The 72,089-nt window shown below is 45.3% G+C and overlaps 1 long non-coding RNA gene across 2 annotated transcripts; it reads right to left on the bottom strand.

Annotated features, from left to right (window-relative positions):
* Nucleotides 1–12,728: 12,728 nt before the first annotated feature.
* Nucleotides 12,729–65,906, bottom strand: LOC132027225 (uncharacterized). 2 transcript variants are annotated; one of them, XR_009407099.1, is made up of 3 exons: nucleotides 65,840–65,906; nucleotides 42,111–42,195; nucleotides 12,729–12,896 (listed from the first exon to the last, which is right to left on the bottom strand). It is a non-coding gene; the product is annotated as an uncharacterized LOC132027225 (long non-coding RNA). The 2 variants fall into 2 exon arrangements; XR_009407098.1 differs by lacking the exon at nucleotides 12,729–12,896 and adding an exon at nucleotides 23,686–23,813.
* Between the last annotated feature and the right edge of the window lie 6,183 nt (nucleotides 65,907–72,089).

Here is a 72,089-nt window from a genome sequence, read left to right as displayed (position 1 = left end):
GACTTTGGCTTCCCTAGGACTCACTTAGGACTTTTGACGGAACTGTGAGGTAAAAAATTTGCGTTGTCTTAAGCCACTAAATTTGTGCTAATTTGTTATAGCAGCCCTGGAAAAATAATACAATGGGTTTCCTGGCTTAAAATAAAAACTGCATTTCACAAAATAGCAAATAAAAAGCTATTTCAGGTCTGCATTATACTCAGGCAAGGGGAGATGTAAAGAAGCAGCAGTGTGGGAGAAGAGTCCAAAAGAAACAGAGAGATGCCATCACAAATAGAAACGAGAACAGAGTACAACCGATACCTACTGTTATGGGGACTGAACTGCGTTCCCCCAAAAGAAGTATATTGAAGTCCTAACCCCCAACGACCTTACTAAGAAATAGGGTGGCTGTCCCCAAGTCTCACTGGAGTAGGAAAGGCCTCTAATTCAATAGGACTGGTGATCCTATCAGAAGAGGGAAATTCAGACACCGGCATAGATACTGGGAGAAGGCCATGTGATGATAAAGGCAGACACTGGAGATATACAGTAGCGAACCAAGGAAGGTCAAAGACCACCAGCCACCACCAGAAGCTAAGGAGAGTCAAGAAAGGACTGCTATGGGTTTCAGAGGGCATGTGGCTCTACCAAAACCTTGACCTCAGACCTCCAGCCTCTAGGAACCCATGTGAGATAACACATTTCTGTTGTTTCGAGCCATCCAGTTTGTGATCCTTTGCTAGGGCAGCCCTAGCAACCAGAAACACCCACTTTCATCAAGTCCCACCTACCAGATTTTTGGACTACTGTCACTAAATATGTTGCACCTCTGTAGCTCTAGGCATTTTTTTCAGCAACCCCCCCCCACCAAAATCAAAATTTACCATCCTTTCACAGTTCTGAAACTTCTTACTCTAACTACTTACAATGAATATGGACCATCTTTCTTTCTTTTTTCTTCCCTTCACTTTCTCCTTTCCTTCTCCCCGCATTTTTTTTTTAAAAGATTTTATTTAGTTAGTTGAGAGAGAGACAGTGAGAGAGAACATGAGCAAGGAGAAGGTCAGAGAGAGAAGCAGACTCCCCGTGGAACTGGGAGCCCTATGCGGGACTCGATCCCGGGACTCCGGGATCATGACCTGAGCTGAAGGCAGTCGTCCAACCAACTGAGCCACCCAGGCGTCCCTCCCCCCATTTTTTTAATTACCAAAAGTCACCCTTCAATTAGTGGTACATCTTATTATCCAAGCATTTTAGAGTCAAGAATACAAAATAAGTGGATATCCAATAGACCTTAAGCCACATGAATACAAAGATGCTTCTGGATCCCGGTACTTAGAGCAAACACTGGCAGGTGGTAATCTTGTTGGATAACTGTGCATTGAAAGAGAGGCATGGAGGAAGGTCAGGGGGACTGGGGAGAGAGGGAGTCTGGACAGTTTCCAAAGGATTGAAAGGAACTAACAAAAAGGCTGGAAGAGGCTCCTAGTAGAAATATCCCCCACCTGTATGAAATACTGGTTTCTTCCCTGAGTCTCATTAAACTCTTTGACTCTATAATTCTAAAGGGCAATCCATTCCCTATTGAGAAGTCCAGTGTGTTTAAATAAACTCCCTTTAAATTTGGGGAAACCTTCTGGAGCTATATCAGCTTCTGAAGAACACTGCCTGGAAATTGGGGGAAATGACAAATCTCCCAGAGCTGGGAGAAGGGCCTGGGGCTAGGGAGAACAGTAGCTGGAAAAGTCTCAGGGGTGTGTAAATCCTGGGGGACATCCCTTGGGATGCGACCCAGGACAGGAGGCAGTGTGTGCAGATGGGTGGTCAGCTGAGGCTTGGCTCTACCCATAGCCGGGTGGATGATGACACCCACTGGAAGCCTCAGGGTCTTCATGTGCACAAGAGGTGTTCAAGACCAAGTTCAAGAGTAAAACTGGGGCCATGCTGGGAAAGTAGGTCAAATGCGAAACTGGTAGTCCTGGGTGGCAATGGAAGGTTAATGGCCCATAGCAGAGGTTCTCAACCAGGGACAGTTGTGCCTCTCAGGAGACACTTAGAAATGTATGGAAGCACTTTTTGGTCGCCACAGCTTGGGGAAGAAGTGTTAACAGCACCAGCAAGACGGGTAGAGGCCAGGAGGGTAGAGGCCAACATCCTACAATGCACAGAACACTGTAGAACATCTAGATGACAAGGAATTATCTGGCCTAAGATGTCAGTAATGCAATAGTTGAATAATACTGGTTTCAGTCTAGTAGCATTCAGATTCGTTTTATTATAAAAAAATGAACGTGGAGGGGTAGGTAGAAGATAAAATCGGTAAATGGATAGATGGATGGATGGGCGGGTAGATGGATGGATGGATAGGTGACTGATAGACAGACAGACAGACAGACTGAAAGACACAGATAACCCCTGTGCCATCAGTCATGTTTGTAACTGGGACAGAGAAACTATCTCACATTCTACTTTGAGGACAAGCACATCCCAAGTAAGGTTACGAGACCTTGCACAGGAGAGTAGTGCTAACCCACAGTAAGGAGCTGCTGGGAAGCAGGTCTGATGGTTAGGTCATCACAGCCACCTCTGCTTTGTGGTCACATCTCCATCTGCCTCAGTTGCATGTGGAAAGGATGCAGGGTCAGGGAGTCGCCCAGACCAGTCCACAATTGGGCAGTGAATGGCGAAGGAGACACACTCCCTGACAACTGCCCAGCTTGACTCAAGGCCCCCTTTTAAGTGCCCCTACTCTTCCGCATAGCACTTGTCACAGTGTGATTCCAACTGGTATTATCATTTAAGGGTTTATATCATTATATTTATATCGTTATATCATTTAAGGATTATCTTCCTCCTGCCATGCCACGCCACACCATGAGTTCCACGACACTGACACCTACAGTGTTCTGCCCCCTGCAGCATCTCCAGCAAGGACTGGAACGCTCATCAGCTATTGCTTGAGTGAGTAAGTGATCACAGGTGATGACTGCATTAAGGGAACCAGATCCCCATGAATGTAGCTCTGACAAACAAGATGCCCAGAGAAGGGCTGTCCTCAAGGCTGCCTACCAGGATCTGGGTGGTCACACCTCCAACCTGTGGGGGTCACCTTTTCTTCTGTCTGCTTGGCTTCATCATCTGGTACCCCAAAGCCAAGGGGCCCACTTGGGGTCTCTCCCATTTCCAGCCATATCCAAACCAGGGAGGAGTATGGAAAATGGTGCTGGAGAAAGCAAGTCAGAACACTCTGGGCCACGTGAAACTAGGGTCTAAAAAAACACAGGTCACTAAGACACGTATGGACATGTCTGCTTGGAGTCTTTATTCTCCTTCTAAGTACCAGTTACTCATCCTGGACCCAAACAGTGGCAAGTTCCCTTCCCAGGGGGACAGACACCAGAGGACGGGGGGCGGGCAGTGAGGAGGGCACAGGGTGGGAAGACTGGACGCCACCTTTGCAGAGGGAGGATGCCACCTTTCCAGTGGTGGGAGTGGCCACTTTGCCAGGCAACCTCTTGCAAGGTTATCTGTAGCACAGGCTTGAAAGCGACAGGGCAATAAAAGTGAGTCATCGTCACCCAGCAAGAGCCAACTCAGCCGCCCAGGGCTCCGTGAAGCGTGTCCCCAGATGCAAAGTTACTCAAATGCTGGAACGAGTTTTGCCTGAATAAAGGGCATAAAAATGTCCGTGCCCGTAAAGACCGGCTGCTGTGTATAGCCAGCGTGGCTGACGCGACCAGGGTGATCAGCTGACATGCACCACCTGAAATGCGCCTCATGCTGGAGACAGACAGGGTTATAACCTGTACAGACATCTGTCCTCGAGCTCCTAACCTAGCTCCCCGGCAGCCTAGCTGTACGACCTTGGGCAGGGATATCTGCTGTCTGATATTCATGTTCTGTAGCCCTACATGATCACTCCAGTGCCCATCATACTCTGAGGCACATGTAACAGCTATGAAGCGCTCGGGGCATTATTCTTCCCAGGGTTGATGTCTGCATTCTCGCCAGAAGTGTCCGTCCTCTCCAGTAGCCCACTGGTGAGTCATGATTGCAGAATCCATTTGTCCAGGGTCAAAGCCTGGCCTCATCAGCCGTTAGCTCTGTGATCACTCAACCTCTCGGAGCCTTTATTTCTCTGTGCAAAAGAGTACATAACCAATGGAAGGGCAGGGGGTCTTCTCCCCAGTCCCCATCTTCTGATTGGATTCCTCATGATCTAGCATCTTCAGGCTGAGGTTTCTGGGCCTTAGCGTTTGGGGCAGAAGCCAGAGCATCATGATAGCCATTTGCTCCACAGATAACAGCTTGCAAAGGCCTCGGCCAACGTGCTTTCACTCTCTGATTACTCTGTTATTTTTTTCTCTGTATGCCTATTACCACTCGGAATTATCTATGTCATTTATTTACTCATTTGCTATCCACCTTCCTCCACTGGATTTCAGCTCCGTGAGATCAGTGTAGTGTAGCTCAGGACTATATTCCCGCCACTAACATAACAGCTGGCACATAGCAGGTACTCAATACGTTACCTGTCGGTGCATGAATGAAGGAATGGAGAATGAATGGATGAATTACCATTCACCAGTTCCTTCTCACATCAACCTTCCTGAAGTAAGTTTCTCTGTATCCCCACTTTGCAGATGAAGGAATGGAGCCTTGTGGGGTGGGAAGGACCCAAGGTCACCTGGCAGTGACTGACACCCAGGTCTGCCTGACTCCAAACTCCAAGTGTCAGCCCCTCCCAGAAGGGTGTTTACACTCTTACCGAGAAAGTTTTGGCAAAGGCAACAGCACCAAACAGGTTAAGGGCATGAGCTTTGAGCCTGCCAGTCCCACGTTCCTTCTTAGCACTATGGTAGACTCACGTGGTCAGGAGACTTAACCTGGGCCTCAGTCTCCCCATGTTACTGTTAATGCTGTTAATATGTTCCTTTTAAGGCTGGGATTATCAGGAAGATGAAGCCCACTGTGCACAATGCACATAGTAGGCACTCCATAAATGTTAGCTCTTATGCATTACTGCTTAGACTATGACCTTGTGGAAAGCCCCCCGCCCCGGGGTTCTCCATACACCCTACCCAAGCACATGTGTTCCTGCTGCAGCCCACACCACGTTGCTGTCCACATCAGGCCGTGCACACCCGAGGCCAGCCTCCTACCCCCCACGACCGCCTCCAGCCTCCCCTGCCACCTCCAGCACCCACCTGCCTGCACATGGCGTGCACGGCCACCTGTGCTCCCATGAGGCCCACACCTGTGGGAGGAGTGCCCGACTGCCAAAGCTGAATCAGGAGAGCAAGCCTCACTGCCCCTCGCTCCTTAATTCATCACAGTCTGGTTTCCTCTCTGAGCTGTCCAGACCTGCCTGAGCTGCAGCCATAATGCCTCTCCCACACCACATCCAGCAGCTTTCCTAGGGTCTTGCATGTCTCCTAGGAATATTTAATCTTGAGGACAGTCACCTCCCCACGACCTTATTCTAACTTCCTCCTCTCTCTCTCTGTTGCTCTGACCCTGCACACTCTGGCTGTTCTGCCCCTTCCTGCTGTACAGGAAGTGTACTCACTCCCACGATCTTCCACTCAGCACATAATGCGGTCCACCCCTAAGCCAGACACTGCTGCGACAGGATGAAGAATAGGGCAGACCCTTCCAACAGCATGCTTCTGTGGTAGGAGACTGCACCAACATCACCTGGGATCAAATCCCAGCTCTGCCAGCCTGCAAGCCGTGTGTCCTCGGGCAGCTTGCTTACCCTCTCTGGGCCACTACTAAACGGATGGAGGTTTCTGGGATTTCTCCTGCATACCCGACCGCCCAGACCTGCACGTACGCTAAGAACATTGTTCGTGAGACTTGTGCTGCATGAATGACCTCAGGAGACTGGTTGCTTGAAATATATTAGCTGGCCTCCAGGTCAGAACTGGCCCTTCTGTTCTGGATGCCAAGAGCGATCAATCTTGCCTTCCATCGCCTCCCACTCCCGGCTGGGCTGGCCCCCCGAATGGAATCTGGGAGGGGAGGCAGACCCTCAGAGCCCACGCTCCTTGAAAATGTAAAAACATAACATAGAAATGCAGCTCACTCCAAACTGGATGTGGGAGAAGAAATGTTTAACTTCAGACCCCATCATTTGTGCTATAATTCCGGCCGTTATGGGGATGGTCGGCCGGCAATCTCCGCTGGGGGGAGGACGCTCCAGCCAGGCCTCACTGGGGACTGGAGCCCAACTGTCTCCACGGGGCTTGCCCAGCAGACGAGACTGGGTGTTGTAAGTATCTGATGCGATGTAATTTTGCCTTGTTCTCATTTATTGCCTACTGTTACCTTCATTGCTGTCATCTACGTGAAGATCCTTTCCTCTTCTGTTCCTATTAGCTTTTCATAATATCAATCCAGGGTTTTTCCCTTTCCAAACAGAAAGTACAGCTATCGTGAGTCTTTTCTTTAGAATGGGGCCTCGGTGACCTCCTCTGTAAAATGGGGATCAATTGTGGGATCCGCACGGATGCCTGGGAAGTATCTGGCATGGTGGGTTTCCATTGTGGTCCCAACTTCATCTGTTTCCTGCACAGCAGCGAGCATGATTTTGAAGCATAAATTAGGTTTTGGCAATAGCTCACCTAAACTCTCCCATGCAAAGGCTTCCTGTGGCTCTAAGCATAGAACCCAGACACCTCTCTACGGCTTGCGCGGACCTGGTGATCCTCCCACCGCATGTTGGGCCACACTTGCTTTGGTTCAGAAAGTTCCAGCCACACAAACTCATTCCTTCATTGGAGCTAAGGCGGTGCTCTTCCCTCTGCTTGGAACGCTGAGCCCTGTCTTCCTGCTTGTCCGCCCCCTGGGTCTCAGCGTTAGTGCCACCTCCTCGGGGGCCTTCCCTGACCACTAGGGAGCAAATACCATTATGTCCCATCCAGATCCCTGTCACCAGGCCCTGCAGGTACTGGCCACTACCGGCTCACACCCACGCCCTCCTCCAGAGAACTAGTCCTGGCCTCAAGTAGCTGCCTTACCCAGAAACGTTGGCAGGTAAGGCCCTCCCTATGCCCGTGACTTATGGGACATGTGGGACTGCAGCCTTCTTGCCTCTGGGCAGGAGCCCAGAGTTCCCATGGGAGCAGGTCAAAGCTAGGTTTCTCCTGAAGTTGCGTCTTCACGGAGCTCCTTCCCTGCTGTCCCTGGCTTCCCTCAGAGTCCTTTGTCCCTCAATAAATCCCTTACATGGGGATCCCCAACTCAGTGTCTGCTTTTGGGGAGTCCAATTTCAGACTTAAGTCCAACTTAAGGCTCTTGTTTTGTACTTTGGTCTCTTTCAGAGCACTTACGTTCGTTACTAACTACACAAAACGTGTGGTACATGTCTTCTGTCTGTCTGCCCCACTACAGGGCAAGAATCACATCTGTACAACCCATCACTTGGTCCGCCGCATTTCCCTTTAGGTGACCTACCAGGATCTGAACTCAGGGGGTCAAGGGGATGGTTCACCATCTGGGAGAGGAGCACTACCCCTGACTTCCCTAGCTCAGTCAGGAGCACCAGCTCCCAAGGACTGACAGTGGAAGTCCAGGGGTCATCTCGCTCAGCCCACCCTCCCCAAAGCCACTGGGGGCCCAGACACGTCCGAGCCAGCATATCCTCATGGTCCTCTCCCCCAGGCTCCATGCTCAAGCGCACTCATAAAAGCCTTGATGGTTCACAGAGTCACGGCCCAGTGCCTTGCCTTAGCCTGGCATTCAAGGCTCCCAATAATAAATCCCCAAAGCAGCTCTTCCAGCCTTGTCTGTAATACTACTGGAGGAGAGAGTCTTAACAGTGGTGTGATAGAAAAGGTGGATGGAGCTCTACCCTGTGCCAGGTGGGGCCGCACGCCCCCTGGGGCCCCGACAGCTCCTGCCTCTCCCACCAACGCTACTTCACAGATACACCCTGCAGGAGCAGGATCACCAGGCTGAGGGATGCACAAGTGCACTGGGCGTATTCTTTAGATTGTACCTCATCTGGAGGACAAGCCTACAGGCTGAGGACACGGAGGCTCAGACACATGATCCCTTGCTTCCAGCCACATAGCCAGATAGAGAGCCAGGGCCTACGATGCCGGGAGCTGGGCACCGAACCACTATGCTCCCAGCCACAGCCTCCCTGCCCTCTGGCTGCCGCAGAACCCAACTGCCCATTCCCTAGCTCACACTCTACCCAACATTCATTCCCGTGCCTTCATAACCTTTGGTCCAACTGGGCCTTCGCTTGGAATGTCCTCTATATTCCTACATCCTCAGACTCTTCATGGCCTCTCTTGAAAGCATCATGTCCATCAAGAATTCTGTCAGATCCATTCCTAGCCATTGTGTCTTCCATCAGATCCCCAATGGACATCTACCCAGTCCTTGTTCATAGACTCACACACTCGTTCGACAAACATTATCTGAGCACCATGCCGGCTGCTTGGCATCAGTCATAGTCCCCTGCATTCAAGAGCCTCACAGTCAAGCTCAGATGTCCGTCTGTCCATCCATCCATCTAACCATCCACCTTTCCATCCATTCAGTAAACAATGACTGAGCTCCTACTGTATGCCAAGCATTGCTCAGGTTGGTGGACAGCAGTGACAAAAGCGGTCACAGTGTCTGCTTTCACAGAGCTTACATTTTAGTGGGAAAGACAGATGATAATTACCCCTAATGTGTGTGGAGGGCTGACGAATTTCTAGGCGTTCTACTTCTTCTTTTTTTTTTTTTTAAGATTTTATTTATTTATTTGACAGACAGAGATCACAAGTTGGTAGAGAGGCAAGCAGAGAGAGAGGAGGAAGCAGGCTCCCCGCTGAGCAGAGAGCCCGATGCGGGGCTCGATCCCAGGACCCTGGGATCATGACCTGAGCCGAAGGCAGAGGCTTTAGCCCACTGAGCCACCCAGGCGCCCCTATACTTTTTTTTAAAATGAATGTTCAAGGACATTCTGCAGCGATCCTTAGAAGCCACAGGTCACGGAACAGAGACAGATGGATGGACAGATGGATGGAAGATTTATAAATCAGTAAGTTGTGGGGCACCTGGATGGCTCAGTCGGTTAAACGTCCAACTCTCGATCTCGGCTCAGGTCATGATCTTTGGATCATGAGCCTGAGCCCCCCCATTGAACTCCGCTCAGCCAGGAGTCTGCTTGAGATTCTCTCTCTCCCTCTTCCTCTGCCCAACTCCCCTCCCCCGCACTGTGCACTCTAAAATAAATAAATTAATTTTTAAAAAGTTGTAATGATGAATCCCAGAGCTATGCCCAAGGAGCTATAAAAGCACAAAGGCCCTGCAACTCTCTCTTTCTGGGAAACCCAGGAAGGCTTTCAGGAGGAGGGGACTTAAAGGGTGAGTAGCTGGCAAAGTGAAGAGAGGAACGAAGAGGGCCCCTGGGCTGTGGCAAGAGACGAGCGTCAACAGGGAGCCATGGCCACGTTAGGAGCCAGCGAGGGGTGCAGGGGGCAGGCGGTGCGGGGGAAAGCCGGAGTCAGGGCAGGGAGGACCTGATGGGGAGGGGCGATGGAGTCTCTGAGGGGGCTGACGTTTGTCCTCAGGGCCCCAGGAGGCACCCCCAGGTCAAGTTGGGGGCTGGCTGGAGTAGCTGCCCTTGGCTGGGAGCCGGCCCCGAGTGGGGTTGGCTGTGGGGGTGCTAGAGTGGTGAAAAGTTTAGAGAAAGGAAAGGGCCTGAACGAGGGCTGTAAAGGCGATTTACAGCTCCCACAGCACGGCTTTCGGCCTGCATCAGGATGAGGGCGTGCGTTTGTCACATCTCTGCCTAAATTGAGACTCAAGTGGAACGAAAACCTGTATCGTGTATCCGCTGAAGCAGGGTTTCTCGACGCTGGCACTAACGACATGTGGGGCTGCCAATGCTCCGTTGTGAGGGCTGTCCTGTGCGTTACAGGATGACTAGCAGCGTCCCTGTCACACCCACCGGATGCCAGCAGTAATCCCATCAGGGAAAAAAACTAGCGTCTGGCAAAAAACGTCTCCAGACATTGCTGCCTGTCCCCCTGGGGATGAAGTCACCCTTGGCTGAGGACCTCTGGGTCAAAGGGAAGGGCCAAGCGTTTCTACCCAATCTTGGCTCCGCCACTTCCCAGCTGCGTGCCTCAAGCACAGATGTCCCCATTCGATAAATGAGGAACATGAAGGTCACCTCTCTGTGCCTCCGTTTCCTCATCTATCAAGTAGGGACCATAAAGGATTGACATGGAAGTCACTCTAAGAATGAAAGCCAGCGATTCACCGGAAGTGTGCACGTGGGGACTGTCAGCTGTCTGCACCATTCTGTCTGAAGGAAGTGAGCGCTTGGCCTCAGGCTGGACATACAGGGAACCCTTGACAAATGTGAGTCATATACCCCCTAACCCAAGAATTTCCTAAAGGTGCATTCCAAGGAATACTAGCCTTGAAAGGCATTTCTCCTGGAAAAGGTTTTCAGGCCAGAAAATGCCAGAGACTTCCATTCCTTTTTGAGCCAGCTAAGCGTGTTTGGTGAATAAAGGCTCTGAGAGGCTGGTTTCCCTGACTCTGGGAAGTCAGGGGCTAACCCTAGCTCCCTACAGGATCCCTGCTCCTTGAACAGTGTTGAAGGAAACGAGGAGCGTATGGCCAGTGAATCAAGTATCTACATGAATGAGCTTGTTCATTAAGGAAGCCAGCTTGGCTGTCCCTTAAGCAGCGTCCCCAAACATTTTGGGTCACTCCACCAGGGAGATCCCCTACCACCGGAGATCCCCAGACACGCTTTGGAAAATGGGGCCCCTCCCCAGGATGGTGAGGAAAAGGTAAGAGACCACACAGGCAGGGTACCCGCAATGCTCACTCCTGGCTTTTATGGTTCCCAAGGACTTCATGTCCACCTCGAAAGAAACTGAGAACATTTTATTTTCGTTCCAAAAGGAGCCCAGAGAGACTGGAAAGAAAATGCACTCTTAGAGACTCTTGACAAAAGGACAACTTATTTTAAGAAATGGGGCACTCCGTGCGCCATTTTGTGTGCAGTGAAGTGGCAAATCAAGTGATAGCCCCTCACTCTCCCCATCCACAGAAGCATCTGTCGTGCCAAGGCCATGGCTCCTACCCCCCGGGAGGCTGTTCTTCCCAAGTCCTGGTTCTATTCAAGGACAACTCTGTCCCGTGGCACTTGGGACAAAGGTTAAGACAACTGCCAACTGCAAACTCAGTTCCAGGTTCTGGTTTCTCAAGTATATGTGGTTAGACAAATGCCCGTCTTGTCTGTGGCTAAAATATCCACCTGGATGAACAGTAAGCAAAACAAACCACTGTGGTCGATGCGCTCCAGAGGCACAGAGTCTGCGCAGTGGAAAAGGGAGAGGATCTTCGTTGACCTGAGAGCTGCCATCTGCCCTGTGCTCACTGTCAGATCCTGTTCCAGGTGCTTCGTGGCACAGGCTCAGCCAGTCCTCCCAGGAGCCCTGCAAGGGTGGGGTCCTGGGATCCTTCCCACTTTAGAGAGGAGCCCATTGCAACTCTGAGAATAAAGTGGGCTCAGGCGGGAGCTGGCCTTTGCATCAAGGTCAACATCAGTTTCTGCAGCCTCAGGAACGTGCACGCATCACCAATGCTATTTTTGTTTTTAAGAAAAGCTTTAACATGCACTTATACTACTAATGCCTGGCTTCATTATCTGCTAGGAGTATGAAGCGTGTGGAGAGAAAGAGTCCCTGTATCTCCCCAAGACGTACTAGATTCTTTCCAGTAGCTCCACTCCCCTCTGACCTGGATGACATACAAGGCGAGGGGTATGTCATAATAAGAGGGAGTTACCAAATCTATCCCTTTCTGGCTTCTTTCATGCCCCTTGTATGGTCCAAAAAGGTTTAAAATAAACAGGAAACATCTGGGATGTCAGCTCAGCTTGCACAACTGAAATGAATCAGTTCCCAGAAACATTCAGAACAGTAACATTTTCACCTCACCCCCGGCCTTCCCCCCACTCACCCCCAAAATTACTTGATCCCTTTATAAACATCGGTGTAGTAACACTACCCATAGTATCTCATTTAATCCCTGGCTTAATCGAAAAAAGCAGAACAGAGTCTACATTTTACAGAAAAAGAGACTGAGGTTCAGAGTGGTCGAATGCCTTGCCCAAAGTCACAACAGCTAGGAAAGGACACCATGGGGAGGGTTCTAAACCAGGTCTCTGTCTTCAAAAAGTCTAGGTCCTGCAGCCTTATGTAATTTAAGATAAATTCACCCCAAAGCCCCAGGGGGAAAAAACCACATTTTTTTCTGGTCACATGTCCTCATGAGGGCTGGAGATGTTATAAATGTTATTGAACTTGAGGTTCTGCTAGCTGAGAACTGTGACTATTTGCAGAGCTGTGTCTCTGTCCTGAGCTCCATCAGGCTTGCTGATGAGACTGGCAGGTCAGCAGAGAGAAGGTAATAGTAACTCTATGCATAACGGGGAATGTATATGGAGGAAGACAGAGACCAGATCACCGAACTTCATATGGGTAGCGCCCAGTGCAGCTGTGAAACTGTAACCTGTAAACCTGTAAAAATACATTAATAGTAACACTTCTGATATCCTTCCCGCCAATGAGAATGCTGTTATGTGATGTATAAAAAAAGTGATATGTACCCCAAAAATGTATTCTCTTTTGCACATTAATACAGATCAAGCAGAGACATTAAACCTCTCTGTGGGTTTCATTTCTTTTGGGTCCAAACACATTTTGTCATATTCAAACACAAAATCTCGGAGGCTGTTGCTTGCTTTTGAAAAGCTAATAATAATGCATCGATTGCTACAAGCTCTTTCTTGCTTTGGTTGAAAATATTCAAAAATCTCGAGGCAGGACCATTTTTCCCAGGGCTTTTTCCAAGGTTGCTGCTGTTCCCAGGGCACAAGTCCTAAACTGTGGGAGGGGGAGAGAGGGTAGGGAGGCGTCAGTGGCAGAACTTTCATCTGAATATGAATGTAATCTGAATATTATGAATCTGAATCTGCATCTAAAACTTATTTATTAATTCAACAAACGGTTTCTGGGCAACTGTTTTGTGCAGAGAACGCTGCTCCTGACCCTGAGGCAGGGCAAGAACAGGACCAGGGCTGTCTCCATGGAAGCTTATCTCAGAGGGTGAGAAATAAACAAAATAAACTCATGTCTGTAATGGGTAGAATTATGTCCCCCTAAAAGATAAGTTCAAGTCCCAACACCCAGTACCTGTGAATAGGACTTTATTTGGAAACAAGGTCTTGGTTTATGTCAAGTTCAGGTGAGGTCTTACAGGTTTAGGGTAGGCAATAAACCCCGTGGTTGGTGTCTTTATTTTTTTTTTAAAGATTTTATTTATTTATTTGACAGACAGAGATCACAAGTAGGCAGAGAGACAGGCAGAGAGAGAGTGAGAGGGGGAAGCAGGCTCCCCGCTGAGCAGAGAGCCCGAGGCGGGGCTGGATCCCAGGACCCTGAGATCATGACCTGAGCCGAAGGCAGCGGCCTAACCCATGAGCCACCCAGGCGCCCTGTTGGGGTCTTTATAAGAGGTGGGAGATTGGGGCACAGATGCGCAGGGGAGAAGGCTGTGTGAAGACAGAGGCAGAGACTGGACGGACACATCTGTAAACCAAGGAATGCCAGGATTTCTGGCCGCCACCGGGAGCCAGGGGGAAGAAAAGCAAGGACGGACGGTCCCACGGAGCCTCCAGAGGAAGCACGGCCCTGCTGACACCTGGACTTCATCCCTCTGGCCTCTGGAACTATGAGAGAATAAACGTGTGTTGTTCTTAAGCCTCTCTGTTGGCCGTACAGCCCCAGGAAAGGAAAACAACCCCTAACAGGGTTTCAGAGAGTGACAGATGGTCTGGAGAAAAGTAAGCAAGAGAAGGGGATGAAGGGTAACCGGGGAGGGGGCTCGCTCCAGTAACAGATAGGATTGCCAACTCAGTGCCACAGGATGCAGACCTTATCCGAGCTCTGGCTGCCATGACAAAATACCACAGACCCGATGGCTTAAAGACAGGCAGATGTTTCTCACGCTCCTGGAAGCCAGAAGTACTAGCTCAAAGGCGCTGAGAGGTTAAGTTTCATCTCCAGGCCTCGCCTCTTGGCCTGGAGGAGGCCGCCCACCCCTGGGTGCTCACATGACCTCCCCTTTGTGTGGAAACGTAATGTAACTATTTCCTTACCCTAAATACAGCCACACTGGGGGGCTTTGGGGGTGTATGTATGGGTGTTGGCTATACATACATTCAGCCCGTAACAGAGATCTTACCCAAAAGCTGTCTCTATGAATAATGCAAAAGATATGGTGCCCCTGAGAGCCAGCTGAAGCCAGGGGGAGTCTGGGGTCGCCAGTCCAACTCCTCAGACCCTGCCTTGTGTATTAGGACAACACCAGCCGAGGAATTACATCCATGGCCTCTAAGTGATGCAGGCAGGACTACAACATGTCCATTTTATACTCCAGTCATTATACGGCTGACTCGGACATTTGCCAGAAGTCCGTTAATTCCAAGTTTGTTTAGCATTCGTAAATTCAACCGGCTAGGTGCAACCTGCTGAAAGCATTCTATACCAACAACAAGGACCAGCATTGGCAACACAATGCCAGACCCAGTACAACAAGAAAATGAGGGGTGCCGTGTCCAAAAATGAATGAAGCACTTCATGATGATGATACGGAACATTAAACTGAGGTGGGGAGTTCTAACCACAGAGCCCTGTGTTACTGATGAGGACCGGCCCTTATCTCTCTGCGGCCAATGCCAGCAGGAGGAGAAAGGAGATAGTTCACTAGGAGATCTGACCTGATCTTTTCTTTCTTTTATTGTCTTCTCTCCCCTGGCTTCCGCGGGTGAAGGAGAGCAGAGGACAGGCCAGCTGGGACCCTTCTTTCCCAGAAGGCTCACTGGGTGAGCTGCTGTTGGACCATACACTTCTGAGAAAGAGAAGGGTAGGGATAGGTCCCTGGGGCCTGGCAGACCAGAGGAAGGACTTTGCCTCTGTTTCCTGGGTGAAGAGACCTTACTGGCAGGCTCCCAGCGAGGGAGTCACACGATCTGACATTTCTGAATAGCACTCCGGCTGTTGTTGTGAAGAAGAAAGAAAGTAAGACACTCCTTGTGATCCTGAAAGTTATAATCAAGGCAGCAATGGCCAGAATTACCATTCCACTGTAACATCAGGTAACAAAAAGGTTCTGTGCTAATGACCTGACTTTCGGATCATGCTTTCATTCTCGGGGCTCTCTAGGTACCGTCTGCCTCCCCTAGTCAACCATTAGCTCCCAGAAGAAAGAAGTGACTCGCACGGAAGGTCTCTAGGGCCCGGCACCATGTCTCACACACACTAATGCTCAACAAATACTTGTTGAATGAATCATTCCTTTTGAAGCCAAATGTTTTTGCTGTTGTCTTCTTCGTAATTATTATCAATTGTGGTAAAACATACATATAACATAAAATTTACTCTTTTAACCATTGTCTAGTGGCTTGAAAGAACATTCACATCATTGTCCCTAGAACTTTCCAACAGCCTAAACTGAAAACTCTACCCCCACTAAAAATAACTCCCATTACCCCTCCCCTCCTGCCCCGGGTAATTACTGCCCTCCAGGTGTCTTTATGAATTTGGTTACTCTGAGTACCCCATATCAGTGGAGAATACAATGCTTGTCCTCTTGTGTCTGGCTTATTTGACCTAGCAAAGTGTCTTCAAAGTTCATCCACGCTGTATCCCACACCAGAATATTCATTGTGCGGATCGACCACATTGTGTTTATCCATTCATCCATCGATGGACGTCTGGGTTCTTTCTACCTTTTGGATATTGAAAATAACGCTGCTAACATGGATGTGGAAAAATCTGCTTTGAGTCCCTGCTTTGGATTCCTTTTGTGTATTTTTTTCATTAAGTTTTTTATCATGAAAAAACATCAAAAACCTAAGAAAAATTGCAAAATGTCACAATGAAACCCAGAACACTGTACTTCTATATTTCATGTTAGATTGAAAGCAAGTCTTTTTTTTTTTTTTTCAAGATTTTATTTATTTGTCAGAGAGAGAAAGAGACAGCAGAAGCAGAGGGAGAAGCAGGCTCCCCACTGGGCAAGGAGCCCAATGCAGAACTCGATCCTAGCACCCTGGGATCACGACTCAAGCCAAAGGCAGGTAGATGCTTTACCGACTGAGCCACCCAGGCATCCCAGATTGGAAAAAAATCTTAATAGCTTTTCTCAGTTACCCTGGATCCGACTGGGGGTGAAGAGGAGATTGGTAAGAGGGAGAACACTGAATAGTTGTTATTTGAAAGCAAGGACGTTTATGTTCTTGTGCAGAATGAGAATGGTCGGCTAATGGGGGCAGCATGGGGAGTGATAGAATTTCTCTGAGCCTCACTTTCCTGGACTGTAGAATGGGAATGACTCATAGAACCTAATTCACAGCGTCATTGAGAGAACCAAGATGATGTGGGTGCTGGTCTGATCACAGTATCCAAGTACCTGTTAAGTGTTAACCATTCTTATCACTAATAATGATTAGAGAAATGTTCCTATCTTCCACCTGCTTTCATCTGAGGGCTCAGCAGAGTTGTAACTTTCCAAAGTCACAAGAGGCAGTTTGGGGTTGGAGCAGAGGTTCAGATGGTAGAAGGGGGCTAAGACTTGACTGATTTGCTCTGGTTCTTTCAACATACTCTTGGCATTTAACCAAGAAGGAGCTTTATTTTTTCCTAAATTCTGCATCCTTAAATGATATCTTGAATGGATTGGAACCATCAAGCAGGACAAAAATGATACATGTACAAGACAGAGGTGCTAAATATGACATATTTTCTTTTTAGAACATGAGAATAATCAAAATAATAAGTACTAATTCCCTCCTTCATATAAGCATGCATCCTGGAATCCAGAGTTTGTTTTCAACTAATCAATAACTGCAGGAGATTCAGAAAGTCACCTAAGGCCCCCAAGAGTATAAAACATTTCTTGACATCCACATTAATTAATCAGACTGATCAAGGGTGATTGACCAAATTAGATAGGATAAACAATCAAGCAAATTGAGTTTTCATACTGGGAAACCACAAAGCCAAAATTGCTTCCTTTGAAGACAATGATTCGTACCCACCACTGGGTACTCCTGATTAGTCCAAAACCAACTCAGAGCAATTAGCAAGCCACAGCTGATATATCTGGGCTCTTCCATAAGAGAATGTAACATGTGCACATCTATCTTGCTTGTAATTTTTAATCACTAGTTAGGATTATGTTAGATTAGCTGTGTGATTCACATGAGTCTGACTTGACACGTCAACTCTTTGTGCTAACAAAATTTTCTCAAGGAAAAGTGAAATTTACATAAATTTCAAAGTGAAAATTACATAAAATTTTGAAACTGAAACTTTTTAAGATTCAAATTGATTTTTTGGAAACTGAAATTTTCGGAATGAGAAAAAAGGTTTGCACCCTTAGAATTCTGCTCCATGTCATCAAGCTGTCCTTCCTTCGGAGCCTTAGGCACTTTCAGGGACACCTACAGAGCACAAGCATGTCCCCTTCACACAGACCCACACTCCAGCTCTGGGTTCACTACCACCTTTGCTGCTGTGATCCATAGAAAGCAAAGGTATATCATTTCTGAATGATGGGATAGTCTGGGGAAGAGAAATCAACCAAGTCTTCCTAAATTTGGATGCCACTTCTTGGAAGGACCAGAAGAACTTATCAACTGTAGATCAGCCATGTCCCTGTATCTGCCTTCCCAAAGGACCTAACCAACGACACCTGCCAACCACCTATCTCAACTGTACCCTGCAACAACCCTTGGAAACAACAGACTTTCAATGGGAGTAGAAGGCTTTGGGGCAAGTTAGTGTCCTGTGTGTATAGAAGCCAGAGCCCTAAGCTATGGACAGGAGCCCTGGTTTTTGCTCTCTTGGACATGCCATTTCACTACTCCAGGATATAGAATTCCAGGGACCATAGGTCATGTGGTCCAATGAAATGGTTCAAATGAAATGCATTTCAGAGACAACTCTTCAGGTCTGCAGTATTATAAAGGAGGAAACTAAAGCTCAGAGCACTTTAAGTTCATCTCTTCTTCACTCAACAGGTATCTGTTGACTGACTAATCTACTCAGTGGCAGGCATTGTGCTAGAAGATTGGGACAGAGAGGGAAACTGACCTCAAAAGACTCACAGTCCAGCACCGCAAGAGGGATGGGCCTTTACATAATTTGGGGTCAGGGACCACTTGGAAAATCTCATGAACCCTCCTCTCAACAACAAAAAAAATTGAATTAAATAACTGTATAGGCACATGCCCTTACATAAACACAATTCAGCCTATGAATTCTGGTAGATGCACTGACTCCTGGGAGCCTATCCACAGATTCCCAATTCAAAGTCATTCATTAACATGAAACACGCTGTCCTTGCCCTAAACCTTTTATTTTGAATCTTTACACCAACCCATCGAGGAGGGATTCGTAGTCTCACTTTACAGGGGAAGAAACCAACAAACAAGAGTGTCTGTGAACGTGCTGGGATCCTGTTGCAAGCTGCTGTGACATTAGTTATGTCGTTTGGGTGCAAGTAATAGAAATTTGCTCTGGTGAGCTCATGCCGAAAAGGATGGAGAAGATATCAGGTAACTTGGAGAATCAAAGAAAAGGCTATGGAATTGGGCTCAAAACAGTAGGAATCGGGGCAGCTCTACAGCTCCACATTTCCCCTCCCCCCCCAATCTTTGTATTACTGTTGTTGAAAACAGAACAACAGGCCGAAAGTGGAGTTACTTGTGCTAAGCCCCATGTAACCAAACCACTTTCATCACAGTTTTGGCTTTTCCCAGAAATGGAATTTTAAGCCAGTCAATCAGGAACCACCTGGTCAGCACTAATAAGGTCCTCTGCCCGACACACCCTGCCATCCGCGGAAGGAAAGCGATCTTGCAATCAACAACCTGCTTTTTGTCTAGTATCATGTCCTTGTTCCTTCTCCCTTCTGCCTATGAAAGCCTTTCATTTTGTACAGCAACTTGGAGTGCCTTTCTGTCTGCTAGACTGGATGCTGCCTAACTCAAGTTTTAGCTCCAATAAACTCTTTAAATGTTTAATATGCTCAGTTTATCTTTTTTTTTTTTTTAAAGATTATCCATCTCTCTATCTGCCTATGTAAGAGAGAGAAAGAGAAACAGAGCACATGGTTGAAGAAGCAGAGTGTGATGGACAAGCAGAGTCTGCTCTCAGGGACGTGGGGCTCGATCCCAGGACCCTGAGATCATGACCTGAGGCGAAACCAAGAGTCAAGGCTTAATCCGAGAGTCGGTCACTCACCCAGGCACCTCATTATGCTTCAGTTTACCTTTGTTCCCCCTTTTTTGAAAGATTTTATTTATTTATTTAAGATAGAGAATAAATGTGAGAGGGAGCATGAGTGGGGGGCAGCAGGCAGAGAGAGAAGCAGGCTCCCCACTGAGCAAGGAGCCCATCATGGGGCTCAATCTCAGGACCCTAGTCTTGCGACCTGAGCTGAAGGCAGACATGTAATTGACTGAGCCACCTAGGCACCCTGCTTCAGTTTATCTTCCAACACTGCCCTCAAAATTTAGAGCCCTGTGCCGTAACCAAACTGTAGTCAGGTTCCTCTGGGCCCCAACCTCTGGGTGTCCTTGCTTATCACTGCACTGCCTCATTTGAGCAAAAATCCCGTCAAGTAAGTTTAGCCCGAATCCACACCTCCCACATTTGATCAAATTCCTCACCTACCACCTTTTGGGGCGCAGGGGGGTGGGGTGGGGAGGGTATCTGCTCACCTTGGGCTGCCTTCATCAAGAATCCCCTTAGGTTGGTTTAGCAAGAATTACCCTTTCTTCAACCCACTCCTTGCTTTAAATCTCCACATTTTGTGCTGCCTTTGGAGTTGAATCCAATCTCCCTCCCCTACTTCCAAGTCCCACTGCAGTGGTCCCTTGAATAAAGTCCTTGGTACTGTTTTTCTTTTTCTTTTTTTAAAAGATTATTTATTTATTTATTTGACAGACCGAGATCATAAGTAGGCAGAAAGGCAGGCAGAGAGAGAGAGAGAGAGAGAGAGAAAGAAGGAAGCAGTCTTCCTGCTGAGCAGAGAGCTTGATGCAGGACTTGATCCCAGGACCCTGGGATCATGACCTGAGCCAAAGGCAGAGGCTTAACCCACGGAGCCACCCAGGCCCCCCGGTACTGTTCTTCAACAAGTATCAGAATCATTATTTTTTGACACCATGGAACAGATTCCCCTGGGGTGGATCATATGTGCATCTGTGGCCAGGGGCTGGTCCTCACAAGGCTGTGTACTATGGGGAGGCAGATCTCTGAAAGGAAAGTGTAATGCACTGACTGAAAAAAAAACAGGGAGGCCAAAATCACCAACAAACTTACAGTAAAAAAGAAGGCATGTATAGAACCATGCGTATGCTTCGATGAGGGTATCTCCACCCTCCTTTCAAGATTCTCTAATTTGAACAGAAGTCAGTATCATTGGTAATTAGTCATTGTATCTGACTTTTCTCTCCACCCTGAATTCATAATTCAATTATCCTAATGATAGTCCAGAAATTTTGAGCCATTCCTGACCTATGAGCTCTCAGAAAGTAAATCTAAAGCCAAATGGATTGTTAGGCTGTGTCCCAGGCCTTGGATGAGTCATGAATGCGCAGATGTCATGGAAGGATGTAGTTCTGCCTTCCCAGCATCTATCCCTCTTTCTTCTGATAACAGTATCCTGATTTTCCCTGTTCTGTACTCAAGAGGGAATGTAGGAACTAGGCAGAAATAATCAGCATTAGTCCCAAGACTGAAAATATTTGCCAAATTATTGGGAAATGCATATTCCATCCCCCCCGGGTTTGCTAGCCTGGAAGGCTGACTAATGGGTCTTTATTTCATCATTTAAGCACCTAGATCCAGCCATGCCTGAAGCTTTCTGAACTTTTTAATTTCATCATTTGATGATTTGTGTGTGTGTGCATGTGTGTGATTGAATATCAGTTAAAATAATATATAATAAATATATGTAAATATGTATATATACATGTATACATACATACATATATACATATATAAACACATACATATATGAATGTGTATATAGGCAAATATAAAGGTGTTTCACCATGTCTAATCATGTAGTGATACCAATGATTTTAGTACGTTAGTACAGCTATTTTGTTTTGTTTTTAAAGATTTTATTTATTTATTTGACAGAGGGAAATCACAAGTAGATGGAGAGGCAGGCAGAGAGAGAGAGAGAGGAAGCAGGCTCCCCGCTGAACAGAGAGCCCAATGCGGGACTCGATCCCAGGACCCTGAGATCACGACCCGAGCCGAAGGCAGCGGCTTAACCCACTGAGCCACCCAGGCGCCCCTGTTTTGTTTTTTAAATTAGTCACATAATATAGTATAGACGAAGAACAGAAGGACAAACACAAAAAAGCAAACAGAAGGCCAGATTACTCTTCCTTTTCCATTCCTCTCTATGTCCAGGCTCCTTTTTCATAGGCACCCAATATTATCAAGATGCTGGGTTATCAACCAATCATAACTTTGAACCATGGCAATAGACCACTGATTTTATAAACTAACAAAATTAAATAACTAAGGACCCAAGATTTGAATGTATTTTTGTCACTAGGGTGGTTTGCATTTTAAGAGGCATCTTTAAAAAAGGGCAATGTATCATCCAGTAGAATTGATTAATAATGGTGGGACTTCAGCTGTGCCTGGGTGGCGCAGTCGGTTAAGTGTCCAACTCCGGATTTCAGCTCAGGTCATGATCTCAGGGTCCTGAGACTGAACCCCATGTCAGGCTCTGTACTCAGCACAGAGTCTGCTTGAGATGTTCTCTCCCTCTCCCTCTGCCCTCCCCTTCACAAGAGTGTGCACGTGCTCTCTTGCTCTCCCTCAAGTAAATAAATTAATTAAATGATGAAGGAATTTCAGGTATTTATCTAATGCAACGGACTGAATGTTTATGTCCACCCATTAAATTCATATGCTGTGATCCTAACCCTCAATGTAATGGTGCTAGGAGGTGGGGCCTTTGGGAGGTGATTAGGTCATGTGGATGACCTTGAATGGGATGAGCAACTTCATAAAAGAGACCCCAGAGAGCTCCCTCGCCCCTTCCACCACGGGAGGACACAGCAAGAAGATGCTATTGGCGAATCAGCAACAGGTTCTCACCAGACACTGAATCTGCCGGCAGAGCAGTGAGAAAGAGGTTTGCGGTTTCCATGACCCAGTCCAGGGCATCTTTGTTACAGCAGCCCAAACAGACAAAGATATCTAATAAAGATTTCCTGAGCAGCTACCATGTGCTACACAAGATGCCATGACACAAGCGTATACGAGGGGTCTCTTCTCTCAGAGAATTTTCAGACAACTTCCGGGAGCAGCTCCGTGTTCAGATCACACTGTGGAAACATCCCCTGGACACCTAAGCTCTGGCGGAGGGAGGCGGCCGCCAAGAGATGCTTCCTCCAAACCCACATGTTAGTTCTAGCTTGGTTAGTATTAACTACGCAACAGAGTGAGCTGGTGTGAGTCTTAGGGTTGGGGCTGCCCCTCCAGCTCTCCCCAAAGGACAGCCCATCAGGCCAGCCAGGGGTCTCCTCAGCCTCGGAGGGGCTGCCAATCAGCTTGCTTTGTTTCCTCAGCTGTAGTCTCTCCCTCAGTCATCACCATCCTATTGTCAGGGTTGTAGGCTTTCGAATCCCAGCAGTCAGTCAGAGAGCTCTGCCCTGGATAAACAAACAGGGGACTCTGTAGGGCCACTCTGGCACTGAAAGTGACCGTGTGATTTTGAAGGCTCCAAGAGGGGCAGGTGAATGGGGTTGAGCTCTGGGACTGGCTGCAGCAAAGGAAGCTGAGGGCCAGCAACTCCCTAATGATGTTGATCAAAGTGAATGAATTATGGTGAAAATGCACTTCCCTGGGCCGGGAGGACCCCGTGTGGATCCAGCTGGCGGTACTGGTAGTGTCCGAGAGCAAATCCCACATGCTAAAGACAGCGTCCTTCAGTACTGCCCAGCAGAGGACACAGACTTGTGGGCAGATCGGCCAAGACTCAAGGAAATAAAAAGTCGGAACACTCGTGGAACTGGACAGAAGCTTCAGGTGTGTAACACAGGCACATGTGTGTTGTGTGTGCACGCGCGTGTGTGTGTTCACTCACTGTGCCCAAGACAGGGCAGAATTCCCTGTTAGGCACAGTGGCCACCTAGGGCCTGCGATACATTTAAGTATCATGTTTCCATTTCATTTTAAAGTCAGAAGAAAGAAATGAATATGGCAATAATTATCCCAGCTTGGATTTTATTTACCTTTGTATGTGCAGAGCTGCATTTTTTTTTTTTTTTAATGGAGGAAAGGGCCCCTGATGGCCAAAGTGCCTGGAGCCCACAAAGTCTGTACCGTGGCCATGGCCCACCTGTCTAGAACAGCCTTCTCATTGTGATCATCTGTTACCCTAACATTCGTTTCCTTCCCCGGCGACATCAGCTCCACCTCCACCAGATGAAGACATTGCTGCCCTGAAACAGACAGACCCGAGGTAACAGAACGAGCCGGGGAACCCAGATCCCCACCTCCCGCTTCAATCTCTAACATGCTACGCTATCCGTCAGAAGTACAGTACCTGTCAGAGAGAGCCCTGAACAGAAATCACTGGTGGGAGCAAATATGTCTACAAATCAAGCAGAATGGCTTCTACGAGATGATTCCAGCGCTGTGCCAGGAGGGTAGAAGGCATCTTTATCACCAGAGACAGGGAATTTAGGGCCAAGAAGTCTGTATAAACAAACAAAACCTGTTACTTCTTCACCATTCTACTACCCTTTGCCCGAATCCCTTTGTCTTATCAATTCTTCACATGCTGTTTCTTTGTCTAAAATGTATAAAAGCTCCTGATTGGGTCACGTCTTTGAGTCTTATATTTTTGTGGGGCTTCCATGCATATGTAATTAAATGTAGCTTTCTCCTGTTCATCTGGGCATGTCTCAGCCAAGAACCTAGAAGGATGGCGGGAAAATATTTTTCTCCCCTACACTTTCTGCAGGAAAGTGGGGAAAGTGAGTGGAGCCCCTCCTCTGCCTCTTTCAGCTCTCTCAGTGAATGGGTTCGAATCCTGCCTCAGTCACTCATTTGGAAATCTGGACCAGGATGCTCAGTCCCTGGCATGGCCTCTTTGTCTTGGGAGTTACCTCTGATTAGTTCCCTAAACCCCCAACCCACCTGACAGAGTCTTTCCAATGAGCATTCAACTCCCCAAACCCCTGTGATTGCCTTCTGTGTCTTGGACCAGTATTTCAGTGTTACATTGCATCTGGCTCCCTAGAATAGACTTGAAGGGGACCTGGGACCCCTGGGGGGTGGGGAGAAGCTGGGGGATGAAGAAAAAAGGCCTCTTACCCAGTTTAAGGCAGAGCATCTACACATCAGTCAGACCTCCCAAGAGGCCAGGTGGGGTCTCTTCCCAACACCTAAGCTTCATCATGCTATAAGTGCATCTTTCTTTTCTCCTCCTTGAGTTGCATTATAAAAGACCTCCTGCTATCATGGCTGGGTAGGGACTGACTCAAGGAACAGAGATGGGGCTGGAGGTGGAAATGAGGGATGGAGATTTCTGCTTCATTCTCTATCACACAGCTCCTGGCACGTACAATAGAGGCTGCCTTAACAGATTTGTACTTTGAGCCAGTTATGGCACTAAGAGCCTTCATGTAGTTGTCATCCCAGCTCCACTTTGAAATTGGCTCTATTCTTATTTTCTTATGAATGAGCCCAGAGTGATTAAATGACATGCTTCTGATCATACAGCTGAAGTGTCAGACCCAGTCCTCAAAACCAAGAAAGCTGAGGCCAAAGCTTATACTCCATCAAAGAGTAAGTCTCCGAAAGACTTTTTTAAAACTATAATTCTCATTCAGATAGATACTATGCATGTGTCCAAGTCTTATTTAACTTATTTATGAGGGAAGCAAAATAATGACAAGACTATTTCACTGTGAGAAACTGAAATGTTGTAAACACTTAAAAAAAGAAGCTGAGGAACGCCTGGGTGGCTCAGTCGGTTAAGCAGCTGCCTTCGGCTCAGGTCATGATTCCAGCGTCCTGGGATCAAGTCCCACATCAGGCTCCTTGCTCCGCGGGAGCCTGCTTCTCCCTCTGGCTCTGCGTTCCACTCTGTCTGCCTGTGCTCGCTCTCGCTCGCTCTCTCTCTGGCAAATAAATAAATAAAAAATCTTTAAAAAAAAAAAGAAAAAAGAAGCTGAGATAGAATTGCTATTACCAAATGAGACATACAACTGGTTAATATCCTACAGGGCAATAAAGCCATAACCTTTGGATTAACTACCTCTATTAGACAGAAAAGAAAGTCATTACACCTTACTAATTCTATAAAATGATGAGATATCTTGGCACTCATCAGTTGTGCAAATAGAGTTGAGTTATCCCAGGGTGTCAGCTAAGTTTTAGGTAGGCTCTTTAGATGTTCTAGCTGGTTATGATCATCTTTTTGCCTTATTTCCGAGTTTTATATGGTTCTCCTTAGCAAACCTTAATCCCCATATTAATAGTGTTGTTGTACATGGTAATGTGTCCCTGCCCCTTGGTCCTCTCAGTGAATCCTCAACTATCCCTACGCCGGGGCTTTTCTGTGGTCCCATTTCTCTACTGCTCCCAAGTCCGGTCAGGACAAAGATGGGGAACTTCTCACCAGGCAATAATCAAGTCTGACACTTGGTCCGGAGCTGGGGACATGAACTTCTTTCCAGCTTTCAAGGATGTGACTCATAATGCAAACAGACAACAGGGAAGCGTACGTCCCAGGATCTTCACCCTTTCTGCTTTGGCCACTCTTGTATTTAAAATGTCTTCTTCTTGCTGCCTGTCTCTATTAACCTCAGTTTCTGTTGGAAAGTCAAATGCCTCCAAGGAAAGTCACCGTGTTCAGAGGCAAATGAGCAGAAAATCTGCTACTGGCTAAGTGGGAAATGTACCATAAGCAAAAAGTCTTCTGTTCAAAGGGGTCCCTCTGGTCCTGTTCTTGTTTTCTGAAGAGGAAACTAAAGATGAAGTTGGGGGAGAAATTGATTTTTTTCTCCCCTTTTTAAAGTTCACATTTTTTCCCTTGGAATTAACCTCCCCAGAATAATTTTAAAAATCATTCATGTGATATGAATTTAAAACATTCATAATTTAATCCTGATGTTGTGGGGCTGTCAAGCACAATAGCCAAGAATGAATTCTTGAGACATCACATGGTGTAACTTAGTAAGTTTATTTAAGTAGCACAGGGACAGGACCTGTAGGAAGCTGTATGAAGCACCTTTGCTTAGTACTCGAGAGGAAGGGGACATGCAGGGAATATTAGACCATAAATGTCTCCTTCGAATTTCTACTCATAAAACTACTTTCACAAGATTTCTCTGTGCATATCATTCAGTCTGATATTAACTATCGGTGAGATGTAGAAGCGGCTGTGAGGCCCTTTAAGATGTATAAGCAGCATGTACTCGACCCTCATCAAAACTATGCAGGCTACTGGTGACCCTGCTGGGCTAAAGCTAAAAATTTTCTGCTTCAATCCTCCTCACGGGTGTTTCCTTTCATTCAGAAAATGGGCGTATGGACAGGGAAATCGTATCTCATAATAATGCTCACAGTAAGGACAGACACTCACCTATGAATAAAATAAACTCTAAATTACAATGGCTTGTAAGAGCAAACACACAAGAATATTTTTCTTTCCCCCCGAAATGCGAGCAGCTATAGCAGTTCTGCTTTGCAAAGCTGTCAGGACCTCTGGAGGCTTTCATTTTTATTGTGTTTTTCATCTCTAAGGTGTTATCCTTGTTCTCCTGGCCCAAAGTCCACATTCCAATCAATAGAAAGGAGAAAAAAATGACAAAAGGAAGAAACACAGCTTGCTTCATAAGGCAAAACCTAGAAGCTGTTCACCAGCACTTCCTCTCACATCCCATTGGACAAAATGTAGTCACATGCACACACCTTATCACAAAGGAGCCTGGGAAATGTAGTTTTTATTCTGGGAAGCCTGTCCAGCAATGACCTAGCAGACCTCTTAATAGAGAAGAGGGGGATGCCTTTTAAAGAAAGGCAGGCAGTTTGTGCCATGGCTAGATAAATGAGCATTTGACCATTTCCAGACCTGACTATTTTATTGCTTTGCCAGGGGCTTCTTTGAGAGAAATTTACCCAAGACAAAGTTGTTAAATACTTGGAATTCTTTCCAGTGAATTATATAACAAGTGAAAAAAGTGAGTTCTTTTTATGGATGTGTGTGTGTGCATGCATGCGTGTGTGTGTGTGCGTGTGTGTGTGTGTGTGTGTACATATATATTTATCTGCCCTGGAAATTTCTGAAAGGATACTCCGGAGACTGTTAAAAACAGTTAACTTTAGAGAGTAGAACAGGCTGTGAAGAGGAGGGAGGCTTTACATTTCATTTTATTCCCTTCCATGCTGTTAAAGACACTTACCATGTATATGGATTTCCTTTATAATAATGAGAACTAGTTAATAAAAATAAGGGAGCTTCTGGCTTTGATTCAGAAGCATACAATTTAAAGTTGGAAAAAGGGATTCAGAGGAAACTCAAGTCAAGATGTACTATCAAATGGGGGGGATAAAGCAATTGAAGATTCATTTGACTACTATGATCCTGTTTGGATTTTTAAATTATATGTGGGATATAAATATACATATGTAGGTGTGAGTATAGATAGACATAGCTTCATAAAAAAAAGAGTAATGAATTGGAGGAGTACACATCAAATCATGAACTGTATTTATCTCTGGAGGTTAATGATGTGAAGGAGTTTACTTCCTCTTTTATTTATTTTTGTAATAACTTATTATATTGGCTCATATCTTAATAAGCAGAAATAAAACAGCATAGATAAAATGGAAAGACTCCAATGAGTTTTTTTTTTTTTAATTCCTTCTACAACAGCTCTAGCATTCAGGCTCTCATTAAATAATTTCAACAAAGGAGAATTCATTCATTTATTAGAGAGAAGCATATGAAATATGTGCCACCATGTTGGGTCCTTGGAATACAAGGATGTTATAAATAGAGGGGTCTTTGTTTTGGAGCCTCAAGTAGTCAGAGGAGGGTAAGGATGGAAGAGGAAGTGGGCAAAGAGAACACCATTGGAGGGATCACACCTGCCTTTTCATGGCTGCATCCCACTTCCTAGATTAGGGGCTGGTCCCTGATAGGTGCTCAGTAAATATTTTTTGAACAAGTAAATATTTTTTGAATTTTTTGAACAGTAAAGATCTTTTGAACAGAGGAGGGAGAGAGAGCTAATAAGCTGATTTGTCAGATGGCAGGATCATTCTGTCCTCAGTGTAAGGAAGAACCAGGGATAAACCAAAGCAGCAGTGATGGTCACTTTGGGGCGGCGGTGGCACAGAGAATGCAGATCTGGATCTCTGAGAAAACAAATGGAAAAAAATAGAAGGGATAACCTCTAGTTCTCAGGCTGTCTGTTCATTTGTGACATCTTCCTTCCTGTGCCTTCCACTTACCAGTGTTTTGCTACATAAATAAAGGTGTTATGCCGGTATGGTGATTAGAAAGTTAATGATAATTACAATTGCTTCCTTTGGTTCTCTAGCAATTTCATTCGTTATATACATTTTATTCAATTATACTGAGCCAGCTTTGATGATGGAAAAATACAAAAGAGTTCACTGTTAATTATAACAGGATATTTACATAATTTCCAAGCAGTCCCAGATTTAGTTCATCTTTTTAGAGTGAACCTCAAAGGATGATTTTTGAGTTTCCTTATAATTTTTTTTTTTTTTTTACTTCAGCAATCTCTTTACAGTGAAATTGTGTTACCTGTATAATAACACTTTGTGGAAAAACCTGACTGATAAAAATAAAGCCACTGTAGATTTTATTTCTTCTGTTGTTATCACTCCAAAAGTTCTGGGGGCATTGGGTATCACCTGCAAAGGGGCAAAAAAAAGAATTTTCCAGGCTGCTAAAATGGGAAGTGACCACTTCCCCCTTCCTCTTGCCAGAACGTTTCCATGAGAAACCTAGAGGTTGTAAATCCTTTCTCTAACCTTTCAGTATGGATGTAAATCTCTTTTTTTTTTTTTTTTTTTAAAGATTTTATTTATTTATTTGACAGACAGAGATACAAGTAGGCAGAGAGGCAGACAGAGGGGGAAGCAGGCTCCCTGCCGAGCAGAGAGCCCGATGCGGGGCTCGATCCCAGGACCCTGGGATCATGACCTGAGCCGAAGGCAGGGGCTCTAACCCACTGAGCCAAGGTCAGTAAGCCTCTTGCCTGTTTTACAGCAGAGAAACATTCTTGCCAAGTTCTGGAATTCATCCCTTTTGAACCGTGAACTTCTGAGAAGGTAAGAGCCCAGTCTCCCTATCACTCTGAGTACCTCGCTCTGAGTTAGCACAGGAAGAAGACAGGTTTTACTGCAAATCTTCAGCCCACTCAGGCAAGAAAGCTCAGTGTCTTCACCTTCTATCTGAATAAAAGAAATACCCTTCAATCCCTGAACACACTGTCAGACTTGCACGTGCTCAGTGCCACTGGATATAGATGGGATTTTCTACTCCGCATCTAGGGGTTAGGTCTTTCTGGCAAACCAGGCAAGACTTCCTTCATCTGAACTGGGAACCAGGAGTCTCAGCTCCACCACTGATGAGAAGAGAAATCACCTCTTAAAGGTATCCTTTAATTTCATCCCCCATACAGGGGAAGTGCTAAATCCTTTCCACTTAAATTACCATGAGATTCATTCAGACTTAGCTGGGCTTTTCCTCCCACTTAAAGGAAGACCGTGGATTGAATCCTCAACCAACATTAATATCCCACAAACCTCTGTCAAGAATTTGATTAATGTCTGCCCCAAAGTGCTACCGACAGCCGGTACAAAAAGTACATTCTGGAATGCCTGGCCAGCTCAAAAGAATCCTCCTCCTCTGGGCAATGTCTTTTTGAATACTCTGGGCAAATAAGGGATTTATGACAAATAAGATGATGGTTTTCCTTTCTTGTCCAAAACCCTAGATGGTAATTATTGGCCAAATGACTTAAAAAGAATGACTGACTGGGTTGCATCATCAAGGTGATGCCAACAAAGCCAGCAACTGGTGTTGAGTGGGCTGGTTAATGCTGTAATAAATATTCATCATGTTTCTGGGAAATTCAATCTAGGAGAAACACAACCACGAAAAGCAAAAAAAAAAACAAAACACCAAAACCCAGTCTTTTCATTTTTCATTTATCTCTTATCTCAGTTCAATGGTCTTTGTAAATAAAGAGCGTAATTTGGTGAAGTGAATAAATCTAATACAAAGAATGAGGTAAGACATATCCTAACCCAACAGGTGTTCTGGAACAGGGGCCAGATCAGGCCTCAGATGTCACTGCATGGTGATATTTGGAATAATATAAAAGAAACAGGAGGTCTGTAAGATTCAGAGTTAATTAGATTTGGTCAACATTTACGCAGCCAACAAATAGTTAATGAGCATGTATCACGCACCAAACGCGATGCTTGGTGCCAGAGCAAAACCAGTCATGCCTCCTGTCCTCAAGGAGCTTACTGTCACCCAAGGGAGACAGACATTTATCAGACACCCAGACAAAGGTTTCCTCTCATAGGTACTGAATGAAAGCGTCTCAGACAGGTGGTTTTCCATCCAGAAAGAGAGAGAGAAGAGGCTCTCCTGACGAGATGATGCTTCCCAAGGATGAGACTCAGCCAAAAGCAGCAAGGAAGCAAAAGTGATTAAGTTGAGAAGACTGGCAGTGCCAAAGTCATGGCCAGAGGGAGAGGGGCCAGTACGGGGGGGGGGGGGGGGGGGGGGGGGGGGGGGGACTAAAGGAGCTCAAGCGTGGGCAGAACAGAAAGAGCAGGAAGGAGGAGAGGACGGCTGATTTGCATTTTAAAAGAACTCTCAAAGGAGCTACCAAGCCCTGAAAAGACACAGAGGAACCTTAAATGCACATTATTACCAAGGGAAAGAAGTCAGACTGAAAAGGCTGAGGGGAAGGCAGGGAGGAGTAGAGGGAGCACAATTTCTAGGGCCGTGAAACTGTTCTGTAGGATTCTGCGATGGTCACCACCTGTCATCATGCCTTTGGCCAAACCCAGAGAACATACAACAACAAGAATGAACTCAAATGCGAAGTATGGACTCTGGGTGATAATGATGTGTCCATGCTGGTGTCAAAGGACGTGAAATCCTGCCCTCTCAAAGGTCCTTCTAGCTGGACTAAGAATCAAATTGGTATGAGATAGATTAACAGGAGAAAATCAAATGTAAGAGCACAGGGACAGGGAATCCACACAAACAGGGACATTCCCAAGATAGTCACGCAACGTAAGGTATAAATATATATGGCGCCCTGAGCTAAGGGCAAAGGGGAAAGGATCTGGGATTTCAGAGGAAGGGAATGCATCTCACAGGGCAATGAAGGTAGATGTTTAGTGGTAAGATGTTTGCCCTGCCATATAGATGAGACAGATAAAATTTATTTCTGGGGGGCGCCTGCGTGGCTCAGTCCGTTAAGCCTCTGCCTTCGGCTCAGGTCATGATCCCAGGGTCCTGGGATCAAGCCCGGCGTCGGGCTTTCTGCTCAGCAGGGAGCCTGCTTCCCCATTCTCTCTGCCAGTCTCTCTGCCTACTTGTGATCGCTCTCTCTCTGTGTCAAAATAATAAATAAAATCTAAAAAAAAAAAAAAAAATTATTTCTGGTAATAACCTTTCTTCTGGGAAAGACCCCCAATTTAGATTCTTCTAGGTAATTAAGAGAGAGGCAAAATTTTCTCTTGAGGGGGGTGCCTGGGTGGTACAGTCAGTTGGACATCTGACTCTTGGTTTCAGGATCTCTGGTCAGGATCTCAAGGTCGTGAGTTGGAGTCCCGGGTCAGGCTCTGTGCTCAGTGGGGAGCTGGCTTGAGATTCCCTCTCCCTATGCCCCTCCCCACTGTGCTCACGTGCACTTTCTCTCTAAAGATGAATAGATAAATCTTAAAAAAAAAAAAAAAAAAAGTTTCTCTTGTACCCCTAAGATACCGATTGCCTTCAGCTCAAAATAATCCACATGCCAAAGGAGCCCACTGCAGGAAAAGGAGACTGTCCTGACCTTCTTCACAGATTCATCAACTGTAACAAATGTGCCATCCTGATGGGGGTGTTGATAACGTGGGAGGCTGTGCATGCATGTGGGACCGGGAGCGTATAGGAAACCTCTGTATCTTCTGCTCCATTTTGCTGTGAACCTAAAACAGCTCTAAAAAAAAAATAATAATAATAATAAGGTCTATTTAAAAAGAGAAAGATACCTCTAGCTTCATAATCAAGAATGGAACAGGTGGGAAACATAAGCAAAATGAAAGTTAGAAGGGCTTCTATAACCATCCAGGCAAGAGGTGGTCATGGCTTAGACCAGGAAGGTGGAAATGAAGATGGAGAGCAGAGTACTGATTAAAGGAGATATATAGGAGATGAAATCAATAGGCCTGGGTGACGGACTGGATAAGGAGGTCGGGGAGGGCCAGGGGGCATCCGCCATGGTGTGCAGGAACTGATCCAGATGGTCTCACAAGACCTGATGCTTACACTTCCAGAAATTCTGCAAGCTGACTGCTAAATAGCCACTATTAGGAGCGCCTAGGTGGCTCAGTGGGTTAAAGCCTCTGCTTTCGGCTAAGGTCATGGTCCCAGGGTCCTGGGATCGAGCCCCGTATCTGGCTCTCTGCTCAGCAGGGAGCCTGCTTCCCTCTCTCTGCCTGCCTCTCTGCCTACTTGTGATCTCTGTCAAATAAATAAAATCTTTAAAACAACAACAACAAATAAATGGCCACCATTAGAAGTTATTACATTACAAAAATTATATCCCATGTTAAAAAACAAAAGTAATACTCAAACTTTATCCCTTTCTAGTTATTTCACTACATTTGACTGTTATCTATACTCTTGAAATCAGTTATGCCCACAGCATCTACAGTATCCATGTGGTAGGAGCACTGCATCATGGGTAGCTTCTGCACGCTTCTTCCCAGTTCCAACTTGCATAACATCACGTCAGGAGCTTGAAACTAGCTACGGTGGAGATATTTATGCCACAAAAGTTGGCAAAGGACACAAACCGAGGCTTTATTTTCCCTAAAGAGCAAGTTGTTGAACATTTACTAGCAAACCATGGGTGAGGGAATAAAACAGCAGGGAGGGTTTCTGCAAATCCTCAAGACAGAAGATCATGATAAAGTCTCTGTACCAGAAATCAGTTATTACTATGAATGATGGTTATTCTACCACCAAACATTTACCAAGCTCTCGTCAGGTGTCAGTGTTATATTCACCATTCAACATGGAGTCTCTGAGTCCTCACGGCAACCCTAGGAGATGGGCATGCTGGGTATTCTCCACGGATAAGAAAACCCAGGTTCAGACCAGTTAGGTGACCTGCCAGGGGCAACATGGTGAGTAGGCAGCAGAGCCAGGACCGGAGCCTGAGTCTGTATGCCCGGAGTCCTGTTCTTTCTCTGAAGGGGATTAGAACCCAACTTGATGCTGAAACATCTTGAAAACAGATCTAGGGCCCCTTGATTCAGAGACAAGATGTGTTCTAGAGTCTTCTTCCCTCCTCATCTCTCTCTCTGTTCTAGGTCTTCCTCTCTCCTTTCCTCTCTCCACTCCTTCCCCAAATCTCCCCACTTCTGTCTCCATGCCTCTATGCCTTAGAAAACAGCTAACAGTTTCTTTATGGAGTAACTAAGAAATAAATGCAGACTATCAGACTATAGACTATCAGACTATACAGACTATCATTCTTTTATTCCATTAATAACAAGTATAAATTATCAATGCAAACAACCCTGAAAACAACTACACATCACAGAGGGTCAAACTTACTTCTGCTTAAAAATTGACAAATGAATCACATTTTTCTCCGCAAAATGTGCATCTTTGCTAAATTTATCCTAGGAAAACAGAACTTGGCAGAAATAATGGTCTCAAAATGGAATCAATAGTAAGTTGTAATCAGTATATGCAATGTGGGGGAAACAGTAGATTAAGTCAAACTTGTTGTAAAAGTTAAGTGGAAAACAATTCCCATGCCACTAATTTCAGCAAAATGAAAAAATAAGAAGATGTATGGAAAATTAAGAATAGCTTAATGACTCGTGTAGATCACTCATCACAGAATTAAATTGGTTTAATAGAATTCACTTTAGACAATGCTTTCTCATTGAGAATTCACCCCTTTGATACCATTCTAATACAAATATTTGTATTCAATATACCTTTGCATCACATTGGTGTGTGAGAGAGGGTAAAAACACTGCCCAGGCCCTGAGGCCAGTTCTATGCTGACCATCCTTGCTGATTTCTGAGTCTCTTTCATCCCAAAGTGTCCTGACTAACCCAGAAGACAATGAATACTTTTGGGCTTCCTGTAGAAGTATGTTTCCACAGTCAACACTAAGTAGGAATGGCAAACCATCCTAGGATCTTGGGAATCCACTTGGGAATCAAGCCCATTGTGCTTCTGAAAGTCGAAGATGAATAAAGATTCTGCCCTTATAAACAGTAGCTGGCATATAGGAGCAGTTCAAAAATGTTAGAAGGATGGATGGTTGGATAGTCATATTACATATTTACTGGGGAAACAACAGGTCTTTAAAAATCCATTTTCTGTCTTCTCTACTTGTCTTACCATATAGTTTTAAGTTTTAAAGTTAAGTATGGCGGTACTGAGACCATCCAATCTAGCCAATAAAGTAGATCCCTTAGATGTATCAATGATTAGTGTAGCTAAAATGTCTAGGCTGCTGACATTTCACACACCAAGAGAATTTGAGAATTAATCAACACAAGGGACTTCTGGGGAGACCAGCATAGGCACAGTCAGCTCCAGACTGGCCAGAGGGAGGCAGAGAGAGCAAATGGGACCTCTATAGTGGCTAAGGGGTGAGGCTGGGGGAGTAGGGGAGAGTTCCTATGCACAGACTAGAGATTTGTGAAGTCTGAATTTCCTACCAGCATCAAAACAGGAAAGAAACAAGGGCTTTATTGACCTGTCCAGATGTGGGCCAAAGAAGAAATGGAGGGTGAAGTCAAAAGAAGCCACCCACCTGGGTGGCTCAGTCAGTTGACAGTCCAAGTCTTGGTTTCAGCTCAGGTCAAGATCTCAGGGTTGTAAGATTAATCCCCATGTCAAGTTCCATGCTCAGCTCAGAGTCTACTTGAAATTCCCTCTCTCTCTCTCTGTGTCCCTCCCCTGACTCATACATACTTTCTCTTTCTCTCTAATATATAAATAAAATCTTTTTTGAAAATGCATTGCTATTTTAAAAAAGAAGAACATCAAGAACTGGACTCCATATTGCAATCAGGGCCCACGGGTGCAAGAGCACCTGGAGTCCTAAACAGACCAGGTTCGGCCACCCACCATGGATAAAATCCAAAGACAGAGAAACAAGTGGTGTTGAAACAAGGGATGTATTTCAGGGAGGCCAACACCAGGAAGACAGTGGACTAGAGTCTCCAAAGACTGTCTCCAAAGGGCTGAAAATTATTTCTAGATTTATACAAGGAGAATGGGGGACAAAGGTCAGTGGGTATGTGCAGGTGAGCAGTAAAGGTCAGATAGATCCTTGTCTTGGAGTCAATCAAGCAGGGTATTCCTGGGGTCAGGGCAGTTGTTATTGTGAGACAGGTAGTTTAAGAGCCCATCACGGATGCTTTGGCCACCAGTGTCCTGCCTCTTGCCTGAGTTAAGAGAGAACCTATAAAGAAGAACTTAATCAGAATGTGGAGACTGAGGTCAAAGTGGAGGCAGCTTAAGTCCTCTTTCATTATTACAATAACATATCCCCTAACCTATCACACCAGCTATCATGAAGATAAAATGAGAGAACGTAGGTAGCTTTCATCTTTTTATGGAATCTTTTTTTATATCATATTTGTGTGCGACCTCATTGTTACCAGCAAGGCAACACATTAAGGGTTACCAAATTTTTCTGTAAAGGGTCAGATGACAAATTTGTTAGGCTTTGTGAGCTGTTCAGTCCCTGTCACAACTACTCAGCTCTGCCCTGTAGCACAAAAGCCACCGTGGAAAATACCCAGCAAATGGGTGTGGCTGTGTTCCTGTAGCTAGAAGGCAACAGAAGTTCTCAAATAGAGGGCTCAAGGTCATGGCAGAAGGGAGGAGAGGAAGGGACAAAAGCAGGGAAGGAATGTGTTTGGTTTGCTGAACTAATAGTTCCAGCCAGGGAGTCGCACAAGTAGGGGTCACCTGATAGCACCTTATGTGAGCCAGTTTGAGCCAGCCTGGAGCTGACGGTCTGCAAGGAAGCCCCCCTGAGCTGACTTGAAGTTGCCTTCAGTTCTTTACAACACTAAGATCTCCTCCTATGGGCAGAGTTATCTGCCATTATTTGAACATACAATGTAGGCCCTAGCATGTTGACACATTAGGCATGTGCCATTGAACCAAAAATGCCTCTCCAAGCTCCCTGCCCCTGCCCTCGGAGGCACTGAATGAAAGCTTCCTCTACTAACCTCAGGGGGAGACAGTGCTTTGAGAGCTACCTCCCTGTCTCCTGACTTATAACAAGCAATGAAAGCTCTTGGCTTTCATCACTTCCTTGGGTTGTTTTCAATTTGATATATGTAAAGTAATGAACCTCTTGAGTTTTGTTACATTCCTATAAAACTGAAGGGGTTCAGAACAAGTCTCCCCAAAATGTACCACTCTGGCAATGTGGATTGTTTTGAGCTGAAGATGACCAAGATCCAGCCGTTTCAAGAAAAACTTTTACCTCTCCCTGTCTAAAAGAATTTAGATAGAGTGCTGGTTCAGAAAGAGAACTGCCACCCGAGATATCTACAAAAAATATGGACTAGGTGTAGGTAAGTTGTGGGGAGCTCAGCAGGGCTTGGAAATGAAAGTCCTCTCCATACCGCACTGCTTCTATATAGCCCAGCAAACACTTGTTTATCAAACATTTACTTTTTTTTCATCTTCCTGTGAATTCTCTCTCTCTGCTTTGAAGTCCCATACCCTTACACCCTTCTCCTCAACTCTGGATGGCATACAAGCCTCAACTGCCTGACCATCTGTCTAGTCTTAAGAAGCCCTAGAACTAAATTTTTCTCCTGTTAATTTGTTCTATGTTAATTTGATTATTAGACCAGCCAAAGAACCAAAAAGGGCAGAGTAAAAAATATTTTCTTCCCAATAAAACTTGATTCACGGACACTGAAGTTTGAATGTCATATAATTTTCACACGTCATAAGATCTTCTTCTTTTTACTTTTTCAACCCTTAAAAAAATATAATGTGGAGACCAAGAAAAACAAGGCTGTCTACCTCAAGTCTAGCCTTGACATAAGTACAGCCATCTTGGCCCGGCAGCCATCTTAGGCCTCCGTGACCGGTAGATGACCCCTGGCTCCAAGAAGACTGACCAGAGGTTTTGAAAACAAAACACCATACCAAAAACCAGTTAGGAATAGGATAACTTAATGAGGTAATAAGTCATGTCAGGAGTAGGATAGCTTGACGTTGTAATAAATCATGTCAGAAATAGGATAGCTTAACACTGTAATAGATCACAAGAACATAGGGATGCAATCATGGCCCAATCACCTACTGCCAAATCCATCCCTACTCTGTTTTTAAAAACTGACTGTAATCTGGTTCGGGGTCCAAGTCTCTACTCCTCTGTGTCAGGTATACTTGGGCCCAAGCTTAAGCTTGCTGAATAAACCCTCGTGTGTTTACATCGGTGTTGGCTCCTTGGTGGTCTCTCAGACACGAAAACTTGGGCTTAACAATAAGAACCGTTCATAGCTCATAGGCCATACAAAAACCGATAGCATGGTTGAAATCAACAACATAAGAAACAACAGGTATTGGTGAGGATGTGGAGAAAAAGGAACCCTCTTCCACTGCTGGTGGGAATGCAAGCTGGAACAGCCACTGTGGAAATGACACAGAGGGTCCTCAAAAAGTTAAAAATAGAACTAGCATAAAATCCAACAATTGCACGACTGAATGTTGACCCAAAGAATAGAAATACACTCATTCAAAGGGATACATACACCCCTATGTTTATAGCAGCATTATTTATTTACTTATTTATTTATTTATTTTAAAAAGATTTTATTTATTTATTTGACAGAGATATCACAAGCAGGCGGAGAGGCAGGCAGAGAGAGAGAGGAGGAAGCAGGCTTTCCACGGAGCAGAGAGTCCGATGCGGGGCTCGATCCCAGGACCCTGGGATCATGACCTGAGCTGAAGGCAGAGGCTTTAACCCACTGAGCCACCCAGGTGCCCCTATAGCAGCATTATTTACAATGGCGAAGATACAGAAGAAGCCCAAGTGTCCATTGATAAACAAGTGGGTAAAGAAGGTGTCTATCTATCTATCTATCTACCTATCTATATTACACACACACACACACACACACACACACACAGAGGCGTATTACTCAGCCACAGAGCAGAATGAAATCTTGCCATTTGCAACAACATGGATGGATCCAGAGAGTATAATGCTGAGTGACGTAATTCAGAAAAAAACAAATACCACGTGATCTCCCTCACATGTGGAATTTAAGAAACAAAATCAATGAGCAAAGGGAGGAAAATAGAGAGAGAAGGAATAAGAGAGACAAATCAGGAAATAGATCCTTAACTAAAGAGAACAGATGGTTACCAGACGGGAGGGGCTGGGGGATGGATGAAACAGGTGATGGGGATTAAGAAGTACCCTCCTTGTGACCAGCACAGGTGATATGTGAAAGTGTTGAGGGGTGCCTCAGTCATTAGGCATCTGCCTTCCGCTGGGTTGTGATCCCAGGGTTCTGGGATCGAGCCCCAGCATCGAGCCCCCGCATAGGGCTCCCCGCTTAAGAAAGGGCCTGCTTCTCCCTCTCCCGCTCCCCCTGCTTGTGTTCCGTCTCTCACTGGCTCTCTCTCTCTCTCTCTCTCTGTGTCAAATAAATAAATAAAATCTTTTTTAAAAAAGTGTTGAATCACCGTATTGTACACCTGAAACCAACATAACACTGTATGTTAACTAACGGAAATTAAAATATAAACTTTAAAAAAAGAAAGAAAAATAAAGAAATGGGTGAATGGCTTATGAGAGCAAAGTGTACAGCTGGTTTCAAATAAAAAAAAGAAGCTTTGTAATTAAAAATAAATACATTGTCTCCTCCTCCACCATTTCCATTGATAGAGTGCATTTCCCAGCTCCACTGATGCTAGACTTGGCCATATGATTTGCTTTGGACAATGAGATGGCAGCAAATACGATGGATGTAAACAAAGATAAGAAACTGTGATTTATAATAAGAAATATGTATTTTGGTCTTTATCCCTGTTTCTGGCAAAGAGCCCCTAAAACCCTTAGAATTTCCCACATGATAAAAGAAATAAAGCTTTCTTTTGTTATTCATAACAAGCCTCTTTCAATCACTTTGGAGTTTATGTTAATGAGGTGACTTTTAAGAAAGCCCAAAGAATGGGGGCTGTTGCCAGGAGGATCAAGATCATAAAGGTGGAACTTTCACCCTCAACTCCCACAGCCTCCAAGGAGGTGGAGGTGGAACCCATCACCAATTGCCAATGATCTAATCAATCGTGCCCACAAAATGAAGGTTCCATAAAGATCGCTGATTATGGGGTTTGCAGAGCTTCTGAACTGGTGAACGAATAGAGATGTGACAGGCCCAAAGAAAGCATGAAAGCTCTGCACCCCTCCCACATACCCTGCCCTATGCACCTCATCCATCTGGTTATTCCTCAGTCATGTCTTTTTATGATGACCCACTAATCTAGCAAGTAAATTCTTTTCCTGAGTTCCATGAGCCACTTTGGCAAACTAAGTGAACCCAAGGAAGAGTTCATGGAAACCTCTGTTTACAGCTGGTTAAGTCAGATTAGCCAGTCAGCTATTACAACCCAGACTTGTAACGGGTGTTTGTGGGGGCATGGGATGATGGGGGTTCTTTGTAGGACTGAAACTGTACGGGCCAACAGCAGGCCACCCCAAGATGAGTGACTGTGGCATCGTGAACTAGTAATTCATTGCTTGTCTTTCAAGTCTTAACTCCCCTGCGTCCTCCTGGCCTCCTGGACTGACTCACAACTCTTTATCCCCACGGCACTTGTTCAAGATTCTTCCTGACACCAACCAACTCTGACACCAACTAAGCGTCCGGCAAATCAACCCAATTCTGATACTAACTCCAGATCCCAAAGGTTCAAAGGGCTGCACCCCACAAGACTGCCCCCATTTCAGATGTTAGTCATGCTAGTCATGAGCCCTGGGCCACCTGTATTTTAGACCAGCTATCAATCAGAGGTTCCCATAACTTCCTTCTCAGGTTTGATAATTTGATAGAATGGCTCTCGGAACTCAGGAAAACACCTTACTTATGTTTACCAGTTTATTATAAAGGATACAACTTAGAACAGCCAAAGGGAAGAGATGCAGAGGGCCAGGTATAGGAGAAGGGTGCAGAGAACTTCCATGCCTTCTCTGGGTATGTCACCCTCCTGGTTCCTGGAAGTATTCATCAACCTGGAAGCCTCCTCAACCTCATTCTTCCAGAGCTTTTATAGAGCTCACTCTTAGCTCTGCCTCCCCTCCCCAGCGTTTGAAAGTTCCCATCTTCTAACTACTGGCTCTTTCTGGTGACCAGCCCCCTCCCGAGGCTATCTAGGGACCCCATCCTAAGTCACGACACAAGCATAAACTCAGGTATGACAGTAAAGAACTCCTTATCAATAATAAGCCATCCCTGTCACTCAGGAAATCCCAAGAATTTTAGGAGCTCTGTGTCAGCAACCAGGGACAGAAACTAAATCTATTTCTTATTCTACCTCAACGTGGCTATTTGTTTCTCTTCCCCCTAGACTCTGAATGCCCACGGGATGAGTCTAGTGACTCTGAATTCCCACAGCATGGCACGTAATTAGAATTAATACACAATTGCTGGTTTTATTAATCCTGCCATTATGGTTGTTCTTTTATTAGTAGTATAAAGTCTACCTCATACTTGCTTAGTTCTTTCAGTGACCTGAGCCCTGTGAAGTTATTTAGCGGAGGATTTAATGAATATTTTTCAGTATTCTTTCATCCAAGTCCAGAGAAGGCTACTACCATCCTGGCCAAGGTATCTAATTCTTTAGGACAGAACTCAGATCTCTTGACTCTGGAATACTGATTTCATCTTATCCTCAAAGATACCCAAAGAAACTTGTAGCATATTGGCCAGTGAGACAAAAGAATTTCCAACCCTAGAAATCTAGCTTCCTAATTCCCCTTTTTCTTTTTTTTTTTTTTTAAGATTTTATTTTCTTTTTGCATTCTCATATACACATGCACAAGCAAGAGAGAGAGAGAGAACACAGGTGGGGGTGGGGGGAAGAGAAGCAGACTACCCACTGAGCAGGGAACCCAATGCAGTACTTGATCCCAGGACCCTGGGATCATTGTTGGGCTGGCAGGAAGGGCTACCAAAGATGGCGAAAGTTCCCGCCACAAGACCTGAGCTCGGACAGGAGAACAAAGGCCCAAGCAGGAATCTGAGACCCCCGCCCCGGTCTCCTGTGGACCAATGGGATCCCGATGAGCGGTGGGATATCCAAATAAGGGAAACTTGCCAAAAGACCCCTGAGCTTTCCCCAAGACCCCTTAAAAGCCCCCTCCTCCCTGCCTTGGGCACGACTTCCGCCACTCTGCTTTCCAGAGTGGCGGAACCTCGCCCGAGGGTGCCCACCTCCTCCCGGCGCAACTTTCCTGGCTCCCCTTCTCCTGAGCCCTGAAACTTCGCCGGAGAGCGTTTTTAATAAATCTTGCCTTGCACCCACTTTGCCTGGTGTTGTGTTTATCTCGCCGGAAAAAACTTTACAATCATGACCTGAGCCAAAGGTACAAGCTTCACAGCTAAGTCACTGAAGCACCCTCTCTTTTTCTTATTATCTTCCCAGGTCATCCTTTCTCTATGGCTGCATAAAATAGAATCAAATGGAGCCCCACCATACTCACTCCACCAGGACCAAGAGCATCCCAGCTGCACAGCTCCCGCTGAAGACAGACAGTGGTCAGAACGCTGTACTTCTTCCTTAAAAAAAAAAAAAAAAAAAAAGGCCACCCAAGGTTGCAGAGAGACTTTATTGTGACTTTAAAGTTGCAAGAGTAACTTTACAGTGAAAAACCTCACAAACAGGGTCAGAATCAACAGTGATGAGTCACAGTGGAATAAAAAATAGCACCGGGGTACATGGCTGGCCCAGTCAGTAGAGCACGGGACTCTTAATCTCAGGGTTGAAACTTCAAGTCCCATGTTGGAGGTGGAGACTACTTAAAAATAAAATCATTAAAAAAAAAAGAAAGAAAGAAATGAGACTGTACCTCTCCCCCAAGAACCCAAGAAGCCTTATCATGAGAAAAGCACGAGACAAATCCCAATGGAGAGAGAGTCCACAAAATACCTGACCAGTACTTCTCAAAACTGTCACCAAAAACAGGGAGTCTGAGAAACCCTGACTGCCCAGAGGAGTCTAAAGAGATGCGTCAACTAAATACAATGTGGTACCTTGGATGGGTCCTGGAACAGAAGAGGGACACTAGGCAAAAACTAAGGACGTCTGCATACAGTATGGACTCTAGTGACACATCCATACTGGTTCATTCATTGAAACAAATGTGTTGCACTAATACAAGTTAATGATGACGAAAACGGAATGTAGGGTATAGGGGCAGCTTTTAGACAAGAGGCTTGAGCAATGGTTCACAGCGACCACCTGGCTAAGTACAGACAAGCCCCCCAGACAACCTTTCTCAACATATCCAGAAGCCCTACCTGACCAGTGGGCTACTTACAACCCAGCGCAGTTGCCAAAACAGGGAAAATTCGATACATCGCCACACCTCCTCATCTTCCCCCTTTAAAAACAGTGACTCCTTGCAGACAGCCTGCCTCTGCGTTCCTGCCCTCTGCTCCCCTCCCATGTATTCAGTAAACTTCTGTCTCTTTTGTTCTGCCTCAGGTGAATCCTTTCGCTGTCCACACCATGGCTTCTACCCCCCATTTGGGGATCCCTATTTGATCAAGAAACAGAAACCATACAGAGTATATGGGAACTGACTGTACTATCTTCACAATTTTTTTTTTAAATCCAAAACTGTTCTTAAAATATTAAGTTTATTTTTTTTTAAATGACCATTTTCTTAAATCTCTCCAAAGTATGATATCAATGTAAAACATTTCTTAAAATATTTACATTCGAGAAGGAGCTTCAGAATAGACCACATGAATAAAAGATAGTAAAAGCTGCAGAGAAACTGATTTCTCTAGAGAGTGAGAAAATAATAGCCAGGCCCTATTCATCAATACAAGGGATCAAAGAAAGAACATGCCGGAGGAAAGGAAATTATTCCGATTGGTGTCCTCCTGCAGAAACCATAAATATAGAGATGAAATTGTGCTATGAATCTCTCTTTGCAAAAGGGGAGGTGATCAATAGCTTACATCTAGTTTCACTGCTCTGCTGAGATGACACTGTTTCTAAACGGGGAAAAATGAGTTGCCAATGAGAAATCGCTCCGATGACTAAGAGAGACATCGTCTTGGGAACTTCTAAATGGAGTCTGACTGCTGGTCTCTGTGAAGAACAGTTGTTATATGTCAGTTCTTCTCCAGAAGATGGAGCCTTAGTCTAAAATATGGACGCAAGACAAGTTGGCAAACAGAGCCCAGAATGATGAAGTTCAAAGAAAATGCATAAAAATGCAGTCTATATCAAGGAGGGTTTCAAAAGGATTTTAAATCTCCTTGGAGATGAGTTCATTTGCCCTGATTCTCCTACCCATTATAAACATCCATTTCTTCAACTGTTTTATCCAGGCAAAAATGAAAATTGCAGTGAGAGTCATAAAAATAATTACGTACCATCTTTTCCTGTGGCATTTCTCTTCCCTGAAGTCTAAAGGCTCAATATTAACTTGTTGTGCACTTTGTATGTTGACGGAGGTGACATTTAAGTTCACTGTTCTGGTAAATTTATGACAGTTATGAATTTTCTCCAAAATATTTAGATGTGAAATTCATCTCTCATGCTTTATTCTAAAATAGATCAATCTGACCTGGCCCATATCTCAGTCATATTTTTCTTATTTCAAACCTCCACATACAACACCCTAGGGATGAATTCTGATTGGTATATGTTATGGACTGAATGTTTATGTCTCTGTAAAATTCATAAAATTCACCCCAACAGGATGGTATTAGGAGGTAGGGCATTTGGGTAATGGTGGAGTTCTCATACTGCTTTCAAGCCACCCAGTCTTTGGTATTCCATTATAGCAACCTGGATGAAGTAAGACACGTATCTTGATTCACTCACTCATTTCGACTCATCACAGTGGCCAGGGGGATGGTCTCAGGAGGAGCGAGGAAGGATGGCTACTGCCTACCTTCCTTGAGGCCAAGGAATCTGAACAAAATTTATATTCTGTTAGTTGGGAAGAAGAGAGGGTAAAAGATGTTTTTACACAATAAATAGTTCCCACCAGGTTCCATGTATCAGTTAGCAACTGCTGCACAACAGACTTCCCCAGAACTCAATGACTTGAAATAACAGGCATTGGAGTCTATATAGGTCAGCTGGGTGGTTCTGCTCATCTCAGTTGGGCTCACACAAATATCCATGCTAGGTGTAGGTTAGGTAAGTGGCTCTGCTGATCTAGGCTGGGCTCTTACATAATGGAAGGTGCCCTGACAACAGACTGAGGCCCTGACTCATTTCCCAACATGGCCGCCTTCTCTAGCAAGCTAACTTGGGCTTGTTCACATGACAGTCAGGGTTCCAAAAGGAAGTATAATAGCTAAAAGGCTCTCTTGAGACCTTGGTCCAAAACGGGCACACCCTCAATTCTGTTACATTCCACTGGCCAAAGCAAGTCATCAGGCCAGCCCACACTGAAGGGCCAAGAACATGGGGGGCCTGGGTGGCTCAGTTGGTTAAGCATCTGACTACTGATTTCAGCTCAGGTCATGATCTCGGGGTCCCGCGACTGAGCCCCACATTGGATTCCTTGCTCAGTGGGGAGTCTGCATCTCTCTTTCTCGCTCTCCTTCTGCCCACCCCATACTCGTGCTCTCTCTCTCTAAAATAAATAAATAAATCTTTGAAGGGCCAGGACCAATACTCTGTCTCTGGATGGGAGGAGCAGCAAAGTTTTGTTATAAAACAGAGTTAGAGAATAAGAATTATGATTGTTTAGGCAATCAATCTACACATATGTTCCTTCACATGATTTTTTTAATATAAACTTTGAGCATCTTTGACCATATTTATAAGTGTAGATGGATCACAGATGAGTTGAAAGATTGATCAAGCAAAAGGGAATTTTATTATCCTCACAACCACACCACCCCCAATCCAAACACACACATTTTATGTAATCATATCATTTGGAGCATTTGCTCCCCATTTTGGTGGGGGTTTTACTGCATTTTCACACCATATACACATAGTATATAAAGACTGGCCATCAGCTCTCCAAGGGTCTCAGAGAAAACCTGTTGGTTGAGCAAAGCTAAGTTTATTATGTCCATTGCAGTAAGGAAGAACACCAGCTTGACAGGATCTTGGTAGTATCTCAAAATGGAGAAATTATTATCAGGGAGGAAAAACTAATTCTCTACCCTCTTAAGTTATTTTTCTGTTTTTGTTTTTGTTTTGTTTTTTTAAGATTTTATTTATTTATTTGACAGAGAGAGCAAGAGAGCACAATTAGGGGAGTGGGAGAGGCAGACTCCCCACTGAGCAGGGAGCCAATGCAGGGCTCTATCCCAGGACCTCAGGATCATGATCTAAGCCAAAGGCAAGACACTCAACCAACTGAGACACCCAGTCGCCCCACCCTCTTTTTTATCTGGGGCCTGTGAATTAAACTAGGGGAAAAGTCATATATTTTATCAATATTTGTATGCATAGGACTTCACAGAAAGTAGGAGAAACTTTTCTTAAAAAGATTTTATTTATTTATTTGACAGAGAGGGAGAGAGAGATCACAAGTAGGCAGAGAGGCAGGCAGAGCGGGAGGGGGAAGCAGGCTCCCCACTGAGCAGAGAGCCCGATGCGGGGCTTGATCCTAAGATCCTGAGACCATGACCTGGGCCGAAGGTAGAGGCTTAACCCACTAAGCCACCCAGGTGCCCCAAGAAGGAAAAACTTGAAAAAGCTCTTAGACTCAGGGCCTGTATACCCTTTTAACAAAGGAAAGAGTGTTTGGGCTCCAAGGGACAATAAAATATGGGGAAAGGACAAGGAAATATGTGGAAAGAACTCATGCAGAAAAGAGTTATTTTATTTTATTTTTTTTTTTAAAGATTTTATTTATTTATTTTGCAGAGAGAAATCACAAGTAGATGGAGAGGCAGGCAGAGAGAGAGAGAGGGAAGCAGGCTCCCTGCTGAGCAGAGAGCCCGATGCGGGGCTCGATCCCAGGACCCTGAGATCATGACCTGAGCCGAAGGCAGCGGCTTAACCCACTGAGCCACCCAGGCGCCCCGAAAAGAGTTATTTTAGTAGGATCTGTTTCTACAAACCCATCTTGCTCTAGACTTCCCATCTATAATGATGAGGGTTGCTTTACTCTCTCTGGTATTATGGGAAAGGGAAGGGTAACTTCCTCAAAGAAATACCCATGCTCTGCTTTCAGTCAGCTTAGGGGAGGGTGGGAACTTTTCCTGCATTTGTTCTTTTTTTTTTTTTTTCAAGTGATTTCTCATGGGACTCAAACTCACAACCCCCAGATCAAGAGACACATTCTACTGACTGAGCCAGCCAGGCACTCCCATTGTTGATTCTTAATTGACTTGAGTGCAAAATAATCTTAACACCAAAGTGGCATGTTTGGGGGTGACATATTCTGATACCCTTCATTAGCAAAGGGCATTCATAGGATTTTAGAGCTTGGGGGTTGGGTGATTCTCATATGGATTTCACAAGGTAGGGAACCATCAAGGATTGGACATACTTTATGGCGAAACTGCTCTAGGTAGGGAGAAACAGTGATTGAAATTCAAGCAAATCCTGAGGAGCAACCTATTTACTCTGGTCCACAGCCTTATCTTCCAAGAGCATGTATTTCCCGGAATCAGCAACTCAATGTTTTATGCCTGGTCTCTGTATTATTTAATATAAATATGGCAGAATACTGGTCCTGGTATGGTTTAATTCAAGGACAGGAAATTATGTCAGTTTCCATTCTCAAATACATTCAACATGCTTCACCGAGCCCTGACTTTTCTTTCGCTCTGGCTGTCTCTGCATAAAATGTCCCATGACCTTACTTCTTAAAAGCATGAGATGATTTTGAACTGCAAACAAAGTTTAAATTCAGGCAAAACAGTCAACAAAATACTGAAAAAGCTAGCTCAGTTCCAAGTAGGGAATTAGTTGAAAGGCCTGATTTCACTATTTTTGCAAACAGGACACAGACTCCCACACAACCTCTTTTAAAAATCACTTCATCTTCAGAAAAGCCAATTTTCTCAACCAAGGTTCAGTACATTTTTACAGTAACACTGTAAAAAGCTCTAACACTGGCAGATTCCAAAGAAAATGAGGCAAGATATAAGACTTAGAATACTACTCCTTGAACATACGGCTAGACACTTTATTTAAAGGAAAAGACAAGGCATTCGAAGAGGCTATAATTAGAAGATGACTTCACGTACTGCTCACAAGAATAAGGAGCTTTCCTAGGACCCCGAACGTTGGAGAAAATGGCCTCTGACATTTTGAAGAATGGCCATATCTTCCCAAGTCAATAAACATGAAAAGACATACTCCATGAGCAGAAAACTGTGTAATGGGATATACTTTCTGTTGTCCATTGGTGGAGTAAGATGATGGACTTTATTTTCTGCTGTTGCTATGGCGATCATTTCCCTTTCTCGGATGGACAACTGCACCATGATTTGGTGAGGTCAGCCAATGCCCAAATAAGCTAAGCTGGGTGGCAATTAGCCACCTTTTGCTGATACAATCAAGAAGGCTTTCTGTTCACCAGTTCCACTCCATTCTTCATGCAGCCATAAAGCTACCTTCAATGAGATAAATCATTATCTATATAAGTCACACTCCTATTTACAAACCCCAGCAATGCTGTCTCCATGGATTAGTCTAACTCTGTTACCTGGCCCCTGGCTCTCTCACCAATTTTTTACTTTGTGCCAGTCTCCCTTGAACCAGTTTCTCACCATTGGGAGGTTTCTGTCTACCCTGGCACACCTGTTCCTTCTGCTTGGAATGCTCTCCCCCCAGACCCCTACATGGCTGACTTCTACTATTCCCTCGGCTGGCAGGAAATTTTGCCTTTACAGAAAGGACTTCCCAGCTACCCTAAAAATGTATGTCTTCCCCAGCGCTTGCCCCTTTCAACTCTCAGCTCTCTGTTTTTATCATAATTACCCCCAAATTGTAAGTATATTATGTATGTGTGCGTTCACTTATTTACTGTCCTTCTCTCCTAATACAACGTGGCTCCCGTGAGAATGCGGACGCTGTCAGTCTTGTTCATTGAAATATCCCCAGTGCCTGCCACATCTAAACTCAACAGATATTTGTTGAATAAAATGAATGATAAAGGTCAAGCCAGCAGAGAAATGAATGGGGAAGGGAGAGAGGAAGGAGAAAGAAAGAGTTATCTGATCACATGATTTGGGCTGTACCAGAATGCGGTAACTGTAGGCTTTTCAACTATAGGGAGTCAACTATAGGGAGCTCTCTATTTATTCCTTCAGCCAGTTTGGCTGGTACTCCTGTCCTTTACTATTGAAAAATCACTCTAAACACATATTTTTGTTGGTGGTAGTGGTGGTGGTGTGTCCTTCAATTTTAATATCTTGCTATAGATTTTGCTTTTGAAATAACTGCTATTGAATTCCTATGTGCAAGCCAGTTTTTTGTCAGGTTATACGGTCTTTCCCCATTCTCCAGCATTGGTTATGGAGGATGATCATAGCTATAGATTTTTACTAATTCTGATTTTCTCCACAGTAAAACACCTACAGTCAGACACAGGGTGGGTGCGGGGAGGAGGGCACTCAGGGGAGAGAAATCTGTGACAAATCTGAAGGCATATGTCTTCCAGAAATCCCTCATCCACCTGAAAGCAAAAACTCAAAAAGGAATATAGAACTGTTATAAAGTCCTTGGCTTTCCACATGTCCCCAGACTTGAAAAAACTTATTAGAAGGGGTCCCCAGGTATATGCCTTTTCTGTCCCCACTTCTCTCAAGCTCCTTTCCATAAAGCTGCGTGAGAGTTCAGTTATTTTATTCAGGGGGAGCTGCTCTGCACAGGGAAAACGGATAATGAGCACTGTCTTTGGGGATAAGAAATGTGGTCGGCCTTGGGTAGAAGGGAGTGGAGAAGATAAAAGTCCTTGAAAGAGGAACAAGGAGATAAAAGTTCTGTGTCCTTGGAAAAGCGAGAGATCATTTTAGAACAAGATAAGTAGACATGCTTGGAGCCTGGGTTGGGATAGAAAACAGGACCCCACCTCTTGGGCAGGGAAAGGGGGAGATGGAGGGGGGGTGGTCTGCATGCCTGGGGAAGGGCATCTTAGAGAGAAGGGCAGGGGGTTCTGTAAGCCACGTCTGCAACTGCTTCTTGGACTGCGGGAGCAGGGCTGTGTCTTTACTCCATCGGTTGGGAAACTGCTGTAAAAGGCTTCCAAATTAATAACAAAACTAAGCCACGCAGGGCTTACTGTGTGCCAGGTATGATTTTCAGTGCTTTTCATACATTCACCCATTGAACCCCATCAAAGAAAATCCAGAGCTGGACAGTGAAATGGCAAAAACTGATACTCCTCAGAAACTATTGCCAACAGCGTGGAGAAGGGGTCAGTGGAAAACCAGGCTTGATTGAGAGGACAAGGAAGGGGGAATTGGTCAGGAGCTCAGGAGCAGGATGGAGGTTGGTGGGTGGGAATGTTCTAAGAGGGACCATCAAGGGTCGGGGGGCTTTCTGGCTAAACTGACCTAACAGGATTCTTGCCCAGCGCAGGCCAGGGTGTCAGAGACCAGATGGAGGTAGGAGGGGTGGAGGGATGTGCTTGGGATCCGCGAGGATCAGATACTGAGGGCATGGATTCTGGGTCAAATGATTCACTTGACGGGATCCTTGCTGAAGGTGGAGAATGCAGAGAAGAGCATCAAAGCCCGAAGTCGAGACCTCACTGCAAAGAGTATAGAGGAGCCTGACTGAAGTTTGGTCAGGGAGAGAAGTCTCCCTCAACCCCTTCAAACAACTCCCTGGGATACAACACTGTCACTTTTACACCCTTCTACATATGGGAACACTGAGGCGTAGACGGGCCTGCCGGCCATGGATTCAGCATCCCATGCTCGGCAGCGGACTTTACAGCAGGCATGGAGGGGGCTGCTGTCGATCTGCCGTGCACGGGGCTAGTTTGGGCCAATCAGCAGCCCATGATCTCCCTCTTGTATCTCAGTGTCGGTGGCTTGGAAGGTGACTGCCTCCTCGAAGGATCCCTCCAAGGCCTTCTGAAGTAAAATCCATATATTCCATACTATCTGTTTTTCAAGTGAAGGGGATCCGGATACATCACCCCAAGATACGGCACTTTGGCAAGAGGATGGAGCTGAAGGTATTTGTCTTCCAGAAATCCCTTACCTACCTAAAAGCAAAGGTTTCCAAAAGAACTTACCTGTCCTAAGAACCCTCTCAGTCATACCCATCTCCCATCTTATCTCCTAAAGGCCCCTTTATCTTCCAAAAAAGTCATTTGCTTTCCCATAAAACCCCTGTCTCCCCCTTTCTTTTACCCTGCGAAGTTGGGCATATAGACCCCACATTCTAACTACGTCTGTGAACTATTCATCTGTGGGTACTCCCACGTGTCTGTGCCATGCAGGGGCTAACAAACTTCTGTTAGATTTTTCTCTTGGTTTTCGTCTGTTTGTTTTTTTAAATTTTTCTCTTGTTAATCTGTATTTTGTCAGTCTAATTCACAGGGCCCCAGCTGGACAATCTAAGAGAGAGAGGGGGGAAAGATTTTTTTTCACTCCCTTCTACAACTCAGACCATCTTAAACACACCCTCCGCATTTGGTGGAAATCATCCAGGCTTTTTTTGCACAATGAAGCAACAAGCATTTTTGGAGCCTGGTTTTATCCACATAGATGAACTCTCTCACATCACAGCCACATTCCCTGATGTCTCAGCTCTGGGGGTTGGAGCCTAGAGGTTTGAGAGAATCGATTATACTGGGTAATACAGTTTATTTTAACCCAAAGTAATTTTATGATGCTTTTGCATTTTAAACAGTCTTAGCAGAACTGATCAAGAGAACTGACTCAGTTAGTTACTGATGTCTAAAAAGACACCCCCAAACTTAGTGGCTTAAAACAGCAATGAGTTAGGATTTGTCACTTGTTCCTAGCCGAAAGGCCAAGGAGTGGTAAGTTATGATTTTTCATGATTCTGTGAGATGACCGGGCATTTCTTTCGGCTGGCCTCACCCGGGGTCACTCGAGTGGCTGCGTTCACCCAGAGGGTCAACTGGGCGAGTCAGGCGTGATGGCCCCACTCAGGCGTCTGCAGTCCGTGCTGCTGTTAGCCAAGGCACCTTCGTCCTCCTCCTCCTCCCGGCCTCGTCACCAGCAACCCCCTAACAGGCTCCAAGCAAGCCATAATAATCCATTTTTCTAGCCCTGCTCACAGGTACTGCTTGTCTCAGAAACTAAAACGAGACCCCAAAAGCCATAAGCTCCACAGAAGCCCCCAGTGACCCTGCTCTTGACCAGTTTGATCCAGTTCTGATGCTGCTAACCCTCTAGATGACCTTGAGATCCTTACTATCTAACTGTAATAACCAACCCCCCGCTCCCCCCAGCAGTGACATGACAGGTCCGATTGGACCCATCTGCGGGAAGAAAAGAGGTAACACTGATTCCCAGAAGTCTCCTCCCTTTTCCCTCGAAACCCCCCAAATCAGCTTTCTTACCAAATCCTTCATTACCCTCGCCCCGTAAGACCCTGACCATGAGACCACATTGCAGAGAGGGGGTCTTTAAAGCATAAGCTCTGCTTCTCCATTCTCTGCCCACTGAATAAATTACTTCCTTGTCACCAAATACTGTTTGGGTTTTTGGCAAACAGTATGAAGCAGGAAAAGAACACGCCACTTTGGTAACATAACCCTACTGTAGGCTTCGTGGGCTTCCTTATATAATCTCAGGAAAGCACTCAGAGAGAGCCAAGGCAGACTGGGTGAACGCAACATCTCTTCCATTACCTTCTATCTGATCAACGGCAGTCACGGGCCAACCCCCATTCAGGGACAAGAGAAACAGACCCCACCTCTGGATGCAAAGAGGGTCCAGTTGCCAATGAGCATATACACAGCAAGGGGAGGAACGGTGGCAACCATTCTCGCAAACCACTGAAAGCACGCGCACACTTACATTGTAGTGGACTTATTAACAAAGGGAACCAACAGAAGCAAAAGGTTTTCCAGTCATAAAAAAGGATAAAATCCTGCCATTTGTGATAACACAAATCTTTATCGAACTGTTATGTTGCACAGACGAACCACGAGGGCATTATGCTAAGCAAAGTAAGTCAGAAAGAGAAGACACATACCATAAAATCTCACTTATATGTGGAACCTACAAACAAAACAAACCCCATAAAAACCAAGGACATAGATATAGAGGACAACAGATCGGTGGTTGCCAAGGTAGACTGGGGGCAAGCTGAGAAATGGGGGAAGTGCCTCAAAAGATGAAAACTTCCAGTGATAAAATAAATAACTCCTGGGGATGTGATGTGCAGCACGGTGGCTGCAGTGAATAGTGATGCGGGAAACAATGGAAGAAGAGAAATTAAATTTCCTGACTACCTACAGCCCATTGACAAGGTCTTGAAACAGGCAGAGAGACATTCCTCTAGGAATACAGCTGCCTCGACGTTAATACCTTGCTAAGGACAAGAAGTAGTCTAAGTCCAACCCCCAGAATCCTGTAAGTCTATTTTAACATATAAAAATCCCTTTGGAAAAGTCCTTTATCTCTAAAACCCCCAAGATACATGTTGGCAATCATCCCCCAAGCATATGACCCATCAATATACATCTGAAGGGTCTCATGACTACAGCTTTATTAGACAGTCATAAATGACTTTTTCCCAACAATAGCTAGCCCCCTCAAGGTCCTGGAAATCTTGCTTCCAGAATTCCTTAGAGACTTGGGCTATCCCTAACCCACTCCTAACTTCCAAGTATGTACTGGGCCACTCCTCATGACTCCAGGCCAGCTCTTTCTGACCACAGGTCCTGTCCCTGTGCTTTAATAAAAACCACCTTTTTGGGAGCACCTGGGTGGCTCAGTGGGTTGGGCCTCTGCCTTCAGCTCAGGTCATGATCTCAGGGTCCTGGGATCGAGCCCCACATCATCAGGCTTCCTGCTCCGCAGGGAACCTGCTTCCCTCCTGCCTCTCTGTCTACTTGTGATCTCTCTCTTTCTGTCTGTAAAGTAAATAAGTAAAATCTTTAAAAACAAACCAATTTTTTGCACCAAAGACATCTCAAGTATTCTTTCTTGCCTGCCAGCTTGGGACCCTAGCATCTTTCCCTTCATCAACAGCACTGCACTGCGTATTTGAAAATAACAAAAATAGTAAGTCTTAAAAGTTCTCATTGTAAGAAAAAAAATGATGTCAGGTGATTGGATGTTATCTAGACTTATTGTGGTGGTCACTTCACAATGTATGCAAGTATCGAACTGTTATGTTGCACACCTAAAATTAAGATAATGTTATGGGTCCATTATACACAATTAAAAAAAAAAAAAGGAAAACGGTGCTTTAACTTTTTGAACAATTTTAATCTTCTCAGCACACTGCCCTCCCTCCATCCCCAGCCACTTCCCACATCTTGGCTTCCTGGAAAAATATACCATTGTGAAAATTAAAACCTGTTGAACAAAAAACACATAAACTCTTTCCCCTTGAGAAACTCTATTTGCAACATTTTTCAACTCTCAACAGTACGTAGATGTAACCACACACATCTGAATTTGAATCATAAGTCCCTTGGCTCTCTGGCTTTTTTCTTGGGTTGTTTTTAGTGGTTTTCTTGTCATGACGTCAAATGTAATGGCTGCAGGTGTCAGGATCCTTTGAATAGCAATCAACAGAGACCCTTATCTACTCTCTTAAAATATAAGCACAATGGGGACACCTGCCTGGCGAAGTTGGTAAGGCATGTGGTTCTTGATCTCAGGGTCAAGAGTTTGAGCCCTGTGTTGGGGGCAGAGTTTACTCTAAAAAATAATAAAAAATCAGAAGAATGTACTGCCCCACAAAATTAGTAAACCCAGTGACAGAGCAAACTTCAGCTGAGACCTGAGAGAGTAGCTCAGCCAGCGTTCCAATGATCTCATTCCTTTTAAACTCTCTTTTTAAAAAAAAAAAAAAATATTTATTAAATTGAGCTTTGCACCAAATAGCATTATGCCACAAAATCTCTATGTATGTTCTTTTGAAACCTGTGTTGCATAATTTCTTCTTTTTAAGTTTATTTATTTTTTTTAGTAATCTCCACACCCAACACGGGGCTTGACCTCACAATCCTGAAATCAAGAGTCATACATGCTTCTGACTGAGCCAACCAGGTGCCCCTCTTTTGAAGTATCTTTGTCTTCTCTAAAACCAACTTCGAACCAAGTCTGTAGAGGCATTCAGAACACGACACCCCAAAATATGCTGCTGCTGGAGTGGAAAATTTTTCACTTGACCCTTCTAGGTTCTTTGGACAGTCTAGTAATAAAATGACATATAAAGAAGATTAAAAGGAGAAAAACAAATTTAATTTTGTATGTACAGGAGTCCCATTAAAAACAGGGGACCCCAGGCCTGCCTGGGTGGCTTGGTCAGTTACGAGTCTGGCTCTTGGTTTCAGCTCAGGATATAGTCTCAGGGTCCCGAGACTGAGTCCCACATTGGGAGTCTGCTTGGGATTCTCTCCCTCTCTCTCCCCCTCCACCCCGTCTGCTTGCACTCTCTCTAAATAATAAGTAAGCTTTTTTTTTTCTTTTTTTAAAGTGAGACCCCAAAGCAGCCAGGCAGCTGAGACTTATATGCCATCCTGAGCTAAGGAATGCAATATGGGCCCAGGGCATCAAGAGGGAGAATGATTCACAGGAAAATAAGAAGAGCAGATGTTTGGTAATCAGAGAAGCTGGGTAAAAATTCATCTCTGGTAATAAGCCTCTTTCTGGGCCAGGCCCCCCATCTAAATTCTTGTAGGCAGTCAAGGAAGAGGTAAAAGTTTTTCTTGAGTCTGCTAGGTCTTGATTGCCTTCAGCTCAAAATAATGCACCTGCCAAAGTGGCACCTTTGGAGGTGGCATATTTCACTCCAATTCACCACGTTGCCATATTGATTACCTTGCGCTGAAGGCACTTGAGAAGCAGCAGATGCGGGAAGAGCTCTTTGACCTCTCTTTCTACCTAAAACCAAGTCATAAAATTTTGCATGGGAAAGGTACCCTCTCTGCACCAGGAGGAGGAGAACATTCTTATCTCATAAACTGGGCATCAGCACCAATATGGATCTGCACAAACCAACCTGCTAACATCACCCCTGTCTTCCAGTAGCTTCCTCTATAGTCACTGTCTCACACTTTACTGCCCCTAGCCTGAGCCCCTTTGTCTCCTGTTACATACCCATAACTTACTGCTTTTTGTGAACTTTTGGGTCTAATGGCTTCTTGGGGTCTTCATCTTCCTACTGAAGACTCCCATGGGGGTGCCTGGGTAGCTCAGTCATTAAGCGTCTGCCTTTGGCTCAGGTCCTGATCCCAGGGTCCTGGGATCGAGCCCCGCATCAGGCTCCCTGCTCCACGGGAAGCCTGCTTCTCCCTCTCCCACTCCCCCTGCTTGTGTTCCTGCTCTTGCTATCTCTGTCAAATAAATAAATAAAATCTTTTAAAAAATAAAAAATAAATTTAAAAAAGAATCTCATGTACGCATAAAAATATTACATACAATGTGTATGATTTTCTCTTATTAATCTATCTTGTGAGAATTTAATTCTTACAGAACCTAAGAGGGTACAGCAAAGTACCGCCCCCACCCCAAACACATCTGCCTCCAAGTGTGGTCACAAGATGGCTGCCAGGATATCCAGGACTACAGTCTTTGTCCCAATTCAAAGAAGCCACTTTGCCTGCATTTTCTTGGGAAAGGGGAAGAAACCTCTTTCCCAGAATTCACCAGCCACTAATTGCCTCTTGTAGGTCAATTCTGGTCACATCTACATATATTCTTAAGATAATCAAAAGTCCTGGGAAATGAAACAGTTTGGGATGATTATGTTAAACTGGATGGGTACAACCCCCAAATCTGTAGGTGGGCTCCATCTCACCTAAACCATCTGGCTAATTTTGATCAAGGAAATCCAGTGGGCTGAGGCCAGTGGGAAGGCATGGGTGCTGGGTAATGAGCAAGAAGTTCAGTTATAATAGCTCAACTTTAACAATTATGAAATTCTTTAGACCGTATCTCTGCCTTCTAAAACATATTGGGACAAAAAAACTTAAATATTGGTAGAAAGCTTTGTAAAAGTACTCCCATTCATATCACATGTGAATGAGGGAGAAATGCTGTCCTTGTTTTACCATAGATTCATAGATTGCCTCTCATTTCCTCCTAGAATACGCAAGTCATAAAAAAGTCTTTTTTTTTTTTCTTTTAAGTCATCAAATGACCCAGCTGGTCCTGTGCCCTTTTCCCCTCTTAAATCTGTTTCAATGCCATGTGGTCACAACTCTTTTCACTGGTTTTCTTCTTAATTTATTTGGTGGAAATATCTCAAATCATTTCTCATTGATAAGAAAGATTAGATGGTATCTTGGCTAGTCCGGGGATGCCAAGAATTCAGGATGAAGGTGAAAAATGAGTTTATGGGCATTATTGAGAAAATATGGGTAGGTGGCTGAACTCATAGGCACCAAGCCTGGAACAGTATTTACTAGGAGAGACCACAGATTTGGGGCAATGACAGATGTGTGACTTTTTTCCCCTCCAGCCCTCATTGACTACTCAAAGCCAGATAGGAGACCAGGAAATGAACCCTAGCCTCTGGACTTACCAGTTTTGTGGCTGAGGATACATTAGGCTTCCCCTTGATATGTGACCTTGGGCTGTCCTTTAAGTCTTGTGGACATAGCCCTTTGATAGGATATACTACCTCAGCCCAGTTCCACCACATCAGCATTCTGCCAGTTTATTCTTTTCATTCTTAGCTATAATCAGTTTCTGTAACCCAAATAGACTCTTTCCACAGGAAGCCAACTTCCTCCCTAGGAGGCCAGTCTATGAAGGAAGCAGTCTCTAGACAAGTTTATCCTTGCCTCTCAGTCCACCTGATTTCAAAGGATAGATGCTTTGTGCCATATTCTCTTCCATCAGTGGACTTGTATGCATACCCGCTGAACCCATAGGATTGCGAAGCTATTGTCTGGCTTTGCTGTAGGAGATATTGGAAAATGATTAGAAAGGCAAGTAGGAGAAGGAAGATCCTAACACTTGAAGTCCCCCCACAAAAGCCAGGGATCCAGGGATCCCAGAAGAGACAAGAGAAGAGGTTCTAGGCTGATCATCAGTCATTCTACCTGTTTCTAGATAAAGGAATCCAACTGCTCTACCTTGCTACCTGTGTTGAATCAAACATAATACAGTTTGGTCAGGGTACAGTCCACCCCTTGGCTGGCCACCAAAAGATAGTAAGAAACAATTCTGTTGTCTAAGATCACTTTGACCAAGACATCCAGACTGGCTTGCTTGGACCCTAAGACTTGAGCCACTTCACTGGCAACTTGGTCTAACGGAGTCAGAGTTCCCAAAGGGATCTCACTAGTTAATTAATACTCCCCAACTGCCAACCCAGAAATGAAGCTCCACATGAAGTTGCAGTATCATATACAAAAACCAATTCCAGGCCTGAGGATGTTTGTAGATCCCTGGAGGGCATCCTAGAAAACTTGGAGAGCTCACCACAGAGTAATGAAATGGATGCCCCAGAGTAGTCACTCCAGAGTGATGATCAGATGCACTAAAGGAAGCCTGGAGTTGACTATTTTCCAGATAGTTAAAACTGCCCAAGGATACATGTTCCATTCCAGGAAGTCATAATCATTCATGACCACTGCTTCTGCTGGTTGGCATAAGATCTGAGTATAGCCAGATAAGACTGAATATGTACCTGTGACTGGGGAGTGTGTAGGCCTGGAAAGAAGACAAGGTGCTCTGAAGAACCCTTAAGGCCCTGGGACTGAGGTCCATTCTTGGTGTTTTCCCTGATAGGCAGTGGGCAGGGTGGCGCAATGAATTATGGCAAGGAGCCAGGACAGCTGGAAGCTGACCCCAGCATGGTGGCCAACTTTCTCCCTCCACGTGTGGGTCCAATCTGATGTCCCACCTTGGAGACCAATATCCCCTCTCTCAAATAATCAATACAGTGAGTTTTCTATGTTTGGATTAGGCTGTACACTCACATACACCAGATAAAGCATTCAGCTTGTGTTTGGAGGCATGCCAAAGAGAAATGGCTGCTTTTCACATACGAGAGCCCCATTCTGGGCAACGAGACATGCATTCTGTGACAAGTGAGGCCTGGGAGAACAGCAGATTCCTATCTCCCATTCAAATTCAGGACAGACGGAACATAGGTCTCATAGGTTTCCCTGGTGGAAATCAGGGCAGAATCTGATGAGGAAAAACACATACTAAAGTCCTGGCATATAAGGGAAGCCATTTCAGATTTAGAATTCTTTCTAAGTCAGCATGACTGTACCTAAACTTTATTTAAACCAAGAGCCCACTTGATGGCTGGCCAAGCATGCGTTGTACATCTGCTTTGCAAATGAGTAGCTTAAGGGAAACATCCTGTCCTTCAGACACTGATCAATACCCCTACTCCTTGCATTCCATGACGTTAAAACTTGTGATTCCTGCCTACATGTTAATCTATAATCTTTCTGAACTTTTACAAGAATGTACTCCTGACATGTAGACTTATGGCTCTTTCTGTAGAAAGTATATATAGCCTATAAAAAGTGTTCATTTTCTGGAGCACTTTCTTCTCTCTGAAGATTGTATTTCATGGGCAGCTGTCCTATCTGGGCTCAAATAAAACTCTGTATTTTCTTATATTAGAGTTCTTTTGGGTCAGTTCACGTCAACATTTCTTGGCGTACTCAGCAGGATATCACAGAAACCCACCTGAGGCCACCTGAGGTCCTCTGGAATCTGGCACATGGTACCAGCATGGTTCCCGTGGGCCCTTCCAGCTTCTCAGCAACCTTTTGGTAGATTGGTAAGCTCTCCTGATATCCAGATATCCTTATTTCAACTTGATGGTCTTGACTTTTATTTGAGCCATTTTTAGACTGATTTGGTTTGTACTAGTTTAGACTGATTTTTTGCATAATTTTCTAACTAGGAAATTTGGGGGGGCGAGCTAAAACAGGGGTTGGCTAATTCATATTTGGTTTTGACTTGGCAAGAAAACTTCAAAGACTGGACAGTGCCCACTGGTTGAAAAATGAGAGACTGAATGATTCAGCTCCAAAGATAAAGGACACTGGCTCCTTCCAGTCAAAAGTTGTCCTTGGGTGACTGAGAACTTAGCGGAAGGGTCTGAGGTTATTCCTGAAGACAAGCAGTCCTGTAGGGAATTCCATCTTCTACACACAGTAAATAAAGTTTGGTTCATGCAGAGATGCACATATAGGGATGCGTCATCGGGTGCTCAGAGCCCTCAGTTTGATTTTGGATGACCGACGGGAGACACTGAGGTACCTAAGAGAGTGTTTCACACTCATAAACAGCATGCTTGGATCCATTACATTCTTCTCCACTCCCAAGAGAACTGTCCAGATTTTATACTAAAACTAAAACCAAAAGAAGACAGGGAATCATGCCTCCAAAGCTGAACAGCTCTCAAAGGCACAACAGCCACCCACAGAAGCCCCAGCAGATTTTACGTATAACACATATGGAATTTCTACTTGCAAGTGTTTGACTGAACGGGAAAATTCAACAAAAGAGAATCTAAGTGCTAGATGGCCAAAATGGCCAAAATTTGATTTACCAAAAATAGTTTTCTCGAAAGCACAACTGGAAACAAAGCCAGCTATAAAATTAAACAAATGGAATGAGGAGCTTATTTTAATTGGTATTTAAAATGTGGCAATGATGTCTTCCTTACAGGAAACTAATTAAAAAACTTTTAGAATCCATTGCTAAATTGAAGAAAACTTTGGAAACACCTGCCAGTAGCTCTTTTCCACCTTCACTCCGCTCTGCTCCTTTAGATCCGCTTCTTATTTTTTTAAAGATGTTATTTACTTATGTGACACAGAGAGAGAGAGCACAAGCAGAGAGAATGGGAGGCAGGGGGAGAAGCAGGTTTCCAGATGAACAGAGAGCCTGATGCGGGACTCGATCCCAGGACCCTGGGGATTATGACCTGAGCCAAAGGTAGACACTTAACTGACTGAGCCACCCAGGAGCCCCATTTATGTACTTATGTACTCTTCTTTCTGAACTTCTCTATCCTTGATGTACCTACTTGATTTCCACCTCCTTTCTCAAAGGAAGAAGTCCCCAAAACTCAAGGGGTTAATATGGAGAGAGAGAAAGAGAGAGCACACAGGGGCAAGGGGCAGAGGGAGAGAGACAGAACCTCAAGCAGACTTCCCTGTGAGTGTGGATCTCTACATGGGGCTTGAACCCACCATCCCACAATCTGGATATCACAGCCCGAGAGGAAGCTAAGAGTTGGATGCTCAACCAACGGAGTCTTCACAAGACTTTACAAAGGAAAGAAAAGAGAAAAGCCATTAAATTATGCATGTACACTTACAAAAGCTTAATGGTCCCACTGAGAGGCCTTTCCAAAATCCAATTAAAGGCTTAAGAAGACCACCTCTGCTACTATTGTAAACAAACAAACAAACAAAAAAACCCTGGGCATTTCAAGGGAGACTGTTTCACATTGAAATGGAACAGTGAGAACAATAAAATAAAAAAGAATAGGGATGCTCCCAGGGAAACCAGAGGGCTTTCCCTTTTCCCCTCACTAATACCTTAGGAGAAGACAAAAATCACTACCGGAGGGGAAACATCCAGGGCCCTAACAGACACTGGGGCTACCTTAACCTTTCTCAGCCTTACCTCCCCTCACTGCCCTCTACCTGGAGTAACAATTCAGTTCAAATCATAGGGATTTCAAATCTGACAATTCAAGCCTTTGAATCAGAACCAGTAATTTTCCAGTTACGAAATCATGTCTTTTTATGGGCTGATTGTGTGCCAAATCATCTTATAGGGTAAGATCTTTTAGAAACATATAATGCTCAAACATTTCTCAAAAAGGTGAAATTCTTTTAGATTTTTTAAAAAATGATTTTATTTATTTATTTGTCAGAGAGAGAACACAGGAGGCAGAGTGGCAGGCAGGGGGAGAGGGAGAAGCAGGTTCCCCGCCAAGCAAGGAGGCCGATGTAGGACTTGATCTCAGGATACTGGGATCACGTCCTGAGCCGAAGGCAGCTGCTTAACTGACTGGGCCACCCAGGCTTCCCTGAAATTCTTTTGGATTTATAAGACACTGATGAAGACCACGATCCGGTTTCTGAAAACTTAATTATTACAAAACAAGCAGATCCAACAACCCAACAGGAAGATAACCACTGATTTTTACAAATCTCCCCAACACGATGGTCTTCTTCTCCTTCGGATATTGGAAAAATTAAATCAACAACTCCAATTAAAGTGACTGTTGATAACACTAAACCATTACCTAATATTTGACAGTATCCACTCAAATGAGAACAAAATGCTTCTGTAATACTCCCTGATTTATTTTGTAACGAGTACTTTTTATTATAATGCTACTGCTATACGGTATAATACTAGCTTTGCAATTCGAACTGCCAGATGCTAAAAAAAAAAAAAAAAAACCAAAAAAAAAAACCTATACTAACATTGATACTGATGAGCAAATATTTGCGGAGACAGAATTACAACCACTATAAGATGTCCTTTCTATAGAAACTAACTGGCCAGAGAAACTGCTACAGATAGTAACAGAAAATTTATTTACCATTTTAGCCAATCAGCTCAAACAGATCACAAAGCACAAATAACTAGATAAAGGAGGCAAACAGATACTCAAACTAATTAAAATAATCAAAATACCTGTAATAGATATTTTGGATTCTATTCTTTCTAATTCTGTATCTACTTCCCATTGTTTGCTCCAGGTATTATTAATTGGATTTTTACTACTATTTCTAAATTTATGCTAGAAATGTGTCGCTGGGTAAACTGGGGAGACCCCAGGAGCCCTGTGGCCTCGACCCAGTCAGTTGCAAAGACATCACCAAAGGCTCTTGGTCTTGTCACAAGAAAGAACTCAATGAGTGGTGACATGGCAGGGGAAGGACACCGCAGGAAGGTACACTCTTGAGGTGTGTAGAGCAGGGGACGCAGGAGAGAGGGAAAGAAAGCTGCATGCCCTGGGGGTTGGGTTTCTATCTTTTACGGACAGTTGTTAAGGAGAGGCTGGAATATTCTATTCGTTACTCGGGGTGAGGATTTCTTGGAAGCAGAGTTTAGTGCTTTTTCTTCCATATTTGGTCAGGGGCTTCCGCCCACTTCGTCAGCCACCTTGCGCCTGTCCGGTTTCATCTGGCTACTTCCGGTTTTATTTCAGACTGCCACCAGGACAAGCCTCTGACTTTCCTGGATAGCTGGCCCTGACTTCTTTTTTGGCCTCCAGGCAACCTGTGAGAACCGAACTAACTGCCTCAAACGGATGTTACAAAAATGCAAAGGCGAAAACTCACCACAAAGCTCACATAAGTTTGCATTACAATTCAGTCTCGCTGAAAAAAATATATCATCAATTGCATAGCCTATGAAAGACCACACTGTTGACTCCCCAACGTACTCCTGGGCAATCTACGCCGGGCCTAGCGGGCAGAGCAAGATGGAGTCACTCATGTCAAGCAGTGACTTCAGTCAAGCAATGACACAAGTAACAAGGGCACTGCAGCTAAGACCAGAGGTGGTGCTGAAACTAGCACCAGCCAAGGACACACTCAGAACCGATCAACCAACAGAATCAGAGGAGGTCTGCAAAGCCCAGGACTGATTAAATCCCTTTGAAAAAGGGAGGATTTATGCAGGAAACTGGCAAACACTCTAGACACTGACCCTTTCGCATCTGACCACATCAAAAAGGCAGCTGAAGGTTGTGCCCAGGTGATCTCTGAACACAACAGAGATCCTCTGTTGCCGGACCACCCAGACCAGCGGAGGCTTCAGCTCAATTACGTGCTCACAGACCCACTTGGAGTTTGGTTCGTTAACTTCTTATCCGCCCACCCCCGCTCTATCTTATCTTCTTTGTTCTGTGACTTGTCCTTTGCTTTGCTTTGTATGATGCGTAAGGAGCCAAGTGAAAACACCCCGTGAAAGTCACTGAGATTGGAATGCTGGACCTACTTTATAATCACGTTAACCTGGCTATAGGACTGAATAAAGCTGATGTTGTGGAAAGATACAATGTGTGTGTATGTGCGTGTGTGTATGTGTGTGCGCGCGCACGTGCGCCTTCCTAGATAGCATGCAGTGTGTGTGTGTGTGTGTGTGTGCCATTCTAGATAGCATACTCTTTTAAAGGTATTTTTTTTTTTTTAAAGATTTTATTTATTAATCTGACAGAGAGAAATCACAAGTAGACAGAGAGGCAGCCAGAGAGAGAGAGAGAGGGAGAGGGAAGCAGGCTCTCTGCCGAGCAGAGAGCCCGATGCGGGACTCGATCCCAGGACTCTGAGATCATGACCTGAGCCGAAGGCAGCGGCTTAACCCACTGAGCCACCCAGGCGCCCCTAGATAGCATACTCTTGACAGCCAGCATCAAGGGACACGATGCAACCAGGGCAGAAAAGCCATCATCCTGGCATCCAAGGGGACCCACAGTGACCGGCGCCAACGGGACTCCTTTGCATATACTTACTTTACAATTAGAAGAAGAATATAAAAAAAATATATAAAAAAATATTAAAAAAAAAAAAAGAAGAAGAAGAATATAGACTGCATGAAAAAGCTCCCCAACCTAAGTGGGACATAAAATCCTGGCTCTCATCCTACCCAAATGCCTGGGCGGAAACAGGAGGAATGGGATTAGCTATCCAGCAACCCCCCATTCACATACAATTGAAGGCAACAGCCATCCCTGTCAATGTTAGACAATATCTTATGTCTAACGAGGCTTATCAAGGCATTAGACCGCACATACAGCGGCTATTAGACCAGGGCATTTTGGCCCCATGTCGGTCTCCCTGGAATACTCCTCTACTACCTGTCAAGAAACCTGGTACAAATGACTACCGGCCGGTCCAGGACCTAAGAGAGGTCAATAAACAAGTAGAAGGCATCCACCCTACCGTGCCTAACCCTTATAACCTACTTAGCACCTTTTCCGACCCACTCCTGGTATACCTTCCTAGATCTAAAAGATGCTTTCTTCTGTTTAAGATTAAGTCCCCAGAGTCAACCCATTTTTGCATTCGAGTGGAAGGACCCAGAATTGGGAATCTCAGGTCAGTTAACCTGGACAAGGCTGCCACAAGGATTTAAGAACAGCCCCACGTTATTCGATGAGGCTCTTCACCAGGACCTGGCCGATTTCTGGGTAAGGCATCCCTCCCTGATCTTACTGCAATATGTCGATGACATTTTACTGGCAGCAACAAATGAGGAGGACTGTCAAACAGGTGCTGGGGACCTCCTACGAACCCTTGGCCAAATAGGATATAGGGCATCCGCAAAGAAGGCCCAGATTTGCCAGACTAAGGTCACCTACCTAGGTTATGAATTGCATAACGTCCAGCGATGGTTAACGGCCTCAAGGAAAGAGACTATATCCAGCATTCCAACGCCCCAAACCCACAGGCAATTGCGGGAATTCCTAGGGACGGCGGGCTTCTGTAGACTATGGATCCCTGGGTTTGCAGAAATAGCGGCTCCCCTGTACCCCTTGACCAAGCAGGATGCCCCTTTTGTCTAGACCGAACAACAACAGCAGGCATTCGATCATATTAAACAAGCGCTCCTCAAGACCCCAGCGTTAGGCCTGCCGGACATAACTAAACCCTTTGACCTGTTTGTCGATGAAAAACAAGGGTTTGCTAAGGGGGTTCTAACTCAAAAACTAGGGCCTTGGAGACACCCTATCACCTACCTCTCTAAGAAGTTAGACCCCGTGGCAGCAGGATGGTCACCATGCCTAAAAATGATAGCAGCCATAGCGGTCCTAATCAAGGATGCAACCAAATAGACTTTGGGACAGCCTTTAACAATCCTGGCTCCACACACAGTGGAATCTTTAATTCGCCAACCCCCAGACCGCTAGCTATCTAATGCTCGCCTTACTCACTATCAGTCCCTCCTCCTGGACACAGACAGAATCCAGTTCGGACCTGTGGTGACTCTCAACCCCGCAACTCTCCTACCCACCCCTGGGGAGGCCCCCTTGCATGATTGCCACCAGATCCTTGCAGAAACGCATGGGACACGACCTGACCTAACTGACCAGCCCATGAAGGATGCGGACCTGACCTGGTACACGGATGGCAGTAGCTACCTGTAGGATGGAGAATGATGGGCAGAAGCCGCCATCACGACCAACTCTCAAATTGTGTGGGCAAGTGCACTACCAGGAGGCACTTCAGCACAACGGGCCGAGCTAATCGCCTTAACCCAGGCCCTCCAACTGGCAGAAGGTAAGAGACTTACTGTTTACACAGATAGCAGATACGCCTTTGCCACCGCCCATATTCATGGGGAAATTTATCGGAGGAGGGGACTACTGACCTCCAACGGAAAAGAAGTTAAAAATAAAACTGAAATATTGGCCCTACTAAAGGCCTTATTTCTTCCCAAAAAGCTGAGCATAATGCACTGCCCAGGCCATCAAAAAGGAAATAGCCCAGAGGCCAAAGGAAATCGCTTGGCCGACGAAGCAGCCCGACGGGCAGCTTTAGGGCCTCAACTATTGACTATTACCATCCTCACTGGGACAGAGGAAACCAATGACGCCCCCGTTTGGAATTATGAAGAAACTGATTTAGACATCATGCAGAGGTTGGGGGCCAATTACAACCCGGCCCTAAACCGATGGGAATATCAAGGAAAAGCCATAATGCCCATTAAAATGGCAAAGGAACTAATAAATCACCTCCATCGGCTGACTCATCTAAGTGCAAACAAAATGAAATCTTTAATGGATAGGGCCAATTTAGAAAACTATTTCCCCAAACGAAACTTCCTCCTTCGACAAGCGGTCGCAAATTGCACAGCGTGTGCCCAAGTCAATCCTGGAAAAACTAGTATCGGACCAGGAGTCCGAGTACGCAGTCACCGCCCTGGCACACATTGGGAAATTGACTTTACCGAAATCAAACCTGGCATGTATGGATATAAATATCTCTTAGTTTTTCTAGACACATTTTCAGGATGGGCAGAGGCCTTCCCCACCAAGAAGGAGACTGCCAACATAGTTGCTAAGATGTTACTGGAGGAGATTTTCCCAAGGTATGGAATGCCTGAGGTACTGGGGTCAGACAATGGGCCTGCCTTTGTCTCCCAGGTAAGTCAGTCGGTGGCCAAGCTTTTGGGGATTGATTGGAAATTACATTGTGCTTATAGACCCCAAAGTTCAGGACAAGTAGAGAGAATGAATAGAACCATCAAGGAGGCTCTATCTAAATTACTGCTTGAAACTGGCTCTAAAGATTGGGTCCAGCTCCTGCCTTTAGCACTCTATAGGGCCAGAAACACTCCTGGCCCTCACGGTCTGACACCCTTCGAAATCCTCTATGGTGCTCCCCCTCCAGCTGTCACGTTCTTTGAGGCAGATCTCTCTACTCACTCCCCTTCCCCCTCCATACAGGCCCATCTGCGAGCTTTGCAGCTGGTGCAACAAGAAGTCTGGAAACCCCTGGCAGCCGCCTACCAGGAAGAACTTAACATCCCGTCACGACCCCATCCCTACAAAATCGGGGATACTGTCTGGGTCCGCAGGCATCGAGCCACGAACCTTGAACCCCGCTGGAAAGGACCTCATACGGTGCTCCTAACAATGCCCACGGCGCTAAAAGTTGACGGGATTGCAGCCTGGATCCACGCCTCCCATGTGAAGGCGGCACACCGGGACGGACAGACCAAACATCATCAGAACTCGGAATGGACCGTCCAACGCTCCCCAAACCCACTAAAGGTAAGACTCGTTCGCCATTAGTTCTATTCTTTTGCTTATTCTCTCTCCTTTCCCCTATAAAAGGTACCAGTCCACATCTCTCCAAGCAATTAACCTGGCAGGTTCTCTCCCAAACGGGGAGAGTTATCTGGTCCAGTACGGCCCAACACACCCCTAATACATGGTGGCCTACCCTGTATCCGGATCTCTGTAAACTGGCTATGGGGTCTTGGGACATAGGTCAACACGATGATCCCCATAATCCACCGACATCCCCTACAAGTAGTGGAATGTCGCCCCCTAACCGGGGATGTGGAGACGGACCACGACGCTCCAAATTTAGTGCACTCCCCTTTTATGTCTGCCCCGCGCCAAGAAATAATGCTGCTAGTGGACGGGCCTATAAATGTGGAGGCCCTGGTGACTTCTACTGTGTGGCCTGGGGATATGAAACTACAGGTGATGTCTATTGGAAACCCACCTTGCATTGGGATTTTATCACTGTAAAAGCCAACTACTCCCATGAGGTGGGAAATATCTGGGACCGAGAAAACGACAGAAAACACTGTAAAAATGCATGGTGTCACCCCCTTAAGATTACCTTCACAGAGTCTGGAAAGAAAGCAATCCACTGGACAAAAGGGTATAGCTGGGGCCTTAGACTCTATAAAAGGAAATTATGATGAGGGACTCATATTTACTATAAAACTCTCTATAGAATCCCCCTCTGCCGCCATAGGGCCTAATCCGGTCCTGCCAGATCAGAGAGCCCCTAACCCTCATCCCAAGGGCCCCCGCCTACCACCCGCCGTCACCATCATCCCACCTGGCACAGCCCCCCCCCCATGCTTCCTCATCAATACCATCGGTTTCGGACAGACCTTCTCCTGGTACTGGAGATCGACTCCTTAACCTGATAACAGGGGCATACCAAGCCCTCAATTATTCTAATCCCGTTCTTGCTAAGGATTGTTGGCTCTGCCTAGTGTCAAGCTCCCCTTCTTATGAAGGTGTAGCTACAGCTGCTAACTTCATCAATCATACTTCCCCCCCCACCACCTGTTCCTCTTCTCCTAGCCACAAGTTAACTCTCCCTGAAGTATCAGGTCAAGGACTATGTTTAGGTAAAATACCAACCTCCCATCAGACACTATGCAACATGACAACTACCATCACTCCCAGTAACTACTATTTAGAAGCCCCCAACAGAACCTATTGGGCATGTAACACCGGCTTGACTCCCTGTATTTCTGCCCAACTCTTAAATGCCGCCGCAGATTACTGTGTATTAGTCCAATTATGGCCTAGAATCACCTACCACAGTTTGGAGACTATCCTCAACTTCTATGAGGGTAAAAACAGATATCGAAGGGATATTTGTTGGGGGAATAGCGGCAGGTATCGGAACGGGAACCTCTGCCCTACTCCAAAGCAACCAGCTTATGCATTTGCAGGCCACCATGACTGCTGATTTAGAAGCTATAGAAACATCAATCACTGCCTTAGAAAAATCCTTAACCTCCCTCTCCGAGGTGGTTCTACAAAATAGGAGGGGACTAGACCTATTGTTCTTAAAAGAAGGAGGATTATGCGCAGCCCTCAAGGAGGAATGCTGCTTTTATGCTGATCATACTGGAATTGTTAGAGAAACCACGGATAAACTCAGAGAAAGACTAGCCCAAAGAAAAAAAGATTTTGAATCCCAACAGGGCTGGTTTGAAAGTTGGTTCAATGGATCTCCTTGGTTCACCACGTTACTGTCCACCATTTTAGGGCCCCTTATTATACTTCTACTAATTCTTTCAATCGGCCCTTATATCTTAAATAAACTAGTACAGTTCATGAAAGATCGCTTGTCAGTAATCCAGACAATGGTGCTGACACAGCAATATCAACTAATTAAACAGACTGGCTCTCAAATTGACTTACTTCAGGAACAAAGCTAATGGATATAAGATTCTATCCATGATAAAGAAAAAGGGGGGAATGAAAGAGCCCTCTCCCCTTGCTGAAGGCTTGATTAAGTAACCTATTGTCCCCATAGCTGGATGGCAACACATACCAGGATGTCTATGGTCAACCGGCCTGTCCAAAGGGAAGACAAATGAGGAACAGAGTGAACCTGGGACTTTCCAGAGTGCTGAGGCAAGGCCCGCCAGAACAAACGGCTGTGTCCTTGCCTTGAACCCAACGCCTGACTATGCTTGATTTAAATTAACCAATCAGATCCCCGTAACCATGCATCTGCTTCTGTAAGCACGCTTCCTGCCACCCCAACCCTGCCCTATATAATCTGCTCCCCAACTTAGCCCGGCACGCTCAGTCCACAGGAGGCTGATGCGTCTGCAGGCGCCTGTGTAAACGATAAATCACCTCTTGCAACTTGCATCCAGTGGAGACGTGGTTTCTGGTTCTTGGGTGCGGAGTAAGGGTCTTTCAATTTATGACTCTTTATGTTAAAAAAAAAAAAGAAACAAAACATTATAACGCCATAAAAAGTGTTCATTCTTTCTTTCCTCTGAAGATCCTATTTTGCAGGCAGCTGTCCTATCTGGGCTCAAATTGAATGCCCAAATTCCGGGACCCCCAAAGACGACCACCAAAGTCCAGAGTCAAAGCCAAACAGCAAGGGTCATTTATTACGAGTTCGAACCCGGACCTCCACGCACTCGTTACCGGTGACGCTAAGAGGTCCCAAGCTCGGGATCACAACACCTTTTATGCATTAGTTTTGGGGAGGCAGGGACTTAGCATACATCATAGTATCTTGTAACAAATCACCACATACCGTGGGAAAATCATAAAGCAACTCTATAATATGACTGGCGCGCTACAGAGCGGGAAAAGGCTGGGAACAGATTACTGGTTAGGTCAAAGGGCTGTCGTTCTTCAAACTGTTTGGTTGGCGCCGCTAGGGTATGTGTCACCTCAGGATTGCCCGGGGTCTCCCTGTCAAGCCGCGGGGCGCCAGATGGTTATTATCTCTTGCACCCAGAACTGGGTGGGGGGATCCGGGAGCGGTCATTCTGTCATGTCCAATTCTGGGTGGGGGTTTCTCTGGCGCCAGATGGCTGTTATCTCTCGGCCCAGAGCCGGGTGGGGGGTCCCGGAGCAGCTACTCTGCCAGGTTCAATTCTGGGCAGGGGTTGTGTGGTTACAGAGTGCCTATAGAAAGTCTGCTGGTATTTTTCCATCTCCTCATGGGTTTGCAAGCGAAGGTACAGAAGCAGAAATAGTGGTAATGGTCATGATTTTATTCCCTACGCTTCTCAAAATAAAACTCTGTATTTTCTTCTTCTTTTTCTTCTTCTTCTTCTTCTTTTAGTTTATTTGATGGACAGAGATCACAAGTAGGCAGAGAGAGAGGAGGAAGCAGGATTCCCGCTGGACAAAGAGCCAGATGCAAGGCTCAAGGACCCTGAGATCATGACCTGAGCCAAAGGCAGAGGCTTTAACCCACTGAGCCACCCAGGCTCCCCTGTATTTTCTTCTTATACTGGGAGTTCTCTCCAGCCAACTTGCATCGATACGTCCTAATGCGGAATGCTGAAGAGGTTTAAGAGAGGCAAGAGTTTTCCTAGACCTTCTTAGTGATGAAGTTTTGGAATGTAAGTGAGGTTCGGTGGGGTAGAGTCCAGAGCCAACGCCCAACAAAGAATTCTTGAGACGTCTTTGGTACAAAATACTTTATTAAAATGTGGCGACATGACCCCTGGACAGAAAGAGCTGCCACGTAGGGGTTGTGAGGGGCAGCTGGATATATACTGTGGGTTGGGGGAGGTAAATTAAAGGGAGGGTTTGAAAGAACTTTCATATGCTAAAGAGGATGGAAACATACCAGAGACTTTGCCATTGTCAGGTTAAGGTTGTTTTTCCCTCTCTAGCAAGGTATTAACATTAAAATAGTTGGGAGATTCCTGGAAGAATGTTACGCTTGGTGGGGGGGGGGGGGGGGGGGGGGTTCCAGGTCACAGGGGATCAGCTTCTGCTTTGCCCCATCTAGCCTTCTGTTTCCTCTCATCATCAGAGCCGTTGTCTGGCTGGATCTAAAAATGTCCTCAACACAGTGACAGCATACAAACTGCTGTCACATCTGTTTTACACGAGGCGGGAGCCTTCATAGGGAAATGAGGACCCCGAGAAACAGACCTGAGCACCTTTATGCTAAGCTTGATGAAGAGCGGGCTTCGCGGAGCAACAGGACAGGTTAGGGATCAGGAGGAGAGTATGATAAACGGAGGGAAATTAGCAAGATCTGTTTGTTAGGATTCTTCTCTGTGTCCCTCTACCTCAGAGAAGGATGCTGCTTTCCTCCAGAAAGAAGGAGGGTGTCTCTCACAGGAAAACGTTACGGCCTGCTTTAAGGAAGAAGGGCCGGCAGGAGAAGACCAGAGTGACCTTCCTGTTTCGCTGTTCTCTCAAACTCCTCCAGTGTAAAATATTCAGCACATGAACGGGCCATGTTTTGGGGGTAGCACGTCCTGAGCTCCATTAGAGGCTTCATGAAGCAGAGAAAGTCTGATCGCCTTACCCCGAAAGTCCCTCGCCTTGGCCTCTACTTTCCCAAACCCCGATCAAGAAACTCACTCCAGGCAACTCTTTGTGCAGAAAATCTAAAGGGGGAACTGAGGAGGAA

The sequence above is a fragment of the Mustela nigripes genome, chromosome 11 (genome assembly GCF_022355385.1).
Source record: "Mustela nigripes isolate SB6536 chromosome 11, MUSNIG.SB6536, whole genome shotgun sequence".
Lineage (NCBI taxonomy): Eukaryota > Metazoa > Chordata > Mammalia > Carnivora > Mustelidae > Mustela > Mustela nigripes.
This window is presented reverse-complemented; position numbering and strand designations above follow the sequence as displayed.